This window comes from Rissa tridactyla, chromosome 8 (genome assembly GCF_028500815.1).
Source record: "Rissa tridactyla isolate bRisTri1 chromosome 8, bRisTri1.patW.cur.20221130, whole genome shotgun sequence".
In the NCBI taxonomy this organism is placed as follows: domain Eukaryota; kingdom Metazoa; phylum Chordata; class Aves; order Charadriiformes; family Laridae; genus Rissa; species Rissa tridactyla.
The window spans coordinates 24,202,764-24,274,512 of record NC_071473.1 but is presented as its reverse complement, the minus strand read 5'-3'; the positions used below and the strand labels follow the sequence as shown (position 1 = coordinate 24,274,512).

Genomic DNA, 71,749 nt, shown 5'->3' with positions numbered 1-71,749 from the left:
CCCTCGCACACAAACTGCACACCGAGAGTCAGTTCAGCCCAATGTCCCCAAGATACCAGGCTCTGAGACAAAGAAGATTGTATTTGTGAATCTAATTTCCTTATGAAGTGAAAGGGTGAGCTCTCTGCTCATCCAAGCAGAGCTTGAGGGGCCCCAGTATAGTTCCCTCTTCTGTGTTGTCAGCCCCCATACCCGCCCTTACACAGCTCCCACCTCCAGGCAAGGAGATCAGGGCATTTCCCACTCCCCAGCACTTGCCATGGCACCCAGGTGTCCTATCCTCCCAAACACATCTCCTGGCTGCTCACCCAAGTCACTTCACTACCGAAATCTTGCAAACACAGCCACTGTGGTGTTCATCTTCCTCAGCTTCCAGGTCCCACCTCATGCCAGCAAAGCAAAGTTATGTGGCAAAAGAGAAAGATGCTATAACCTTGCTTACAAGGTGCCTGAAGTATTTTTACAGACCAGCTCTTCCCTCCCTCCAACACTGGAATGTAGCCACCTCTGGGCGGCATAAACAGCCCATACAATATTAGCTACTCTGCCTTGTATTTTCTTCATCAGCAGTGCTTCTTTTGGGGCATTTGTAACTCTTTGCATATGCTTCCTGTCCCAGCACAAGGGGGGCTGGAGTGCACTAGCAGGAGATGCTCCCAGACTCAAGAAGTTGTTCCCCACTGCTGCTTGCAGCCTGTCCTGCACCCTTCAGCTTCACCAGCCTTTCAGAGAAAGCAACGGCTCTGCACACCATCATTTTCTCCCCCTTCACCACCAGTCTTGTGCCCTCCTCTGCCTGGGCACAGAGCCATGTGCCATACCAGCTTCATGGAGAGAAGTTGCCTTTAGAGATGTTGAAAATAGCTTTAGGCACAGCGGTAGATGGAAAATAGTTCTGTTTCGGACATTCACCCAGATGCATACATGCACAATTGGCTGCCAACGTTCACAATTTAAGCTATGTTTTGCTTACCACAGGCACTGCCATCTCCAGAGAAGCTCACACTCCTCTCATCCTTAGCATTGCCAGCTACTTATTCTAATGTCTTAATGTTAAGTGACTATCTCCCTTGAAGGGAACTTTAAAATAGAGTACATCCTAGACTTGAGTTCATGCAAACTTTAACAATGGTGAAGGAAAAAACAACAAAAAGGATAACATGAAAAATGTGAGTCATCACAGATTGCTGAGAGGACCTCAGTAACACTTGTAGATGTGCATGCACACACACACACCCCGCCATGACGCTACTGTACATCAAAGCATACTAAATGCTGACGAGAAAGATATAAATCATCAAACTAGACAAGAATAAGAATCGTACATCACCTGGAAAGTCATCAAAAAAATGCAATCAAAAATAAAGAGCAAAGAACAATACAATGCAGAGTGCAAACCACAGCTACAGATTTCAGTCGCAAGCAAAGGCTGCGTGGGAAAATACTGCCTGGGGATCAAACATATGTTGCTCTGGGTGAAAAAGGAATAACTCCTTTTTCAAATTTCAATTTTCAAATTTCAAAGGAGAAACTGACTGTGATGAAGAAGGCCCAACAGTAAGTAAAGCACATGCTTACATGAGGCCTCTCGTGCTTTTATATGCGCGGTCTCAAACCCCTACACGTCCCTGACGTGAAAGAGCTTGGTCTCAGGATGTGTGGACAGGGCATTCCCAGGACATCAAGCCAGAAAAAGGGGCAACAAGACCATATGCAATAGCTGGGAAATGTACTTTCTAGCAGGGCTCCATGAGGCGGTGTTCCACTTGGCTGCAGCCATCTTCCCACTCTGCACCTCAGACAGCTGCTGCAGCTCTTTTGGGTGTCACACCGAGGAAGTGCCTCTGGCACATGGGGCGTGCATCAGGCAGGCATCATGGCCCTTTGCCATGGGTGTTTGACACCAGCTTGGGGCAGGATAGTAAGACAGCCCAGAGTTATTTGCTTACTGCCCCATGCTTGATGGCTCTGCCCCACTCTTGTCAGGGAGGCAGCAACTCTGAAATCCTTCTGTCCTTGGGAGGGATGAGCCTCGCCTGCTGCTTACCAGCTGCTCTCCGCTGTTAGACTTCCATAAACTCACACCTTAAATTCCTCAAAAAGCATCATATAAGGAACTTTGTGTGTTCACCATTTCTTACCTGCTTTTAGGAGGAGGTCAGGTGGGAACCTGTCCCGTTCTCAGGGTGGTGCTGAGCCTGCCTGGGGAAAGGGCCCCTAGACTTTGTGGGGAGGGCAGCGAAAGGAGTCCCAGGGGGAGCTGGGTGTCAGCCTATGGAACAAGGACAAGCCTGGGGGAGACAGAGACCTCACTCAGGCAGCAGGGATGCATCGGTGGCTGGAGGCAAGGTCCTGGCTGCAAGGACAAGGTGGCCCTGGGGAGCACTGCGGGGAAACCTTTTTTATTTCTGTTTTGTTTTCCCTCCTTGCTCTGAGTTGTCTCTTACTAAAAAGAGGCATTTGTTAGTTTCTATTCAGGCTTTTCTTTCCAGCCACTAGCTCTGTGTTCACACCGGCAATTTTATTTTTAACAGACATTGGACTACTGGCCCGTCTTCAACACGCATGCAAAGACTTGGTTCAACCTAACTCCAGCAGCTAAGGTAGCTCCAGTCAGAAACATAAAACTAATAGAGGTTCTTCATGGCTTTCTGGTTTTAAGCTTGATATTAGTGAACGAGCTACCACTGCAAATAAAAGTATTACATCATGGTTATGATATGATTATACTCCATTTCCTTCCAAATGTAAAACCAAAACACTTCAAGTGTTCTGCCTAAATTGCTGACAGTTTTATCTGCTCCGTAGCTGGCTGCAATATGTATTACGATTGGGTTTGCTCCATTTAAGGGCTGGGGGTGGGGGGGAAATATCTGTCTCTAGACATAGATAGGACTTATTAATTAATAATTACTCTCTATCTTCCCAAGCAGACTGCAGCTGGTAATTTCTAATGTCCCAGCCACAGTCATCTTCTCACACTGCTCTCTGCAGCTGCCTGAAAGCAGGTTGTAGAGAGGTGGGGGTCGGTCTCTTCTCCCAGGTAACAAGCGATAGGACCTGAGGCCTCAAGTTGCGCCAGGGGAGGTTTAGGATGGAACCCTTCACAGAAAGGGTTATCAAATATCGGAACAGGCTGCCCAGGGAAATGGTTGAATCACCATCCCTGGAGGTATCTAAAAGACAGGTAGATGTGGTGCTGAGGGACATGGTTTAGCGTTGGTTTTTGTCAGAATGAGGTTGACGGTTGGACTCAACAATCTTAAAGGTCCTTTCCAACCTAGACGATTCTATGAGTCTACAAGTCTTTTGCTGTACCTGTCTTTTCACCTCCACAGCCATTTCCAGATCATTCTGTGCGCTGCCCCCCCCTCCCGCGACAGACACCGGGAGTTGCTCCGTCGCACTCAAAGCCACAGCCCCAGAGAAGGTCCCAGAGCTCGAGTACCTTACATGGCTGCACTTTAACACCTTTCCTCTCATTAACGCCTTTCCAGAGCTGCGCCGCCGCTTCCCAAGGCTTTCACATCTTACCCGGAGCCGGGCGTCGGACGCCGGTGCCCAGGCAGGTGTCTGTGAGGAGAGCTGGAGGCTGCCCCGCACCGGCTGCAGCCGGTTCCAGCCGGTTCCAGCCGGTTCCAGCTGCCTCAAGAACGGACCCCCAGCTGGCAAAGCTGGTGGCGCCTCTGTGACAACGCCTTTGAGAAAGGGGGAAATGCTGCCCGGCAGTGAGGAGCGAGGGGAAAAAATGGGTGAGAAACAGCCCTGCAACAAGTGAGGATGGGGGAGGAAGAGGAAGGGGGGAGGCAGCTCCAGATGGGATCCCCCACAGCCCTGCGGAGAGCACGTGGGAGCGGGGTTATCCTGAAGGACTGCGGCCCGTGGAAGGGCAAAAGCGTGAGGAGGGAGGAGCGGCAGAGGGGAGCTGTTACGGAGTGAGGGCAGCCCCCCCCATTCCCCATCCCCCCCTACCGCTTCAGGGGAGACAGGTAGAGGAGTTGGGAATGAAGGCGTGAGGTTGAGCCCAGGAAAAAAAGTGGCGGGGGGGTGGGTGGGGGGGAAGTATTGTTTTGATAATTGAAAGAGATTTAGATAGTGAGAAACAAAGACAATAAATTAATTTCCCCAAATTGAGCCCATTTTGACTGTGACAGTGATTGGTAGGTGATCTCCCTGTCTTTATCTCAACCATGAGCCTTTCCATCTTGTGTTCTCCCCCATTCTCTTGAGAAGGGGGGATGAGAGAGCAGCTGGGTGGCCATCGGGCAGCTGGCCAGAGTCAACCCACCACAAGTACCAAGTATTATTTCAAGTTGAAGCATTCAGAGGTGTGTGGAATACTCATCTAGCAAGTTTAAAATGTGTCACTTACTTCTGTTGCATATTCCAGGTGGGAGCCTGAGTACTTTGAACATGGAGCAGCCCTGGCCTCCCCAGGGAGGTGATCTGCCAGCCCTATTCAGCACGTGGAGAGGCTGACAGGGGAAAAAAAAAGCAGTGTTTCCATCTGCATCTCCAGTGGAGACACATTTGCAGTGCTGACAGGGCCATTGGAGACCACGACCCTGCGCAGTGGCATGGGGACAGAGGCATTCCCGACAGACACACTGCCCTCCTGACTTCCACGGAAGGCTGGGAGTTTCCTGGAAATCAGCACGGGGCTTCACTGCCTACCTGCTCCCTTTTACACTCAGCAAGAGAGCACGAAGGCACTTCACGTTCACATTTCTCTGTTCAATGTGCTCTTCAAGACCACAGGAAATAGCACTTTTTAAAAGTAGGGCTATGGGGGGCAGCATTATTTTTTTTCCTCTTTTCTTTTTTTCACAGAGGAAATTAGAAGTAAAGAATGAGATGAGTAAAAGCGGTTAAAGAAAGACTGATTTTCCAAACCAATTATGTGAAGTGTACTGCAAACAGGCAGTTCAATGGTTCTGCAAGAGGTTTTCGCACCCTCAGAGCAAAAGCAGAGTGCTCAGCCATGGTACCAGGGTTGCAAAGGGCACAAATCACTAGAAAACAGTTGCAAGAAAATGAAGGAGAGTAACTTGATCACAAGTAAGAGGTAAAACTTCCCAAGCAGGCTGTACAAAGAAGCAACACTTGCTGTCTAAGTGAGGTCCTGGGAAGTCAATGATTTAAGACAACAAACATTGGTTTCTTTTCTCTAAGCTGCATCCCTCATTCTTACAATCTTTCTCTCTCCAGAGGGCTCAGTGTGCTGATTCATCTGGCTGTGGGCTGGTGGATGGGGGAGACTCACCGCTGTCATCATTTCCTTATGCGCTTTTGATGCTGGTCATAACCCCAATATGAGCACCGCAAAGAAGTCAGCAAGCTTTTCTTCACAGTGTCCTATAAAGTTAGGTGCTGAGCATGGTTTACAGGCAATGAGCTGAAACACAGAGAAACGAAAGCACTGCTACCAAGTGCCAATTTCAGGGTTTTGGTTTTTTTTTAAAGAATTCAGTGGTTGTACATCTTTTGGTGTGCTCTGCATTCAGCCTCAACAGTTCCAACCACCAGTCTTGAGCATGGCAGCCTTGAAGTCCATCGCCATGCCCCCATGTTCTCTTACTTCATCCCCTCAGTGCATCTTCCACCTCCCTCCAGCAGCAGGGCTGGATTTTTGCTTACTTGTTTAATTTGTCTGCATGAAGATGAAGGTGGTGGGAGGAACAATTCCGGCTGAAATAGTGGTTAGACCTTTCAGGCCAGGGTCCCACAGGACAGAGGAATCAGCGCATGGAGACAGAAGCTCCCAGCGCCTGGTGCCACCTCTGGCCACCACCAGGCCTCGGCAAAGAGCCTGGTGCCAGCAGGGATGGGTGCTGTTGATACCCTGTTCCCTGCCAGGACAGGCTTGCCCCTGCCCCTCAGTGCAAGGTCCCAAGCCCATTTTCAGGTTCTCTCATGCTTTCTGTTTCTCTCCTCAGCCTGTCTGGTTAGCTAACAAAGTAGAAATTACAAAACCCACAGAAATTGCAAGACCCACAAGAGGCCTTCTGCTACAGCCTCCACCTATAAGCCTTTCTAATGACATTTTCTAGCACATAAGGAAGTGAGGGGGAGTTCTGCGGCATGGTTTTCCTTGGCATCCTAAGCAGGCTCAATGCCACTAGCCGTCATTGCACTGATACACGTCGGGGGAGGCAGTGAGGATAGGCCCCCCTGGGCTTGTATCCCAGGCTGGGAAACCGTCGCTGTATCTTTTCCATCCTATGTGCGCCCTGGGAGTGGGGACCACTTCAGAGCAGCAAGTTACGTTAGCATCAAAATGGAAGTCACACGCCTCAAGGCCCCGTGCATCGCACTGGTACTTCCCTTGTAGCAGCGCGTAGACAGTCCCTGCCAGGTCTGAGACATCTTTATTCTGTGGCTGGGAGGGCACTAGACTCAGTGACTATGTGGACCCATAGTCTGACAGATGGATCACACCATGTCTTGAAACTCCGCCCTGTGCAGAATAAAATGCATACAATGACAAAACAAGCACTTCAAGGGCAGGGAGACAGTACCTAAGGGTGGTTTGAGCTTGATGAAGAAATTACTATCTTCTCTCCTTCGGTAGCCTTGCCTGAGTCACATCCTCCAGCCAGCATGCAGGGTCTCCACAGGATGCGAGTGGGGAGTTTCGAGCAAACCTTCAAAACGGTCATTCCCTTACCCTCGCTGCAAACTGACACACCAGGGCGGCAGAGGAGCCCTCGCAAGACTCCTCACTCCAGTCCTTGGCAGCTCAGATAAACAAGCAGGCGCAGCTGCAAGCAGGAGGCAGGAACGCCCCTCCACCCCCAAACTTCAAAGGCTCTGACAAAAAAAACCCAAACAATCGTGTTTGCTATGGCCACAGCTCTGCTAACAGACAGTAGCTGGCTGAGCAAGAACAACTCCCTGCCACGTCCAACCCTTAAAATTAGCTCTCAGCAGCAAAGCAGCGCACACGCACAGCCGCACCCAGCCTGGCAGGACCGCTCGATGGCTGGGACACACAGTACCAATTTCAGACCACGTCAGCAGAGAACAATCACAAAGGCTGCAACAGCACACTCAGGCTGCTTATTTATTATTGCGTATTGTTTGGAGTTCCTCTTTCAGGACGTTAATGAAAGCCAAATCTTGGATACCCGTTCTCCATGCAGAAACCTTAGCGGGGAGCGGGGATGCAGAGAATGGTAGTGAGCCACTCGGTCAGCACGTCCTTCGGAGCCTGCGCTGAGACTAGGCAGCTTATACCAGTTTTTTGGTTCACCTCATGATAGCTGAGAATTACACCAGCCATAATCAGATCGCACCCTGCTTAAGGAACTTCATGTGCATCACACCCCCAGCATGAACAGCTAGTTTGTAGACTGTTTCAATTAGGAGAGAGAAATCTCCCTCTCCAATGCCTTTTTCTGAAATCTTTTTCCTCCGTGTTGACATAAACCTCATCAGCAACACCAGAAGAAATGCACATCCCCAACACAGGGCTCACGAGAGCACACAGTCCAGTTTTGATAGTCGCTCAAATGGCTTAAAAGGCCAGCTGCTCCCCTGGCCAGTGCAGGTTTCCAAGATGAACGTCCCAGGGAATTAGCTGATCGGCCGGCTTTCACTCCCCGAGAATGACCGGACAAAGGGGAACCAGAGGAATACCTAACAACAAAAGGAAACTGGGCAAGGAGATTTTTCAACTGCTGTTGAAGGAAATTGGTTGTGGAGTAAGGGAAAAAGAGAGAGAGAGAGATTTTAAATCTCTATGATGGTTTGTAAGTGGGCAAGAGAAGCTGATTCTCTGTAGAGAGGGCTGAGTCCTACAGAGTGTGCTGAGGAACGGTGAGCCAACTGAGGCAGAGGAAAGCGCATTGGGGTTTGCTGTTCCACCTAGAGCTTTTTGTCTCTTTGCTACCCAGAGGAAAGAGCAGCTTATTTTCAAAAAACCTTGAGTCTTCACACCAGAAAGCCTTACATGCCTGTTCACAGGACTGGCAGCGTCCTGGCAGGGGTAACGAGCCAGAGCAGTGCCTACTACTGGGATCAAAAGCAGAATTGCTGGTCACACCACAGGGCCAGGGTACTCAGCATCTCTTCACACGTCTGTCTGGCAGAAGACACCGTTGCAGACGCTGACAGCAGTCTCCTGCAGGGCACCACAGCCTGCAGTCCCACATCTCCTGTGTCAGGGCTTCGGTCACGTGCAGGGAACGGAACATTTGACTCTCCGTGTTACCCTGAGAGATGAGTCAGCAACAAGTTGTCAAGTTTTTCTTCTCTCTCTTTTTTTTTTTTTAATTAAAATCAACAAGAAATTCACATGCAACTTACCTCACCTTGCATCAGAACTCCTCCTCTCTCTTTACTCACCTCATCCTCTCTTTCACGTTAAACCTCAGTCACTTAGTCATGCCTAAAATTACACTTTAGAAACCATGATGTAATATGCGCACATGTCAGTGTCCTAGAAAAATAATAGCAATATTTAAGTTTACCTCCCTTCCCTTTTTCTCCCCTCTCGAACCACTAGACAATGCTCCTTTCCAACCTGGTAAAATTTGGCCGAGTTTTTACAGCTCCATGGGCTGGAAGAAGTAAACCCACAAGATATCGTAATAGAAACTTAGAAAGCCCAAGGCTGACTTCAGGTAAATGAAAAAGCAAACAAACAAAAAAAAAAAATCAACCCCCCAAAAAGCAACCAAAGCAACAACGGAACTTGTCAGATCAAATAGAAGGTTGCTGCCTGAACTCACAGGATTTGAGTGGCTTCAGACATATCATTTCTTCCCTTCTTACTCACGCTCTCTCTTCACCCTGGGAGGGCTACAGAAACCATCACATATAACGCGTCTCAGCAGTGACAGTTCCAGCTAACTACAACTGAGCTGTGAGGTTTCTGAGCCAAGATGTGTATCCGAGCGAGCCTGCTGAGAGCCAGTCCACGTTGTGGCTCCGTTTCTTGCCTCTGACACCCTGATGCCTCAGCACACGCTGGGGATCAGCTGGAGTTCAGCAACTGCTCCTTCTGCTTTTGCATTACAGGTACCTTCAGGCCTTTGCTGTGCACCACTCACCTTCCTCCCCGACACGACTGACCATGGACCGGTAAAGAGCCAGGAGGCATGGATGCAATATGCAGTGTTGATATGAGGGGTGTTGGCCATAGATGTCCAGGGGGTATTCCTCCCTCCCTGACTGGGATTTCTCCACTGAGGAAAGCAGAGCTGCAGCAGGCGCTGGCAGGGCTCTCCATGGGTCTGAGAGAAACAGCACCCCTTGCACGCCAGCCCTGCTCATTGCTCATCCTGCCTCACTCTCTGCTTCTACTCCGTCTCTCAGAGCTCACTGGGCGGCCCTTTGCTTCCACTGCGCTTTTGCTGTAGAAGCAACAGTGACCCTATCCATACAGTCCTTTCTATAATGCAGTCCCTTCTGCCACCTTGATCACTGTACACATGGAGCCTACCCAAGGACTTTAAGACCTAGAATGCTTCCCTCCCCTCTCCTCCACTGGGGTAGGTAAATAGGATGCAGCATTTGATACGCATCAACCACAAAAGAGACCATATCTCTATCAAGCAGCTCGCTGTGTTTGGCCACGTAGCAGCACAAATGTTTCTATGTCATGCAGAGCCCTGACTTGACCAGCTGCACACACAAAGGGACAGGCATCTCCTGGGAAAAAGGTTCAGCTGACCACAAGAGCTGTTTGCGTGCCTGCAAGGCGCTTGCTGGCTCAGTGCTGGCCATGTCCCTCAGGCTGGATCCCGTAGGAAGGTATGCCTGTGCCTAGGAAGAAGGGACATGAACCGCAGAAGACCCCAAGCCAGTGGGAGCAGACTAAAAAACTCTTATCAGGAGATGATCTGGGCTTGTCACTTCTTGTCAGCCACGTTCTCCACAGAGGAAAGTCTCTCTGGAGCCCTGGTGCTCCAAACCCTGGGGTGCCTCCATAGGTGGCCCAGCCTCCTCCATCAGAAGAGAGGACAGCTCAGACCACTGCAATCCAGATACATGACCTGCAGGTAAAAGTCACTTATTTTCCTCAAGACAGAAAAAAAACATCACAATGGCCAGCCCTGCTGCTAGACCTGGGATATCCTTTCTAGTGCAGACACCCTTCCCTTGCTGGGGAGGGAACAAAATACTTGATAATTTCAAAACAAACTTCAATAACTTGAATATTTTTATTAAATAATTTTAAATATAGTCCAAGAGCTGTTAATAATGGCAGCATTACATATTCATTAAGTATTTAATGGTAACAATAAGTGCTTCGCTAAATGAACGGCTCATTAGCTAAAGAGATTACTTTAGTGGCACAAGCAGTCTATGAATTACTCTTTGTGGTTTGAAATTGTATAATCGTGTCACAACCCTACTTTGAATCTTTATTTAGAGCCCACAAACTAAGTAGCAGGTTCACTTTGGGCAGTTTAGAGTGATATTTGAGAAAGGGATGGTGACGCAGAAACGTGTCTTACTGGCAGCCGCGCCGCTGACTCAACACAGTCACAGCCGCAAGCCTAGCAGCACCTAGCTTTAAGGATAAGCCAGCCATGTCCACCTCAGGAAATCCCAGCACTATCTATAACACGAATGTCCATGCCACTGCACTACTGTCTCCAAAACATGGGGGTCTGCATTGTCTTTAGCATTTCAGATTTAAAGCAAAACAACAAACCGAACAGCCTCCTCCTGATATGCAGCAATAGCAACTGCCGCATCTTGCCCCAGAGCTGACAACATTCGCAGTCGTAGAATCACAGAATGGTTCAGGTTGGAGGAGACCTTAAAGATCACCTAGTTCCAACCCCCTGCCCGGGGACACCTCCCACTAGACCAGGCTGCTCAAAGCCCCATCCAGCCTGGCCTTGAACACCTCCAGGGATGGGGAAGTCCAGATGAGTTCCTGTCTGCTGCCTTACAGAAACCTTTGGGGGCTTTCCAGCCCTTCACCACCACAGTGCTAGCAGAGAGCAGAACTTCAGCCTGCCTTTCCTCTGGGCACCGAATGCCCTGGCTCTCTCCGAGCTCCTCGCCTGTGAGGAAAGGAAGCGTGCGATGTGCTCAGCGAGTTTTGCTACAGAAACAGCTGCAAGCTTGCGAGCATGTGTACGTACAGATGCCCGCTCACCACTTGGATGCCCGGTCCCTAGGAAAACAACACAGGACATACAGCAATCGGAAGAGGGTAGGCAACTTCCAGCCTTTCCTGGCGGGCCTGGATACAACACCTCCATCCCTGCGCTATGTGGTTTGCCCCTCTGATGCTAGGAGGGGGTGGGGACAGTGAGAAAGCATTTATCAAGCAAAAAGGTCCCTAAACTTTGACATCTGAGGCATTTTCCATCCTGAGAGATGCAGTGGAAATATCTGAGTGCAGCAACAGCCGTATGAGCAGGGAGGTGCGGCATTCACTTCATGCTGGTGGCACCAATAGCCAGTCCACTTGCAAGTTTCGAAGAAATAGGTTTCCCTGAAGCAAGCAGCAGCAAACCACAGGCCACACACCACCAAGCCGAGAGCAGCACCGTGGAAAAGGAAATAAATGCTGCAGGCTGCCCAAAGAGCCACTGTGACAGACATCAGAGCTGCAAGAAGCCCGGACCACAGGCAAAAATGATGATGCACCACAGTCACAAAAAAAAAACAAACGTGGAAAACCGTGCCACTGCCTGGTGGAAATCTGCAGACAGCCCCAGGGTTAACCCGTGCAGGCGAAGAGTTCCATGGACCAGATACCAGAGTAAGCCAAAGGGTGGTGGTTTTTTTAACACCAAAACGCCACTTCCTTTCCTTGCCCTTCAGACTGCCATGTGGGAAGTGCTGCTGGGGCCAGAGGGCACACGTAGGAGCGCGACACCTTTAGGGACAACAGCACTTCTGCTCAGCAGCAAGTGTCTGGCTCTACTCAAGCTCAAGCCTGGGTTTTGAGATCAGTTCCCTTCCTGATGGCTAAAGAGGGTTTGGGATGTCTGGTCTGTGCTGCCCGCACCACACCTCCCTGGTCCCCACATCCTGATGTTTCGATGCTGGAGCCCCAAACCTCCATGGCAGGGACTCTCTACCCCACCAAGCAGACAACAAAGTGGGGTTAGGCTCCCAGATTTCTGCCATGCTGCTGGAGAAGGAGCAGGGTGCTGGCCCCTGATCACAGAGGCCTCCAGGGCTTTGTCCATTGCAGAAGCCTGCTGCCCCAAATGAGGAGAAGAGAGTGCCAATTACTAGAAAAATATACCTTTATTTACCATCTGTGTTTTGCTCATAAAATATCCCATGACAACGGGGGCAGCTGAAGCCATATCGTTGATGGTGGCCAGCACATGCCCGCCTGCACCATGCAGGGAGTGGGAGGACCAGGTCTCCATGGGGGACCTTGATGTGTCAAAAGGGCAGGAAGGGGATTGGAGACGCTGCTTTCATCTCAGGCCCCACTGTCCTCCATCGCCTTGTTGTTCAGGTCCTGTCAGCAGAACACGTGGCCTTCCCACCAACCCCACAACCACGGCACGGTCGTGGTTTCTCTCCAGGGTCAGGACCCCCTTTTCAGGGCATTGCAGCTTCTGGCATATTCCTTGCAAGGCAGTCAGGATGAGTTAAATAAAGGGACTGGGGGACATTTTCAGGGATGGGAACAGTTGATAACTTAACGCAAAATAAACATATCACCAGCTCGTGGGCCGGTGCCTGTGCCCAGGCATGTGCCTGGCCATGGCTTGGGGCAGGTAGCTGAGGTCTCCTTGCTTCTTGTTCGCACATCACTGCCTGTGGCATGGCATGGCACGGCTCAGACACCCGCAGACCTGGCTCGAGGAGCCTCCTCCACACCTGCCAGCTGTCGCTGCACACCTGCTGGCCCAAGCTCACCAGGGCTGTGACTCCATGCCCCTGGCACCAGCGTCTTCTCAGGTAGCAAGTAGTGAGTTTCAATGGGATCTTCGGCACACTATGTTTTGAGTTTGTTGGGTTTTTTTGGAGGGGGAAATTGTGCCGTTCTCTTCAGGTTGATGCAGAACAGCCCTGGTGCTTCCCAGAGGTCTGCTTTGAAGCCTTTACCAGTTGCTTGAGCCCTCTCTCGCTGAAGGCCAAAACATGGTTTCTTGGTGGGCTTCATGGTACAAGACCCTGGCTTGGCCACTGCCACTTAGGCAGCTCTCACCCTTCACGTACACATAGTGTGTGTGTGCAGGGCTGCTGGCCACATTCTAAGCAGCTCCATTTAAAGCTTAAATAAGCCAAAGAAGGTCTTGGATTCCTCAAAATTAACCAGAGCAATTTTGGAGACGTTGACATGCAAACTGTCCATCTTCCTGAGCTGGAATAAAGCCCCCAGGTAGCTTTTCCGGGCCCACGTTTTCTGACTCGTACAGTAGTTGATGCATTTGTCCTCCATCAGCACGTAGCTCCCCGGTGAGGTGGGGTTTTTCTTGTAGACGATATGGGTCAACACCTGGCTGCTGCAGACACTGCCACGGAAGAGCACATTGGAGTACACGAAGTACAGGCCAGTCTCATTGATGACCAGGCCTTGATCGCGGTACTGGATGCCATTGGTGAAGGCATGGCCGGAGATGGGTTCCCACTCCAAAGGGAGGTCCTGCTGGGCAGGGTTCCCTGGAAGCCGAAACAAGAGAAACAGTGTGGTAAGTACAAGCCGTTGTGTGTTTTTTTCCTCAAGTCACACCTCATGTCACAAAAAGTCGACTGTTCTTCAAGCCCTTGTCTGCAGCATGGAAAGTCTGGCTCGATCTCACGCAGGTGGGAGCTCTCACCATCACCTCGCTCAATGCCAGCTGCTTCTGACAGCTTTCTGCCCCACATATCCTGCGTACAAACCAAAAACCAAACCCCAAAAAACAGAGCCCTCAGTGAAAAGCATAAAAGAGGGGAATACTTTAGCCGTGGGGTAACTTTCTGCTGCCAGAGCACACGTTACCAAAGGAAAATAGGAAAGCCTGTTGTGAGCTCCTCACAACTACAACCGTGCCACCCTCTCAACCCCAACCACGTCTGCCCTATCCCCGGCTCCCACATCTCGCTGGCCCCTGAGCACATACCTGTTAAGTGCGCCGCCTTCCTCGCTTCCTTTTTCATTGACTGCTCCTTCTGCCCTGCACAAAAATAGGGAAGACATTAGCAATGTGCTCCGTGGAGAAACCAGCCCAGAGAGCAGAAGGGAGCCAACCACAAAGCTGAAATGGGGCAGATTCAGAGCAGCACAGGGCACATAAGCACCACGGCTCAGCGCAGCGACGAAGGGAGGTGCTCGGGCAAACAACGCAGGGCAAGAAAAGGAGTTAAAAAGGAAGAGTTGCAGTAAAGGATCCAGATGTGATCAAAAGCAAGGGGAAAGAGCAAGGAGAGATTTCACCTTAAAATGGCTCATTTGGTGAGCTCAAGCAGAGGCCTCTCACTCAGGGTGTAGGAGAGGGACAATATTTCCCCTTTACCCAGCATCTCTGGCCCATGCCAAGGTGACTGCTCATGTCCTGTCATAGATGAGCCTGTTCTATTGCCACCTTCCAGTCCAGCACTGCCGAGGGCAGACGTACCCATGGCAGTGGACTTCTGTCTGCTGAGTACCAAGTATCTCTGCTGATCAGAGAAGACACTTGAGACATCCTACACACCATCCTGGCCAGGCAGACCTTGTCCTCAGAGAGGCAGAGCACCGCTGGGAAAACTCTGCCTTCCCTGGAGGGCTCAGTACCCCTTGGAGAGATGGGCCAGTTACAGTGACTCAGTATTTGGATCCCACCCCACTCCATCCTTCCTTTCTTCTCAGCATCTACTTCCAAGCATCACCTTCTCAAATTTTAGAAACGGCCTTTTCTTTTCTCAAGACAATTAAATGTTCCTCTCCTCTACCCTTCTCTTTTACGCTATTTCCCTGGCTTGCTTTATTTATCCACCCCCCTCAAGAAATTCAGGGGGACTATTTAAGGCTTATGTTCAGCTACTGCTAAAGTAGCTTGTGATCAGAGCACTGAGCATCCACCTAAAGTGACGGTTCCCGTTTCCCTAAGCAAAAGATTACAAAATCTATTGATGTGGGAGTTCATGGGAAGCAGGACTGCCCTTTCCAGAAAGTTTTGCTAATTCCAACTCTGCTCTCACTCCCTTATCAGAACAAACTTGAAATGAAATTAACTTTCCCTACTAACAAAAATGCTCAAGGGAAAAATAAAACACTTTCCAGATCCCGCAAAAAATTGTCAACGGAGCTGAAACTTTCCTTCTGACTTGGCCATCTTTAAAAAGGGATATCCTCACTGATGACGTTAACATGGAATGTAAGAGTAAAATAATAGTTTGGAAGTTCAAAATATGATTTTTTAATTTTTCCATTCAGATTGAAACTCTTTGGTTTTTTCCTAGATGAAATTTAAAAAAATTGGCAGGTTCTTGTGGAAAGTTTCAGTTTCACTGAAATGACATTTCTAAAAGAAAAAAAAACCACCCACATATCATCAGGCTCTTCTCAACTACCTTTGGTTGCGGTGAGACTTTGTACCAAAAGAATTTAGGAAAAGGTTGCGCTCTCAAGGGTGCAAGTGAATCCCCCACCCTCAAAGAAAACGAAACCCTCTGCATCCTCCCAAAAATCTTAACAGATTAAGGAGAGAAAGAAGTAACACGTGCAGCGCCCATCTCCGTTCTCCTGCTTCTGTCCATGTTGTTGCTATGTATTAGGACAGACAGAAATTCACGTTGACAGCAGAGTACCCCGTGCGCCATCCCAGGACCCGTGGCTGACACCTCTAAGCACCCCAGCAGGTGGAGTGCAGGACCCCATCCCCACACCCCAGAGATAAAGCTCTTCTTCCAGCCAAGCAAGTGAAATCAGCACTTTCAGAGCATGGAGCTGCGACCCTGCCTTTGCCCCCTGAGAAGGAGACAGAAGAGTTTGACAGGAGCGTTCAACACACGCTGACACAGAGGAGTTCCTCCTCAACCTCCATCGACTCACCTATGAGTTTCTCCAAAGCTGGAGGGATGTGTTCAGTGCTGGTGGACTGTAAAAAGAGAAGAGCGGCACACTGTCTTAGCAGAGTGAGACCATAAGGGCATCATCTAAAGCAGCCAAAGACTATCTTTGAGAGTGACTAATTCTGGGTGCTCATGGGGAGCTGCAAAGTACTAAGAAATCTACAGGGAGAGAGACCTTGCAGCACTCAGAAACATGAAGACATCCAGATCTAGCAGTCACCAATAGAGCAGCCCCCCACAGTAATAAGCAACCCCAGTTACGCTGGTGTAGCAGACAGTTCAATGCCACCAGCCTGCCCCTTGGGGTGTTTTGCACCACCTGAGCATCTCAGACCCAATTTTAAGTTTTTCTTCCCCCCGCCCTGCTCCCCCATAGCCCCTGTGACCAGCCAGGTGGACCTCACCTCTCTAAGTTCAGCCAGTTGCTTCTCCAGGTGGAAAATCTGAAACATGCTCAGCCCCACTCCAGTGAGGGCCAGCAGGATCAGCAAGGAGATCACCAGGAAGCCGACGCTCCTCCTTTCCCTGTTGTTATCCCTTGGCTTTCTCCTCCGGTCAGGCACCGGTGGTGGGAAAGGAGTGCCGGGAGGCGCCGTGGGGCAGGAAGTACTTGTGTTGGCACAGCCGTCCACCCAAAAGATCTGGGGGTACACATAGTTCAAGTTCCGCTGCATGGCCGGGAGCGGGATGGGCTGGACGTGCTTGGTGTGATCTTCCATGTGGCAGCCAAAAACTGCCGGGGCTGTCCCAGACTGAGCCCTGGGGGAAGACCCAGCTCTGCATTTATACGCCTGCATCGCTCCGGCAGCGAACACCCAGCTCAGATGCTGCGACTCTATGAAAGCCTCAAGCATCAACAGCAAACCCCAAAGAGCTTCCGCCCTCGGCTGCGAGTTCGGGGCACCCGTCTGCTCCTCCCACGCCGAGGCAGCACGCACACCAGCGGGACCAGCCCAGCGGCAGACTGTGCTCGCACAAAACCACGCTCGTCGGCCGGGCTCGGGAAGCAGGTAGACTCCGCGGCGAAGTGCTTGTGGGGCACGCGAGGGCTGTGTTGCCAGTCGAGGGGCTGAGTAATCAGCCCAGCGCACACCCACCAGCCAACCACCCTTTCCAGCAGCCCACTCGGGCAGATGCAGCTGCTTTTCCACTGCGGTGTCCTGGACCACAAGCAGAGCGAAAGGAATGATAAAACCTCTGGTGTCCTGCAGAAGAGGGGAGGAGTCCTCAGCTCTTTATCTCTTCTCGGCAAAAGGATGAAGACCGGATCCCAAGTGTAGCTGTAGGTGCTGGGTAATTGCCTCATTTCATAGAATCATAGAATGGTTTGGGTTGGAAGGGACCTTAGAGATCACCTAGTTCCAACCCCCAGGAACAAATTAACGCAGGGCAAATTACCTACTGCTGCCTGTTGCGCATCCCACCTTTTCCTTGGCTGCTCCACAAGGCATGGATCCCGAGTCACAGAACACTGGTCACAGACACCATCCCACTGGGGTAAAACCCAAGCTAACCGAGAAGAGGCTGGGAGGACATTGTCCACACTGTGGCCTCAGCAGAGCCGCCCCAGCATTAACAGCCCAAGTAGAGCCCACTCAGTGGACTGCCATGACCCACACCAAATCACTGCAGGGCACTGGCCAGGCTGAACCAGCAGCATGCTGTAAGGTGGGAAATGCACAGCACCTTGGGCCACAAGCGGGCTCTTCTGGCAGCTTCTGCTGCCCCTCTTACCTTAGCAAATACCATCTCCAGTCCTACAGTCCTCTTCCAGTCCCTGAAGGGGGCCTACAGGAAGGATGGGGAGGGACTCTGGATCAGGGAGTGGAACGATAGGACGAGGGGTAACATTTTTAAACTGAAAGAGGGGAAATTTAGATTAGATATTAGGAAGAAATTCTTTCCTGTGAGGGTGGTGAGGCACTGGAACAGGTTGCCCAGAGAAGCTGTGGCTGCCCCATCCCTGGAGGTGTTCAAGGCCAGGCTGGATGGGGCTTTGAGCAGCCTGGTCTGGTGGGAGGTGTCCCTGCCCAGGGCAGGGGGTTGGAACTAAATGATTTAAAAGGTCCCTTCCAACTGTAACCATTCTATGATTCTAACCTGAAGAAGCCTTAGAAAGGTAAGGACTTTTTTATCATCTCTTCAGGACAACGCTGAGCACTGCAGCAGGACCTAACGTGGCTGCCTAACTCGTGATTAAAGCCTGGGGTAGACACTGTGCTACTTGTCCTGGTAGAATTTCTCTTGCCTTCCAAGAAAGGATCAAGAATTCAGGCTGTGCTGTAAAGACCTGCACTCATATGAGCTCATTACCAAATCATAATGAGGAGAGACAGGGACATTTCCATTCCTCGTTGACCACAGATTTCTGAGTGGTGGGAATGAGATTTTCCCACAGATTTAGAGGCGCACACAAGTGATTATAAACAGCAGGTCGCTCTTCCATTTTACAGACCTGTACTGAAGAGTGTATTTGTATGGGGTAGCGTTTAAAAAAAGGAAACGCTTAATACAAGACCAAACTGGAGATTTGTCTCCTCTGTGGCTGAAGGAAGTGATCCCAACAAGCAGGCTTTGATCTTGAACAGCAAAACGGAGGTCTGAGAACGGCATACTTTAACAACGTACGCACGCTTGTTTCTCCAAAGCAAGGGCTCAGCTTTGCCTCCAACCACACCAGTAAGTCAGCCGTGTCCTCAAAGCCTTGCCTGCACCACCAGACACCCCACTGCTTTTTGAAGATGTTCACCACAGCCTTTTGCTGCAGCAGTGATCCGCAGCACGAGAGGTTTCAGCACCCCATCTGGCTCTTCCTCGCACTTCTAGGTTTCTGCCATAAAAGACGCAAAAGCAACACAAATCCAGCTCCAGCAGCTTGAGCCTGGTCATGCCTACCCGCACGCCGTCCTCCTCTGCATCCCAGAATGGCGCTCCCCAGCCCGCCCGAGGACGGATCTTCATCCACTCCTACAAGAGGGGGTTTCCAAAAGGGCTGGGCTCAGCTCCGCACATCCCCTGCCACCTGCTGAACCCCAGCCCAGTGCTGGGCGTGGAGAGAGAGAGATGCCTCCAAGGCACAGGGAGCCAAAGGGAGGCAGCAGGACGCTTGGGCAAGCGTCTCCCCACCATCCCTCCCGCGGCAGCACCCCAGCCCTGCCAGCGCCACGGGCACCTGAGCCATATGTGGGGGGACCCACCACCTGCTTGGGCTCCCCGCAGGAGGTGTGCCTGCAGTCAGCGCCTGCACTCCCAGAGCAGTAAGCACATCGTGCCCGTGGCTCTTGGAAACACGGACACGGGCGTCAGGGACTTCCCGTTTCTTTAATGGCCTCTGCGGCCCATTCGGCTGCTGTAAAATACAATGGCGGAGCAGGGGCTGAAGCCCGGGACTTCCCCAAAGTTGGAGGCATTGCTGACAAGCAAGTCAAAAGCCGCCGAGCACACAGCTTTGCCTGGAGAGGATCCTCGCTCAAGTTTTTTTCTGACACTGACAGTTTGGTGCCGACACCTTATCTTGGTGGGATTGTGGGCACAGTAGCAGCCTCCCTTAAATGTCAGAAACGTACTTATTTCTCACCCACCGCTTCCTTTTTTCACAAAGATGCTTTTTTTCCTGGGCGGGTGAGAAGGCAGAGACAATGAAACCAATGGAAGCCAGTTCAGCCGCGTCTCCTGCGTCTTCTCTTTCAGATGCTCAGATCAAGAGCCTGCTAATACCACATGTGGTGGCAAGCCAAAGATCGGGGCTGTTTTACCATCAAAGGATCATTTTGGGTGCACAGCATGCTTTGAGAGACCTCTCCCTTTGCTGTGCGCGTCCTGCTGTCACACTGTGTCCCCTGTCACCAGCTTCAGAGATCACTGAGATGATGCACGCTGGAAGACGGCGGCGAGCAGGGCCGGGGCCGTGTCACACATCGTGATGCCCGCGGGCTTGGTGCTCTGCTGGCTTCCTACTGCTCAAGTGCCGTGCAATGTTAGCAGGGCTTTTTAAAATAACAGCGGGACAATTTGCTGTAGATAGGCACATAAGTGACGTGAATCTGTTTTGCCAGAAGGCTTAGAGAGGCAGTATTTGGACAAGGCTGAGCTCTCCTAAAATATGGGGCAAGGACAGATGGGCAGGAAAGGAGGACATAAGAAGGACAAAAGGGGCATCAGTTTTGTCTCCCTGCCTCTCTATCCCACTCTTCACCCAGTCTACAAGATGCCCACACCCGGTTTTCAGCAGCCTTATCAGGCGTATTTTCAAATCGAAACAGTTTCCGTGCCCTTTTATCAAAAAAATCGATCCCCTCCGGCAAAACCAACAACTGACAAGCCACCGTGACACAGGATTTACTCAGAAGAACCCTCTTCATCCCCACGTCGCCCCCAGAGGAAAAGTGGGAGCTTTTAACAACAATATACGCCATTACGCTAAAGTTTATGCTGACAGCAGTGAGAATCAGCCAGCAGCTAAAAGTCTGTGTCCGTAGATTTAAGGACAAAAGGACGGCCCTGCTTGAAATGCAGCAAAGAAAGCAGAACTTGAACAACGATCTAGATCTGATACTTGACAGAAAATAAAATTAAAAAAAAAAAATATATATGAATCACTGTATAGGAGAGGCTCTCATCAGGTTCTGGACAGAGTCAGATATACGTCTGTCTGAAAGTGATTACAAATATTTCCTATTACACTAGTGACTAGTGGAAACGCTAAAAAGCAACTATTGGAAGCTCACAAGGCTGCATAAACGACACCCAAGAATAATTGAGGTTGAGAAAATCATAGAATGGTTTGGGTTGGAAGGGACCTTAAAGATCACCCAGTTCCACCCCTCTGCCCTGGGCAGGGACACCTCCCACCAGACCAGGCCGCTCAAAGCCCCATCCAGCCTGGCCTTGAACATCTCCAGGGATGGGGCATCCACGGCCTCCCTGGGCAACCTGTTCCAGTGCCTCACCACCCTCACAGGAAAGAATTTCTTCCTAATATCCAATCTAAATCTCCCCTCTTTCAGTTTAAAACCATTACCCCTTGTCCTAACGCTCCACTCCCTGATAAAGAGTCCCTCCCCATCCTTCCTGTAGCCCCCTTTAGGGACTGGAAGGGGCTCTAAGGTCTCCCTGGAGCCTTCTCTTCTCCAGGCTGAACAACCCCAACTCTCTCAGCCTGTCCTCACAGCAGAGGGGCTCCAGCCCTCTGAGCATCTTCGTGGCCTCCTCTGACCCCACTCCAACAGGTCCATGTCCTTCTTGTGCTGAGGGCTCCAGAGCTGGACGCAGTACACTCCAGGTGGGGTCTCACCAGAGGGGAGTAGAGGGGCAGAATCACCTCCCTCCACCTGCTGGCCACGCTGCTTTTGATTCACATTCCAAAAAAAAAAAAAAAAGAAAAAAAAAAAAGAAAAGAAAAGAAAAACCACAAACAGGATTCAAAAGACGAACCCAAGATACTAAAAAACCTCGGCAACCTTTTGCAGTTCCGGTCTAAACCGTGCTATCAGAGCCAGGAGAGGCAACTACTGCGACCCCAACAAGGATCAGCCACAACTGGCAGAAGAGATGGCGCCCATTAACGCTCACCCATGGCTGTGGTGGAAAGAGGAACTACGAGCACCATCCAGGACAACGCTTCCGATTTTTCCTCTGGAGATTGTCCTCACCACAGCGCTGTTTCGACACCTTTACCGCAGATCTGGAGAAAACCAAGCAACACGTTACACCAGTAGTAATTGCAGGTTAGAATAAGGGGTAAGAGATGCGAAGTAACCGTAAGAACAGAGAATTTAATCAGAAGAAAACAAGTGTAGAAAGAAAGACTGCAGATCAAACTCTTTAGATAGAAAATAACATGTGATCCGCTGAATTTAAGCATATTAGTCAGCGGAGGATAAGAAAATAACATCCTAGAAAGAACACGCAGTTTGGAAGCGGATAGAAGGGCCATGCAGCTGGACATGAGCTTCCAGCAGGGAAAGCCCACAGGGTCCCACAGGGCTGAGCTCCCCTGTGGCACAAGGCAGCTACAGACCCTCCCAGGTCCCACATTGCAAGTTTACGTTTGACTTCAGACGGGCTGAGGAAGAAGTTGCAATAACTGCAGGACAGCAAAGGCGTTCAGCTCAGTCCATCCAGGAGCAGATTGACAGGGGGGACAGACGGTGTGTGAAAAAAAATCTATGTAAGAGAGGGACGACATCCATCAGCAGAGGGCTCTTGAGACTCGTAGACAAAAAGCCTTCCCAGGGAGCCGCTAACTGGCAGCTGAAGCTGAAGAAGTTTGCCGAAAGAGAGACATGGATTTTTGACTGAACATTGGAATGGATGCTTGTGAGAAGTGTCTCCAGAGCAGGATCTCCACCCACTGAAGCCTTCGAGGGCCACGGAAGATGCCAGAACTCACCCAGCCTTTGCTGTTAGCACTGACACCTTACTGTCATTTCCTTATTACGTGTTTTTTTTGACAGTTTGGTTTCCCTGACAAAATGATGCTTTTCATTTCCTCAACAACTGCTCTCTTTGCTCGGCCCACTTGCGGCACATATAAAGTCACATCTTGGTGCCAGCGGCTCAGGAGGGAGATGTTCACACATTCACACTCAAGAGCAGGTTTCAAAATCCATATCTAAGAGCTCCGGCCCCGCGGTGCGGTGTTTAATACAGCCCTCTTCCAGCAAACGAGGGGCTTTGCTCTCCTCCATCATGATCCCCACAAGCAGGCATCAGCCCTGGGTTCAGCAGAAGAGGCACAGGGCTCTGAGCCAAGGCAGGAGAGGATCCAAGCAGGGAAGAAGCCAAAGCAGCTGAAAAAAAGAGAAAGAACTGAAAGCAGCAGAGTAAGATTTTTATTTCTTCAGCATCTGTAATAAGAGCGAGGAAACGAGGTACAGTGGTTATGAGGTCATGGGATTTATTGCTTGAACATCCGAGAAAGAGAAAAGCAGGTAGTTTCATAACATACAGCAGCTTAGTCATGGAACAAGTTGTTGTGGCCACTCGGAGGTTGCGAGGAAGGCCACAGCGAAGACGCAGGTGTTGATTTCCCGCCCTGCCAGCGACGGTCAAGACCTGCATTCACAAGCCCTTCAGCAGGACCCGTGCCCTGCCCCAGGCTGCCAGCACGAAGCCAGCCTTGGCCTTGGAAGACGCCGGCTGGCTCTGCTGGCCACCGGGGCCTGGTCGGCATTTGACAGTTTTATTGCTTCTTGGGAACAGCCATTCTCAGACACAGCATCACAGAACGGCGGTGGTTGGAAGGGACCTCTGGAGATCATCTAGTCCAAGCCCCCCTCCCAGAGCAGGGTCACCCAGAGCAGGTGACCATTAAAAAAACAACCCAAAAAGCAACAACAACAAAAAAAACCCAAACTAAAACCAACTGAAAAATTAAAAAAACACCCACAACAACAAACCACTCCCTGAAGATCTACCTTCAGATCTTCACCAAGTCCCACCAGGATCACACCTCAGCTCGGTGTCACTGAGCAAATCCAGGCCCTCCAGCATCAGGTTGGCATACGGAGAGCCCATCTCACCATCACAGGGGCGCCCTGACGCCAGTGACCCACGTCAGGCGGCTTCCCACAACCCTGAGGCACCTTCAAGCTGACTGTCCTGGGATTTAACTTCGAGCTACAGGCGGTTTCATGGGCAACGTAGACAACTCTGACATTTCAGCAGTAACCGTGTCAAATTGTGACAAATAGAAAATATTCGTTAGCTGCTTTGAGTTATTTTTCTGAAAAAAAAAAAAAAAACAACAAAAAAAACCAAACAAGGATAAACAAGCCTCAAGATGGCAAACAAATTTCCACTTCTAGGTCCAAAGCGCAGAGTTAACTTCATCTCCATTCCCTCCCAAACGGCATACCTCTACTTTGTCATTTAATTAGTGTCTCTAATGAAATGCAGCACGGGCAAGGCCACGTGCAGCGCCCAGTCCATGTGCCCAATATGAGAGACAGCAGAAAGCTCCTTGGTAGCTTCTTTTAAATTTACTCTTCTTAAATTAGAGAAGGGATAACGTAAGAAAGATCCATGAGTTTCGCTATCCTTTCCTAAGCCTTTTTCTCCAAACAAGCTGTGGGAACACTAATTCTTCTCGAGCTGTTAGGAACCCCAGTGATTTCTTCAGCAGCACCTGATACTGTTTGATACTCAGGGTTTCCAGGAGATGAGACACACGCTGCTCGATGGCCTGCCCACCACACTTTGTGGTCAGGGCTGAACACTTTAATTGTTCCAAATGAAGTGGAACATATTTGTACCTAATTAAACGAAGCATGCTAAGCTGTTCCATCCTGTTTCATCTCGCGCTGCAAGCTGGCAAAAGCAGAAGTCACACGAAGGCACCTCATACTTTAGTCCTCTGCTCACCGGTGCCACGCAGCTGGTGGAGTTTGCATATTGTAAAAATACTGGGTTTCCACCCTGATGCTTAGTGTATAGAACCCAAATACCTTATTTTTGGCAAACACGGGTAGTCATTCACTTATACAACGCGTGTGTTTGTGACTATCCCTCCTTCCATAGAAACATTTGGGCTGCTTTATTATTTGCCCTTGGGCTCAAGACTTGCCCAAGGACTGCAAGGATGCAGTCCTGGCTACGGCATACACGTGCTGGTTTCTTGGTGTTGAACACCACGTGTCTAACTTACCACAATAAGTTAGTAATAATCTCACAATAAGCAGTATCACGTAAGAGGGACTAGACCCTCCCTTTGAAGCACCCACAGCACCACAGGGATTCGTCAAGACTTGGAAGCTGTCTTCATTAGAAACTCCTATCTCTATATAATTGTTACCAATTTAGGAGGGGCTTGATTTTCCCAAAGAATCAAGTTTTGAAAGCTAGAGTCAGTGTGTCATTAATAAAACTGGAAGTAAAAAAAAAAAAATAAAAAATAAAAAACTACTCAAGAGCCCACATGACAGGATAACATTAAGCAGTAAGAATTTGACATCAAGACCCTTTTTTTTTTTTTTTTTTAACAAAAAAAAATGGTTACAACTAATTAAACTCAGCAAGGCAGCAGCAGACGGAAGCTGTGGTTCTGTCCCCCGTTCAGTGCCAGAGCAAACACTCTTGAGTTTGCAATAGCACAATCGGCTCTGTAGGTTCCTTCAGAGGCTGGCTCCTCAGCCGCTGAAGCATAAAATCATGCTTTGATTGCAAAGTTTAGACCTAGACGTAGCCGAAACGGTTAGGGAATGTACTTCAGAGAACACGAGTCAATCCTGGGTCGACACATGCCGGCAGTGACTCCGTGATAGATGTCAGAGGAGTCGTCGCTGCCAACAGCCGTCTCCCCGACTCAGCACAAGAAAACCAGGCTGACGTTTTTCACCACATGAGCACGGTTCTGTTAGCCACACTGGGAAAGTCTGTGCTGTGCACAATGCCTTCGCTCCCCATCACGCCGGCTGAATTGACACCAGCTCCCCTTCACTCGGAGCCCAGCAGCAGCATTTCTTAGGGACAATAAGCAGCTTTCCGGGAAATGAACCTACGCAGCCCGTTACATCATTTAGTCTTCACGCTGATTTTGGGGCATGCTTTCAGAAGTGGGGGTGCTGCGAGACGTTCTCAAAACAGCCTTGAAACATGGGAGCCAGAGCGAGAAGAGCTTCTGGTCCTGCGTTATCTATGGCATCTGCCACGTCGTCAGCAGGGATTCGAAGCCGCGTGGCCTCAAGCCGCATTCTCAGCACAGAGCATGCTCTGGCCACTCAGGATACGCAGTATTCCCGTAGCATGTTTCCTATGTGTTCGTTACATGACAAGCTTTATTGAGAATGTTTTTCCACCAAATGCAGCAACTCCCGAGATGTTAAGTCATGCCCAGCTTTTAAAATATAGAGAAATCTACAGTTTCACATCTGAAATTATTAACTTGGAAATTCGAACATGTGCTTGGAATTTAAGCATGCACAACTTACGAACATCTAAGGTATAAAACAGATCTTACCATCAGGAAAGTGCCAGCAAAAAGGGATTTCAGCCCAGGGCTAAGTGCCACCTTCCCAAGAGAGAATGGGGATGTATACACAAACGCTTTTAAACTAACAATACACTTGATGTACTGTTTGTTGATGAGGGGGAAGTATGGTTTGTTGTACTGATGTACTGTTTGTTGATGTTGAGGAAAGTTTCTGGTCACCCACAGACCCACTGCTTTCAGGAACGGCAGCTCTCCTTGCCCCACAGTTACATGCTCACACTGTATGTTTGATAAATATACACAACCATCACCATTTTTGCTTTAACTTCAGGTTCACAGCCAAATTTGCTTTCATTCAGTGCTTACACGCCAGCTTAAACAAAGCAAAAGTGTCCCCTCTATTAGAGACACATTTGTTGCCTGCATATTGGCAGCAAATTGACTCATTTGGCCTCATTCTACACCGATCGGCATATTCTAGGTCAGTCAGTCTTTAGTTTAGAGCCAGATAGTGACCATGAGCTGCTTGAAGAACTCAGTCGTGTTCAGCTTCAGCTGATTCCTACTGATGAGAGCAACAGCCCAGCGATTGCCGGGACACAAAGGAAAGCGCACTTCCTACAAGCAATGTATCAAGAGGAAGGTCAGTAAACATATAAATAAAGAAACCCTGCATCACAAAAATACACACACACACACACACAAAACCCACCCCACCACCCCCCAGCAAACGCCACTCGATTGCTTTTTAAATCATAGCGCTCCCTGTGATGAAGCGGAGAGTCTCAAGACACTCGAGGGAGCAATCAGCGCTGGGGAGGTCTCATCTGATCAGAATAGGTGCCAGACAGCTGGAGAATTCGGCATTTGGCCGCAACGCAGCGTTACCTCGCTTGCTAGAAATAAGTGAGGAGGAAGGGACCAGTAAGGGGCAAACTTCCAGCTGAAAACTCTGGTTTGAAAGGATAAATGACTAACACTTTCTTTTAACAGCCTTTTATATCCTTCACAAACCTTAGCTCTGAATTACCAAGAGGTAGTTTTCACGCAGTCATTCTCACAGAAAGCTACCACTTCTAAGGATCCCCGAGGTCAAGTTGTGAACTGGTACACGCTGGAAACTTATTCCAGCGGTTTTACATGGCCACAATTCCTGAACTTTCAGACAAAGCACCACTTCAGCTTCCCTCCCCCCACCTCCCCTTTTCTTTTTTTTAAATAGACAAGCACATCTGGGCTGACAAATAAAGTTTAACAACTCCTTACTATGGACCCAAAGGACACCGGTCCTAGTCCTGTACTGAAATTTAAAGACTAGTGGTTCTCAAAGAATTTAAGCCCCAAGTTTCACTTTCAAAAGGAAAAATGCCAGCAAATTAAAGACAAAGTGTTCAGATTTATTTGGAAATTCACAGTTTCTAATGGCACTACAGGTCTGTAGTTACATACTCTTGTTCCACAACATTGTACGCTGCACTCAGGTGGTATGTATTTTCCTCATCCAGGTTTGAAACCCTTCTGAATTCACGTTCAATGCGTCTGGTTCGTGTGCTCTGACTGGCTAGTTGTGCAGATCAACTCCAAAAGTACATCACCTTAAAGTATTCATAAACTAACAAGAAAGCAGCAAAAAAAACAAAGGCTTTAAATAAGTCACATTACATACAATACCCAGGAAAGGCATTAGATCTGTTAAAAAGGGTACCACTAAAAGTGCTCAATAAGTTAACTTATTTTTTTACAACGTGAACCTGTAACACCTGCCAAAAGGAATAACCTTTTGTCCCACTCACTCAGATACACACTCAACATTTTAGCAATCACACATCCTATAGTATCCAAATATACAATCACAGTCAAAATAAAAAACACTTGGATATGAAAATACCAACCATACAAACACTGCACATTTGTTAGCCAATACAAAAGCAAACATTATGGAAATACCCACTTTGACCCAACCTGACCGATCAGATTTCAAGGCTTTGCAAACTCGGCACACGCAGAGCTGGCTCGGAGAACGGCCCAGCTGCACCAGCTTGCCCTCGCCTTCTTCAGCCGAGCTTTTTCCTGAACCCTCAGCACAGCAGCAGTGAGCATTCCCCGTTCACTCCCTTCAGAGAACTACAGCAGGCAACTTCGATAACGAACGCATTCATCAGCGTAAGATCCCGTTGTACACAGGAAATCCTAAAGAGCAACTGTCATTCAGTTAGTACAGACTACAGCTCTGGTTTGTAACTCAAGGTGGAAATAAATAGGATTCCCACCCCGAGCCAGATATTTCTCCTCAACCGAGTTTGCAAAACCAGAATCTAGTCAGGCAAGTGCATCTATTAGTCCATGTATTTTTACAGTATCCAGTCCACATTACTGAGTCCAGCTGAAGGCCAACACATGTCCCTTTACAGCACTGTAGTGTTGCATCTTCAAAAAAAGCTAGAGAAATTACAAAATAAATCAAATGACAAACAATTGTATCTCCCCTCTTCCAGTGGCATTATAAATAGACAAAAGGCACATAAATATGGGAAGGTGCAAGAAATCGGAACAAAGCTAAAGGAAGAGGATTAGGCTTTTATCCCTATTCCACCCAACAAACTGGGTTTCAAAAAATCTCTGCCCCAGGAACTGTGAAAAAAAACCTTTATAAAATGAACCCTGCCCTCCCTCCCCCCAAGCTGTTCTCATAGGAAATTATCAGCCTTGTAAAGCTGCAGCTTATAGCCAAGATTGACACAATCCCATCTATTTTAAAAGACAGAAACCAAATTTCTGAATACTTTCCAATTAGTCGAGCTCTTTGTCTCCCACCATCCTCCCACAGAATACCACAGACTGTTCTCAAACGAACAAACACTCTCCTGTTTGAGAAGTTCAGCTAGCTTTAGATGTGTCCAGAAACTGCCGTGACACCAAGTGTTCCCACTGTTATATCTTTGTTTCCTTTGATTATGTCATGCAGGCTTGGCATTGACCCTGACTTAGTCTGTATTAGAGTTTTTATGAGCTTCCCTCGGTCTGAAACTTTAGACCGTCTTCGTTTTATAGCCCTCTTCTCAGTTTTTGTCTTTTGGGTCTGTCCATTGCACAGACTTGTACATGCTGAAATGCCACAAAAATAGGACTCCTCAGATTGCGATGACGTTTCAGAGCTTCCTTCGGATGGAGGACCCTTATACGAAGAGTGATAAACTTCCCCAATGTTAGAGAAGTCCCTCTGGTTCGTAAACGGCTTCCTTCCTTTAATTTCCCCATTGGCTATTGGATGCAGAGGCTCTGTTGTCGGCTTAATAGTCTCTATTTTTTCGCTTTTATATTTACAACGCTTTTTCTGAAACCACAAGTAAAAAGAGAAACTGTTAGGTTCTGGAAGGCAAGCAGAGCTTAAAAACTAAGCCCAGGAACCGGCGCAGGGAGAGCAACTGAGACATGCCCCACCTGCCGGCAGAAACAGGCTCAGCTCCGCCTGCCCGCCCTCCCCACAGACACTGTACCTTCTTCTCTGGGGAAAACTTCAGGGGTTCTACAATGTACAGGTCCTCTGGATCCACTGTAAGAGAGGGAACAGAAGTTTAGCAGTCCCAACACGGCCAACTCCAGAACAATGCAATTCTAAATAAATAACCGCACAACAAAGTATTCCACTTTCCACACGCGTTTTTCCTCCCGTTATAAATTAACGGAGGTACAACACATGAACACCGAAAGTGAAGTCAACACTGAGAAATTCCTCTGTGCTGCCACAGCAGCTGCCAGCGATAAGACACTTGACCTCCTGAGAGATGAGGCCATAGGAGAGGTGCAAAGAACATCCTTTGGGGGGAAAGGAACAATACTCATTAAAAGTTAGCTTCTACAAAAACAAACGGTTACCAATACAATGGTGCTTAACGTGCAGCCTGCCCACGACAGGACAGACACTAGAAGGTGTACCTATCAAGGACGCAGATGTTCAGACTGACGTGAGATCAGTCTGACATTCCTCCATCAGGGGCTTGTAAATCATTCCTCCAAGCCAAAGCAGAGAACAATTTGGAAAAAACAGGGTTTTGCAAAAATGTAAGTCTATGCCTTAACTAGGCTCTATTGCAACACATTCCCAATTCAACTCATGAGTTTTCACGCAGTTTTACTCACAGTACAAAAACCCATGGAGCAATTTTGCTACACCCAGAAAAGCAATGCCAGTTGCACACTTGGTAGTTACTATAATCTGTGCTTTTGTTTTTGCACGATGACAGTGGCCCAAGAAATCAAAACTCAGTTGTCCCAAGCGTAACACAAATACTGAGAAGACTGTATCACTCCTTTATACCCAAACCAAGATTAAATAGTCCAAACTTTCTTACTACAGATAAGTTTGGATCTTAAATATCTGCCAAGTTTCAAAGACAGGCTATCAGGACTTCTGATAAGTAAGGCATTCAGACTTGCCACATCTGGAGCTAAAAAAAAAAAATTTAAAAAAATACCACTTTCTGCAAGCTTCATAGCTTTGTAGACCTGAATGCCTGCATGGACTGCTACTAACCCCAAGAATGCTATTGTTTGTACTCTACAGATGCTAAGACTACATTTAATGTTTTAGCATAATTTAGCACAGTTCTGGGAGCGTCTGGTAACTTGTTCCTGAAGCACCTTGTCCTACAGAATGTATACGTGAACAAGTACGATCCAGCATATTTTGACATTAACCTGCAATTCCATTTTCCTGCGCTCGCAGTAACACACATGTTGTACAGCACTAGTAGAGTAACACTAGAGACTAGATGTATCATATGGGAATAATACCTTCTTTACCAGCTAGCTGAAAAGACTGTGATCTGACCAGTGGAAGAGAAGTTCTTCTTTTCAAATTCATATCATCATAGGAGGAAAAACATCTAGGGGTGAGAAGAAGAAAGAAAAAAAATCAACAAAGCTTTTCTAAACGCATTTTTCTCAGGGCTTTGTCATACACATTTTTCCATTAAACATCTTTGACAGAAGGACATTTTTCCATTGACATCTTTGACAGAAGGACAGAATCAGTCAGTCACTCGGGTGCTCAAGAGAGCCTGGCAAACAGACACAGTACTATCTTTGCAACAAGCTATCAAGGCACGTTAAGAGTAGTAGCCCCAAAATGCTCCTAGGAGAGTGTTACTACAGAGCAGTAATGGCTCTTTGCTATCGAGTTTTCTGAAAGAAGATTCAAAATTAAAGCGGATGTGGCAGTCCCAGCAGACTTAGGAAACCGCAAATAAAAGCTGCAAGAACAATTTTGTTTCAAATAGAAATCTGTTACCTTTTGGGACTGGGGTAGTGATTACTTTTGGGAATTTTGGAGAGGTAATCTTCACAGAACTGAGATGTGCTTCTGCACCGCTGCACACAAAGCACCAAGCCCAGAATGACACACAGAACCAGAGAAATCACAAGGTAGGTTTGTCGATCAGAAACCTGGAAGAGTTTGATACAGTCGTTAGAGACAAACAATAATTTAATGATACTATTATTCTCTTGGTTTAAAGGTTAATATCTTTAAAAGAACACAACTGACATGTTTTCAAGTCACTTTCCTTCAATTTCACTAAAGACTCATTCAAATTTGAGTATTTTTTCAGAGGTTTGATGTAGTCTGTTGGCTACGCAGTACTCAAAGAGTAAAGGCTGAAAACCACCAGCCGGCAACACAGGACAAAGTGTCACCAACAATGGCACTACCATAACTTAAAGCAGCAGCTTCCCCTTGCAAACAGCATTCAAACCTATCTGACGGAAAGTATATTACTTTCAGAAAGTGTATTAAACAAGTAACTTCTCTGTTTTAAAGCTGTAATGGATGCAATGCTATCTCAATTCTATGTGTTTTTATCAGCTGACATTATAGTACTTCACAGAATAAATATCATTACATTTACTCAATTCAATGAGTTTCATCTTTCTGAATACTCTTCCCGCTTCGCTATCTAGCAGAAGGATTTTTCTAGTGTGTTCATTTCTGAAGACTGGCAGACGAAGCTTATATAGAATTATAAGGAAGCTGAAATCCAAGGGTATTTTACAGATAATGTTTAAAAAAAATGAATTGCACAGTTGTTTTCCTATAAAAAAAATAATCTATCTTAAACACACTAAGAGATCTTAGAAGTCATACAAAGACAAGGAACACTACTTCCCATTTTGTAACGGGCAAGCTTCTCAGATTAATAGACTCAGGTGACCAGAGCTGAGTTTGGGGACAGCCATGTGTTCAAATTCCAGGACACTCATCTAACATATGCTGATGATCACCACTGTCAAGTCCTGGTTGAAACCACAGCACTCATAAACAGGAGCTTAGCCAGCCATCAAAGGAGTCTCACTAAGTGTCAGAAAACAGCTCAAGAGATGTCTTTGGCAACATGCACACAAAAAAAAGTCATGTTTATAGTACTGCTTGAAATCCCAGGCTGGAGAACATAAACATTTGAGAGAACACGTTCCTAATACTGTTTCCAAGATTCCCCTAATCTTGAAGTATCACCGTAGCCAGAGAGGAACGGAGAAGGGTGTCTGAGCCATAAGAGCCAGCCGTTCAATAGCAACCCTCCACATACTCGTGTGTTATTACAGCGCAGTTCTAACAGTGGCCAGTACGGTCTTGCACAGTAAACCTCCTGTGGCCAGAGTCTGCTAATGTTTAAGTGGACAATATAAACACCGGACAGTGCAAAGCACCCCATTCTACTGAAGCTGTGTCACAAAGCCATGCAATACAACTGCCTACATAACGCAGCAAGTGCCAGAAAAGTTCTTGAAGCATGAACTTTACTGTTCCCTCTGACACATGCCCAACATTCTGTATGTGCCGCAAACCCCATTGTTGCCATTCCAAAGTCAGTGGTTAGTCTTCATTAAAAAATCATTTCACAGAACAATGTCCATTCCAATGCACTACATGAAGGCTGAGATATTAAGTTATTCCAACTATGTTATATCATTATTGTTAGCTCAGACTATAATCATGGGGCTAGTAGGCTGTAGTATAAATTATTACTGATCTTGCTATGCACAAGACAGCTCAAGCTACTCAGACTTCCCTTCCCTCCCTCGGCCAGCTGCTAAAATAGACTGAAAACACCACTACAGACATCATCTCAAATGAAAAGTTTCATTTAAAGACTCCAGGCTTCCTCAAATTGAGATATGTTTACGTATCTGTTTCCTTTGAGTTCTTGTGCCACAATGCTGAATTATAATTACCTCACGTTTTAATTCCGCCACAGTTGTTGACAGATTGGAAACTAGCTGCGTCATGTTGGTGAGCTGTGCTTGTAACAGCTGGATTGCTTCTGTTTGCCGCTGATCCTGTATTAAAGAGAGTCATGGCCATGTTTAGTTGTCAGGTTCCCACTTTCATACACACTCACAGGTACCGACTTCGCATTCTGACACAGCCAGGCATTTTGTAGCCACGTGATTTATTCAGCATCGTTTTCAACACAACATTCATATAACATTTGAAACCACTTAAGCAGCATCAATCATATACACACACATAAAAACATCAACATTTTTACTTATCAAATAACCTTTTGTAACATTATGCCAAGTGCATTTCATTACAGTGACCTCCGCTATCTTCGTTACAGGCAGATTAAGTAGCCAGCTCCATTCAATGGCTATCAGGAAGTTGAGTACTGTCATGTTACAAAGTACACGTGCAGATGAGCACGCAGAGCTGAGGTCTAAGGGCTGACGCATAGCTTCTGCTCTGGGATCAGGTAGCCTGCCACTTAATGACAGGAGCCCAAGCCAGCCAGGAAAAAGAACTTTGCAGCTATCATCTTCCTGGAAAGAGCCCTAACAGGATTCTTAATCCTATGAGAAATTAAGAAAGGTGAGCGGAATATCAGGGAGGTCAACCACAAGGAGCACCTCAGACTGACTAGCATTTGATACCTTTCAAAAAAAAGCAGAAAAGAGTATACATATGATCTCAGGGAAATTGTGATTTTCTTCACTGTTGGTGGATGAACAGAGTACAGGCCTGGGACAGCACTTCAGAAGTTTTCAGATGGTTTGGGATTAAGCTTGCACAGTTGCTTTAATGATTATTCAGCACTGCCATTAGTGCCGTATTTCACAGCTGCTCAGGAAAGCCAGGATGGCAGAGCAGGGAAAACCTCCTTCAGCTCCCACTTCCTTAAATCACATTTTAAAGAATGAACTAAAGCTTTTGTTACATGAACTCCACTTTCAAAAGCAAATTTGGCATAAGACATTACTGTACCTCTCCCCCTTTCTAGAGGCTAGGTCTCTTCAGCAATATGAGGACAACTGACTATCTATACTTTAAATCAGAGATGAAAAACAAGTCAAGTTCACAAAAAAAAACACTCAACATTTTGAGTGCAGCTACAATGAAGAAAGAAGGGTTGGAAGAGCCCTGGATAACTTTTTCATTGAAAAGACATTTAAGAGTTTTAGCCATTACCGGCTGACAACTATTTTTTTTTCTTCCAATACAAAGATCAGGAAACAGAGCTGGAAATGGCTTTATTTAAAACAACTGTGAACATACCTAAAAATTTAATTACAGAGGAAAAAAACAGATACGGGAAGCATGGCATGCAGTTGCTTTTCAAAGGCAGATACGCAGCTAACAAATCTTCAATTGAAAGAGAATTTTGGCACCTCCTTGTAACTCTCTCAAAAGTAAACTTTCCTAAGCAGGAAAACTTAAGTACTCCAACAAACCATACCTGCTCTTCCGCTATTCTTGAGGTGTTCTGAAGTTTTATTATTGTTTTATTGAAAGCCTTCTGCATTTCCTCCATTTGTTTTCGGTACCTACAACAAGAAGTGTAAAGGTTTGAAATGCCAGTTCATAAGACTCCTAGCACTAGATTTGTCTTTAGAATACATCACTACACAAAGGGAAAGCTTCTCTTGGTCCAAAGTAGTTTTATTTAAATGTCAGGTGGTATTTCCTTTTAAGTTTCAAACATAAACCAGGGATGCGTCTCTCCCTAGTTTTTTCTGTGGGTTTTCTCCAAGGTTTAAGTCAAATCTATTTTAACTTAGAGCTTAGCACCCATTGACTAGAATACACTATGGAGAATTCTCTACAAAACACTGCCTGCCAAGAGAAACACAACAGTAAATATAATTCCTTGGAACCAGTTCTGAAGTTGGTATAATTTCCTGATTCTCCTATGGCTAAGGAGCACCACAGATAAACATTAATTTACATACACCCCTCATAGAAAATTCTAGGTTCCCTCTCCATGCTCCCTTCTTCAACAAGGGTTATTACAGATTACACAGTAGCTTAAGTGGAACCAATCGGTTCAGTAAAGAAGGCATTGTAGGGCTGTGCTGTTCAGTTTAACAGGAGGATGTACCCTTTTGTTGAAAGGATTATGGACAGGATTAGCGCTTACATCCTGGCAACGCTTCACCCTTTAAAACCCCCCCATCGATATTCCTCAAAACAAAATAAGTGTAGTTATATCTGAAATACAGAAAGGGAACCCTTGCCAGACATCTGTGTCTCCAGTAAGATACCCAGGGATTAGGTACTTTTCTCAGTTTTTCCATAAAGCTTTATGCTGTGGTCTAGAGTATACTCAGCTTCCACTATATTACCTTCCATATATATTATGTTCCTTTGTTTTTGGCTAAAATCATGTTTACACTCTTACCAGTCTTCCTCAGACTTACCTCTGACTAAGTTCTTCTAAATAACGGCTGCTGAGAGACATGTTTACTTCCAGGGCTTTTATGCGATTATTAAGGCGCATGAAGACAGACTCCTTTTGATTAGATCCATGAACAAGATTTCCATTAGCATAGCCTAGATCTGTTGAATTCTGCAATTCAGCATAGAAGTCTGTAGCTGTTCTCTGCGGTCCCCCAGTGATTGGAATCGCCATTAAAGCTTCTTCAGTTGCCTGATCATCCTCCTTTGTTTCGGCAGATACAGACGACTCAATAGGAGGCAAAAGAGGTTTCTGCACTTCTGGAGTGCTCTCCTTTCCTTCCTCAGCATCACCAGATAATATGCCCGCTGTATGTTCAGGCTGCGGAACAGTCTCTGTAGGCTTTGGAATCACTGGAATAGCCATAGTCTCTCTTGTGCTCATCTCCTTTACCTCAGTGGCCACACTGGTTTCAGAAGTTACAGGTTTTTCTTCTGCAACAGAGCTCTCGGCCTTTTCTGTTTCTGCACTGATGTCGGCCATATCCAGCTGGGGAGTCACCCTTGGTGCTAGCTGTCCTGCATCTTCTTTTGCAGGCTGCAAGGCCATGTCTGTTTTTGGTAATGGCTTAACTTCAGAAGTAACTTCTAAGAGGAGGGACTGAGAGACAGTCTGAGGATGGCTTGGCTCCAGTTCAATCAAATCTGTGGTTTCATTACTGATCTCCTCATGGACCACACTGCTGAAGTCAACTGCAACAGTAGATCCAGACAGTCTCTCAACTTTGCTGTCTAATTGCTCAGGCAGAGGCTCATCTATTGACGCATGTATAGATTCAGTCAGAACTGCCTGTGGCTGCTGAACATCAGCAGAGTAATCTCGCCCTTGTTTTCCTTCGGTTTTACTACGCTGCCGATGCATGGCTACTGCAACTGAACACCATTTAAACAGATATTCTGAAAAGGTGGAAATACAACATGCGGTTGCCATGTCATAGCAGTACTTTTCTGTCTCAAGTTCAAACCATGCTGCTGCTTCTTCTTCCTGATCATCATCACTGGGCAGCAAGGTTACTGTTGACTGGCTTGAATCTTCTTCATACTCTTGTACTAGCTGAACAATAGGACTTTCTTTTGTCAAATCCACGATTGATTGCTCTTTATCGATCTGCGGAATATCTGTAGTAACAAGTCTACAATGAAAGAGTTAAAGATGGGATGTTACTTCAACAGTTTTACCTGCTTGCTCTGGAAGACTGCAAAAGTAGGGTCTTTAGAAAATGTGCAAAGCTTATTCCAGTGACCAAAGGCCAGTTTGGTCACAGTCAGAAATTTGGTAAATTAGTATTTTCTCTGGTGGTTTTCAATCCCAATTTGCAAACAAATTATTTCAACCCTTGCTTCTGAAACAGCAAGCCTTCTCAATCAGATATTGCCCCTTCCCTCACCCCTGAAAAAAGTCACCAGTTCAATTATCACTACAGCAAGCATCTTGCTCTTCTGTTGCAATCTGCAAATGAAAATGCAAGAATCACAACCTTCCCACTGACCTTGCTCAGTCTCTCAACAACCAGAGCGCTAGAAAACCATAAAACCACTAAATATAGCACAAGTCAAGCCTTAACACTTAAGAGCTAGAGTCTCAGCTCTAAGAAACCAAATCAATTCTAAAAAATTGTGATCAACTGAAAAAAACCCCACATCCCATAGATTATCTATATACAACTCCTCCTAACCAAATTCAATTTTTTGCATACATATTCTCATCAAGGAAAGCCTATCAAAAAAAATATAAGCTTCTAAATCAGAATTTTTGTCAATACAATTTAACTGAAGTTTCAGCAACACAACTTACATTGTCAATTGGTCTCCCCTGCAGGAGACAACCTGCAAAACCTGTAAGACTATTAAGTCAGTCTCCATCCAAGAAATCTGCAATAGTCAGGAGCACAACATTCCCCCCACTTCTTGTAGACAAAGTAATACAAACAATTGAGAAAGTTAATGATGCATTTTGCCATTTATTCAAGTGTTAAAAAAACATATCATAATGGAAACAGCTACAAACAGTAACTTAAGTGATAAATTTCCCTGGTACAGATTTCACCAAATACTTGCCTTTTTACTTGTTTAAGGCAGTGTGCCATGTATCTAAGCATTCTACTACCAAAGATTACAGACTGGTGCATGTTAGTCTCTGCTAGGAACACACTGGGGCGGAAAAAAACCCACACAACACCAATCACTTACTCTGGTGAAGGAACAGGAGTTGGTTCAGGCAGTCTTGGTGCAGCTGTTGAAGTTGCAGGGGTGGAAGTGACATTTTCAGATACACTTTTGTTCCCTGCTGCAGGGAGGATGAAAATGTGAACATAAAAATTCAAGAACCATATTTGTTTTCAACAAATTTTGGGGCAGTGTTTTTTCTCTTAGATTATTAACTGCCATACCAAATTAAATGCAGGTGCCATTCAAAGTTATTTGAATTAAAGTGCTACTGACAGCTTACATATACAATGTTATGGAGTCTCAAAACATTTCCAGGAAGCAGCAGCAAGTTAGACTTTACAACTGGAGATGGATAATACAGAGATCTCCCAGTATGGCTGAACAAACATATATGTTAACTTTGTATCAGTTCCCTTCTCAGCAAATTCAGCATCTTCGTAGGATAAGAATTCTATAGCACTAATCAGGTATGCCAATGAAAAAAGTAATTTAAACATAGATGATTCAACTCCTCAAAAAAAATTAAACAAAATAAACAAAAAATAAAACTCTCCAGAATTCTTTTAATCTCAAAAAAAAAAAATACCTTCAGCTTCAGACGACTCTTCAGTTTTGGCTCCAAGCATATTAGCAGCAATATTCACCATACTTAGGATAGCATCTAAAAGAGAAAACAACTAATCAAAGAGGACATTCAAAGGGGCCAGAGATCAGCACCACTGAGCAATCTGCTATTTTATAACACTTGCTTGAAACAAATCACAGCATAAGGACATACACTGGATACATCTGCCACTTTAAAGGATAGATTTATAAGCTGGAAATCTGTATCTGACAACCCATATCTAACCTTTAGCAGCTAGACCTTCTAACACCAGTGAGAAGTATTCACTGATCACCAGTCCACTGAAACCAAGGAACAGTAAGACAAACAGAAGAATATTTATGCGTGGAATTTTTTGACAATCTGAGCATGTGAACCACTGAGGCAGGTCCCAAGCCAGAAATTTAGAGCTTGAACACTCAAACGGAGGAACTCTATTAAAGACAAGTTGGATCATTTGTCATAGCAGCACTGAAGAAGGGATTCAAGAAATGTCATTTGCTAAATGAGCAAGACAGAATTCTGCCTTTCAACATAGGATGTCCACAGCAGGACAGACACAAAAAACTACAGATTCATTCAAATTAAGCTGGACTCTGTCATTTTGCATCATACCTCCCCTCCTTAATCCTGAATCTTACTTTTGGCTCTGATACTGCTGCATCATAACAATTCTAAATATTTTAAGATTTGAAGAAGAAAATCTACTCTTTACTTGAATGTAATCTAGATCAGTCAAGGCAACTGGAAGAAAACTGTAACAAATATCCACAGATCTGGCTTAGACATTATTTCTTTTATAAGGATCTGTTAAGTAGAACAGTTTTCCCCCCCCACAATTCACAGAAGTAAATGCAAAGAGGGTCTGTTCTGTATCGGCACATATTAGATACAGCTAATACTCTGGTCTTGAAACTGAAAACAAACATCATTGCCTGGCTTATTTAGAAGACGAAGAACAGGGAAAGAGCACCTTATTGTAAATGTGCAAAAGTTGGCCCAATTTTGCCCAACTCTGCCCAATTCTCCCCCACCCACCAACATACATCCGTACTGTATGTTGCATGGATACGTTCATAAGGTTAGAGAGCCATTTTAGTACTAATGACAAATTTCTTCTCCAGGAAGCTCTGTTTAAAACCTTGGTTCTGCCTTTCATCCAAAACACATCAGCAACTACATTCCTGAACTACATTATTTATCTGGGGCTGTATTCTTTGAAAAGTCATGATAAACAGAAGATGTTAAACTTGGAAGTATGAATGGTTTCTTATTATTGATTGAAAAGCAGAAAAAGAGGGAGAATTAAGAGTTTGTTTAGAAGCCTGCCAGCCTAGGAGAACAGCAGGAGGAAGAACAGTGAGCTACCTTTGCAGATTAGACTACCAGAAGACTGCAAATAATGATCACTGCAATGTTTCAGTGCTCAGCTGTCTTTCTACAGCACTATCAGTAATAGGCGTTTCAGATCTTTTACTTAGTTTTAGCAACTCTAGAAAAAAAAAAAACAAAAGAAAAGTCACTGCATTTTTCAGACAGCGAACAAAAAAACTTTGCAATACTGCACTTGCAGACAGAACGTGTGAACACACCTCATCAAGGCAGCTTGAAAATTGAAACTTTGGAAGTCGCAGATAAGAGATAAGCGGTGTCAGGGAAGAATATACTGCTTTCTCTCATCTGTGAGAGGCTAACATTTAGAAATAAGCTGTCTTTCCCACTCTCTATTGCCCCTTTGAAAAACTGCACTGAGCTGTGCAATATTCCTAGGAGAGGAGGAAGAGTGGTACAGCGTAAGAGCTCTTTAGAAGTTGCGTGGCAACTGATACTATCCTAAATAATTCAGCAGTTAAGAATACCATTAAAACTGAATACTCAAGTGTTCTTAGCCAAACCAACTCCACACCTTGAGGTTTTCCAATGGAAAAGTGACAAGAGACAGTCAAGAACTGCTTGTTCTCTCAAAAAAACATACAGCCACAATATTTACACAAAGCCTTCTCAGAAAGTGTTCGTTATCGCTTCCTTTCAAGCCGTACAAAGAAAATCTTTTTATTGCCTCCTAAAAATAAGGCACCTTAATTAAGCACAGATTTCCAGGTTCTGAATAATTAAGGTTCTACAGTACTTTAGCACTAGTTACTTACAGACCTATGTAACATTCGTGTTATTTTAAAAGCTCAGGATCCTTAAGTACAGAAAGCAAAGTGTCCAAAACCCAGAGATCCTTAGAACTGGAAAGTTTTATTTTTAGAACACTTTAAGAACTATATCCCAACTTTGAATTGTTACTATTTATTCCTATGCAATCAAATAGGAAACAATAAATTGTTCCAGCAGAAAAAATACGAGTCATAGCCGTTGCATGACAAAAAGTCATTCCACTTCAAATTAGCTCATTTTATTTCAGCACGGCAATAGTTTTTCTAATAAATCGTACTCACTTGTAGCAGAACCAAGGAGATTTTTTGAAGATTTTTCTTCCCCTGTGTTGTAATCCAATAGATAATCTATGTATAAAGAAGAACACTTATGACTATCAAAATGAAATGTGTCATGGGCAAAGAAAATAACCCTCAAGATTTAACATGCCGTTCAACTATTTCAGTTTGACAGTATGAAAATAAGACTACAGAAATAAAGTTAAAGGTCAGAAATTACATACTGAAATACCAAGCTCCAAGCAATAAGAAACCCAAAGAGATTCAGGGTTGAAGCTTCAGTTTCCCAGGATTCATGACCCAGCTGCAGCAAACAGGTCATTGAGCACCACAGATGGTTCTTCCCCCTCCTCCTCATAAAGGTTGGAGGTAGGCATTTTCATATTTTTTTATTTAAACACAATGCCCGCAAGCCAAAATAAGCACCTTCCCAATTGCTTGCAGCATTGATCATACAAGCAGTCTTAGGAAATGGGCTATGGACACTAAGAATAAAGCTGTTTCGTGTGGGCTGCTTTGATTTTAGTTATCTTTTACTACTGTCAGCATAAGAAGATATTATTGCCTAGCCTGCCAAGTGAAATACAGACTTATTACTAGCATTTTAAAGTAACCCTCCAAACAGTTACAACACATCGTTTAAAACTTAAAAGGATTGTTGGATAAGCCCAGAAATGCTGAAATACTGTCAACAAGAGTAAATTTAACAGTCAATTTACCATCACATGCAGGAAATGACGAGCCACCGGACTAGCATGTCTGAATGGCTAAAAATACAAAAATTATTTGCTTACCGTAATCTTCATCAAAGAGCTCTTGTCGTTCAGACTGGTACTGAGAATCAGCTATTTCTTCATACTCTTCAACCATGCTAGTACCAAATACCCTACAAACAAAGGTTTAAAATAAAACCCTAATATTAGTCATGTAATTACTTGACATAATTGAAAATTAGATAAGCAATATTAGCGTCATATAATACGTAGTAAATAAATTAGATAAGCAATAGTTGCTTTCAGTTAACAAAGAGCAAGCTGCAGTGCTTATTTTCTCAAACTTGTATCCACAAAGTCCACTGCATGTTTTGAAATGCTACACCAAAAAAAATATCCTGGTTTTAATTCTAGTAATTCCAAAGAGGCATTTTGTTCTTTTTAACTTGAACTCATACGCAGACTTCTTTGTCTCAAGCTCTCCACGAGCTCTTATGCCTCCTCTTCAGCTTCACCGTTGACTAACTTTAGGAGTATCTATTCACAACTACCTCACCTTGCATGCTAAATGCTCTTTTACCTGCTCTGCCAAGACAAAATCAAATCAATCCAATTTGAAGCGGTCTTGTCAAATGAAAATATGGTTTGGCTTATAACACCAGAGCTCTCGGGTTCAAATCCTGACATAGCTTTGACAGGAGAACTGAAATTGGTTTTTAGGAGCAGTACAGAGGCTGGTTATTCTCTGAAGTACATACACAGTTGTTCTGATTTAGACATTACTAACTGTATGTACATGGGGTGCCATGCAACACAGCAGCTTCCCGAAAGCACTCATCACACCTGCTCTTTTTACTTCACCACTTGTTCCTTGTTTTGCTTGGTCAGCCTTGAAATGCTCCTGTCCTCCTGAAAGGCTGCTCATGCTCCTGTTTCCTGACACACACACACTCCCCATCCCCAGCAAATATAAACTATTCCTTACATACTGGAGAACAAAATCAAAAGATTCAAGGCTTCTTTAAACAAATGTGAAGCACACTACACAGCCAGGAAGTTATCTACTTCATTCACAGTATTTCCATATAACTTACTTCCAGATAATTGAAAACTAGAATTTGTTGCCTATTATTACAACACTAATTCCCACTGCAAGCAGGTAGAAAGACAAAGCAAAGCACTTAAGATATTACCTTATAAGACTTAAAGGACAAAAATGTTCCGATCCAAAGTGCGATATCAACTCCACCTAAAGAATAAAAGATACTTAAAATAAAAGTCAAAGACCCACAGAGTCGAGAGTCGAGAGTTCATTTAACATATACACCCAATCTTGAAGTTACAAGTTTTGTTTACTCAAGGGATTTGTAGATTGCCCAGAACAGAAAAGACTGAAAGATTTGTTCTTGCCATGCATTAAAGTGCTGAATCGCAGTAGAGAACACCCCAAGCCCCATGCATTCATCATTCCAAAAGAAGAGGTTGCTAACCTTTATGTACTTGATGAACATCTGAAGCGAGAGAAAGGAAAAGAGAAAAAAAAAAAAAGATGTCAGTACAAAGGTTGAACACATGCCACGGGCAACTACAGAGTTTTGTTGTTTTTAATTCAGTACTATAAATGCCTAGGAAGACAAGTTATGAAGAATAAAGTTGCAATACTACTTCATCTGCCTCAGGTAGCAGGATTTCATTTAGCCCTTGTACCTTGCAGATCGAAGGTAACATGCAACAAGTGTTTTAATGGATTTAAGTTATTCAATTTTTCTAGGCAGCGTGATCGCAGACAGAATACTGAAGTGTGTTAAATTTACTATATGTATTTTTTTCCCTTAAGCAGCATAGATTACAGAGAGTGACTCAAAAAACCCCCTCTATAGCATGCATTCTATGTACTGCTTCAAGTTCAGTATTAACATGCTTCAATGTATAGAAACACTACTGGAAGAAAATGTATAAAGCATCTGAAAATACACTTGGAAGCTTCAGTCATCTGTATTTCTGGTGAGAACTTGATTATACGCTGATATTTAATCTAAATTAATTTGCAAGTATGGAATGCATTTATTAAATCACTATGTAGACACTACCAATGAAGGACTGTAATAATCTGCAAGTGAGATCAAAATAACTACTCCCATAAATTTTGTCATACAAGTTCATTAAGCCATTTTAAAAAAAAAAAAATCAAACTTTTTGAAAACATTTTGGTCTCTTCTTCTGTAGACCAGGCACACTTAGAACTTGCTTGCTTTTTCTGCTATAAAAGAAAAGCATTACAAGAACAATCCTTTGAAAATTTTACTATGCTACATTATTCAAGGCAGAACACTGTATTTGCCAAGGGATTAAGTGCTGAAGCATCTCGTATAATTCTGGAACTTCAGTGACAAGTCAGATTCCAGCTACCTTAAGGCATTAATTCAGCCAGAAAGCAGAATTAAAAATAAATGAAATCTTTACCCCGTGACTCATGCAGGAATTTCTGGGTAGAGAAGTTAGATAACTATCATTCATAGCTACTTCTTCATGAAAGCACAAATCATAATTCAGTAGCACAAACCAAGGTGGGGGGGGGGGTTTAGCAGCACCATAATTGGAAGATAACACATCACCAGAGAGGACCTAAAAGGTCTGTCTTTCATTTGAATTTAAACCTCTGCTCCACCCCAATATTTTCACAAAGTCTCTTATCCCAGTCCCAGTACTGCATTATTTATGGATTTTTACTCTCTTTGAGTCTCCTGAGTAAAGATAGCTTGCTGCAAGTTATTCTGAAGGCAGAGAGATCACAGCAAGTGCTCCAGCAGCAGTAAGACTAAATAATATGCATGAGTTGCAGTTGTGATTGAATAACTGCAAAACTGCACTTCGAGTCTATTGACAGGAGCCAGAATTCAAACATTTACTCTTTCAGGTCCACTTAAAACTGTATAGAGAATACAGCACAAAAGCATTCATGAAATATGCTCATTCTAATCTGTGCTCCAGGGAGCACATGTGTGTGTGAGTATATATATCAATATATATATACACATGTGTATATCTATATGCCTCTCTATAAATATACATACATATAAGTGGTACAGCCAAGAGACAAAATAAGTCAGTCCTTCTGACCTTACTTTCAGGAGAAGTTGGTTAAGTCAAATAGAATAGAACAACAGAACATTGCCTGGATTTTTCTTAATTCAGGTATCAACTAAGTATGTACTTGGACACAAAGTAATAGGTACTTCCCAAGATCCTCCTGGTTACCATTATGAGGAAGGTGATTACTTGTGATTGTGTGACAAGGGTTTAGTCATGTACCAAACAATCACAATAGGGCCACTAACGAAACTAGTATGATTAATGGTAAAGTACACTTTGATAGCACGTTTCTCTGGATGCTCTGTTATACAGGGTAAGCCCAGCAAACCCTTCCTTCCCTGAGAAGCATGGATGCTTTTACAGTGTTAAGTTACCTTAACATATTTTGCATACATCTGTTCATCCAGAGGAAAGCTTTGGACATTTCTCTCATCTCTGGCATGGAAAGTACCCAATTTAATCCATTTGTTTGTTGGATACCTAGAAAATAACAGAGTTGGCCCGTGAAATGCAAGAACCTCCTGTTTACAGACATTTGCTGAAGTTTCCCAAAACACCTTTTCACAGAAGAGTCACTTTTTTTTTTTTCGGTTGCAAGATAGCAGCACTATGTCTTTTATGTAAAGAAGAGTTGTGAGATAAAGCTAGTACAACATAAGAGCTCAGCAGTACCTCTTCACATACTTAAAACAGTGGCCAAGCCGCTAAAGGATAAAATCCTATACTTGATCCAATTCCTGAAATTCAGCCAGCCTACAGTAAAGTTTCTGGAACTGAAAAAAGTCACCTCAGATGAACACAACGCATAAGCAACAGATTGTAAATATTATTGTAAGCAAGCATCAAGAAACTGTGAGCAAAGCAAAGTTAGAACTAGGCAACAGACCAAGTGTTGAAAACCAGAATCTAAACACTTTAAGCACTAAAGAAGAAAGTCAGGGTTTTTGATGCTTTGTGTGAACATCTCCTCTTTCACATACCAGAATAATCTGCTCACTCCCAGAAAGCAGTGGGGGTACAACACTGCCTAAAAACATGACAAAGCCACCCTTTAACCAGCCATTCAGCCTAGTATTGTTACCCCTTCCAGTTCCTCAATGGTGTACTACTATTTTTTTTTCTTTTTAAAATCACTTGGGGTTTCTTGGGCAGAGTTCAGCATTGAAGACCGCTTGAGCCATGTGAAAATGGTCTGAATGACAAGAGAGGAGACAGCCCACAATCCCAGCGGCATTCTGTTAAGGAACGTTCATTTTATAATCTGCCATCCACTACCTAGCTACTGTATAACTCCTGCTGCTTCATTGCTACTTTTCAACACATTTTCCCTTTTCATTTTTAAGGTGGCAAAGAAAAACTAAATATAGGAAGCATGGAAAGAACTCAAGCCATGTACTCTAGGACCTCACAGTTGCCCTTTCTGTGGAAAAAAGTGCTAGCAACATAATATACGCACCCACAAAGAAAATCCATGTAATTTCACAATGCATTACACTTTGCACAATAACAGGCATACAGAGACTATGTTTTATATGAAGCCCTCTATTTCATAATTATTATTTTTTCATTCAGAACAGTGGGTTTGATAACATACCTGTCACTAATAGACACCAGAAAGTCTTTAGGAGTGGAAGAGAATAATTCATGATTTGCAATGTCAAGCTGCTTTACCTGGACTGGTTCACAGAGCTCAATAACAAACCTTGAAGACAAAAAGGAAGTATTAGCAAAAACACTTTTCCTTCTACAATTACAATCCTCAGTGCTTTACCTTGTTACTGTATCCTTCACTGGGTAAAAAAGAACATTACAAAAACACTGTACAATAAGGTGTCACTTGTTGCTCCCTTCGAAATCACTATGCTATTTACCTGCATATCCAGCTTAGTAACTCTGGATAGCACCTGCAAAAGCTTCATCCGTCTTGTACTCAAGGGCAACAAATGACAACTGAAAACTAAGGCTATCAAACATCATTTAAACCACACCTGAAATACCAGTTAGTATATGGTAATGTGCTCTACAATGATTTGACAGCTGGGGAAAGAAACCAAAATCTTAACTTGAACAGCCAGTGCTTTCTCCTCTGTAAGATTATAATTATGCAAAACGTACAAATACTGAAGTGAATAAAGTTATCCCCTTTATCTTATTTCTCAATACCAAAGACAGAATTATATGTGGGACATAATAAAGCATCTAGTGCTAAATCCATCAGAGTTCCTTACAGACATATTTCAGGCAGAGACACACTAACATCAAGTCAGTCCCACAGGATACATACAGTCCCATCACACTGGAAAACCATAACCACCCCTTTCATATAAGCAAACCCCAGTAACCTACCAGATTTTAGTACTGCAAGGATTTAGCATGTAAAGGTCCATATTTTCCATCAAAATAGCTGAAGTGCTCTGTATAATGAAGAGAATTAGTATTTTAAACTGTGTGGTACATACTAATGCAGCACCAAGGGTTCCCCCCTCCCCGATATGTTATGTAGATTAATACCAAGTTTCACAACATTCTAAGCGAGATAATATACAGCAGATATTATGCCATACTACTTTTGGACAATCACAGATTATTTACTATGGCGAACTCTTTAATACAATTTTGTTTAGTTTTTCAGCTTCTGTATTGAGTAGACTTTGCTCCCCATTCCAAATTCACTTGAAGAGACATCAGTTTCTCTATAGCAATCCCTCTTAAAAAGGGACAGATTATAGTTTATGCCCCATTTTTATAAATCAAAAAATCACAATAAACCGAAACATAGAAATAAAAGATTACTTCAGAAAATAGTGTTCCGTTTCATGGGTACTTCGTACTACTTCTTGCTTAAGAGTAAACTGAAATAATGCACACTAATTATTAGTATACTTACCTTTGCCTCTGGATTCGCTGCCAAAATTTTGGCACCACACTCTACAGAGGCATAGTTATTTCTATTTTTCTGGACTTTTTTTGTGGAATGCTGCCCACCAACAGCAGAAGGGTGCATTGACTGACCTAGGAACAAGAAAATATTGCTACTATAACATACCACGCAAACAAACAGTATTTTCACTATCAGAGAACTTCTGCCAACTGCTTTTATATAAAAAGTGCTATTAATTATGTAGTTCTAGTAGAAAAATGAAGTTCCAGGCTGCATTCCAAATTGAGACAGTTTCACTACTCAAATCTGATACAAGACAGAAGTGGTCTGTTTTTAGACCAAACCAATGAATCCTGAACTTACTCTTTTCTTTCTCCACTTCCATGACTTTCTTCTTCCACTCATCAAATGTTGGAATGTCTCCAGGGTCCTTTGGAGTCATCACCGACGTAGGGTCAATTTCTCCTGTTTTCTTATAGTCTTTCTGCAAAAGAAAGAGCCACCAATTCTGAATTTTTCAGCACCAAGAATGAAAACAAAGATGAACTTCAATAGTTTTTAAAAAAAAAAAGCATGCTCTCATTAAGTCAAGAGCAAATACATCGTTTGAACCCATATTAAAAACTTAGTGCCAAAGCAAGCTCACAAGCCAGAAAAAAAACCATGCGATGATTTCCTCCCAGAATTATAGACTCTTTCACTGAGATGCTTGTAATATTTGTGGCTAAACTAATACATTTTAAGTAAAATGTTGGCATTCTGTCTCATAAAACATCTGCTTTTTCTTCAAGATTTTTGCTTTTCCTCCTCCTAAGGAGAAAAGGTTTCCCTGTAGCAGAAATCTTCAAATATGAATACTGGTCACAACAGACCTCCAGAGGTCCCCTGGTGTTTCTGAACGCCTCAAAAACAAACAGCAGAATGAGGTATTATTTAAAAATCTTTTATTTAATGTTTAATAATCAAAGATATGATGTTTTGGACTTGCCTGACAAAGCAGCAAACCTTTTAAGTTAACCATATGCTATACCATTTCAAGTCTTAACTTCTCCTCCATACAAACACATTTCCAGCACACCACCAGATACACAAAAAGCTTTTGCTAGACATTTGAAGTGTAGAGGTTACACTCTGTAGACATTTTAGAGGTATTTTCCATAATTACTGCTTTGTAAGTTGACATTTTCTCTGCACTTAAAGCAAGAATTATTTCACATACAGTTCTATAGCTGAAAGCCCTCAAAAAAGAGCCAAACCCACATATTTGGACAGAAGTGACAATAGAATTCTTCACATGACTACACTGCAATAGAACTTTAGATGTGGCATACCCCAAAATATATTCTCACATATATTTAGAAATGAGAGGACCTAAAAAATCCCTGTATCTTCCTCCCCCAAGAAAGTTCAGGATAGAAGATCCTCGTTGGACTATGACGAAAGTGGTAAGTCAAAAAACTGAGTAAGCAATGACAAATCATGCTCTTGCTTAACTATGACATCAGGCCAATGCCATAATTATTTAAATTGCAGTCTTAAAAGCACTAGGTTAAAGAAAATCTTAGCTTTTTTTTTTTTAATGGTTTACACCAATTTGTTTGTAGTAAGTTCTTTAGACGACTATTCCTGACTGCATGTAATTATTTTAAGGCACTCTGTACTCCGTTCAATAATCTCGGGAAGAACTTCTCAGTTTTAAAAGAGAATTATCCAAGTCACTAGTGACAGTTTAAATGTGACCCTAAAATAGCAAAAAATGGTATTGCCAAGCCTTGGTCATTCTTTACCTATTTAAAAAATGTAAACTTTACGAAGTGCCTCACAGTAAGAGTACAAAAGCAGTCATACAGTTAAGTATAACAGACTGCTCTAGCTAAGTATCCCACTTTAACAGTGGCCAAATAAGATACCTAGGAAAGAATAAAAACACACCAAACTTTTTATCTGGAGAAAAGGCGGCTCCGAGGAGACCTTATAGTGGCCTACCTGTATCTTAAGGGGGTCTACAAGAAAGCTGGTGAGGGACTTTTTAGGATGTCGGGTAATGGTAGGACTAGAGGGAATGGATTAAAACTAGAGATGGGACGATTCAGATTGGACGTTAGGAAGAAGTTCTTCACCATGAGGGTGGCGAGGCACTGGACAGGCTGCCCAGAGAGGTGTTGGAAGCCCCATCGCTGGAAGTTTTTAAGGCCAGGCTGGATGGGGCTTTGAGCAACCTGATCTAGTGGGAGGTGTCCCTGCCCATGGCAGCGGGGGTGGAACTAGATGATCTTTAAGGTCCCTTCCAACCCTAACAATTCTATGATTCCTCCAACTGTCATTTTTTCTTCTAGCCGTCTGCTTGCTACTCAGGAACTTCCTGACTCAGTCAAGATCCAACCCGCAGACTTCTCTTCTACAAGCTTACCTGGACCGTGCAAGCCAGCCCACCCCCACTTTTTTTTTTAAACCTATGTAAAAAAAAATTCATTATCCATAGCATCCGTTACAGGAAGAACATTTCTTCTGGATTCTGCTCCAGATAGTTTTATTTGATTTCCCAAAAATATTTGAAGAGACTTAGCTCAGAAAAACTGTTCTGTGCCAATTAATCAATCTTGCTGGCCTTTTCTTCCGGTTTATTATACCCTTATTGAGACAGCAATATCAGAAGTGCTCAATCACAGTGCTCAAAATGTGAGGGCTGTGCACTTATACAGTGGCAATCAGAAAATTGATGAATATCACTCATCTTTAACAAAGGTGAGAACCAAACAGAGGTCATTATGCTCCTGTGTGTACCGAGCGGATATCACTGCTTACCTCCCTTTTTAAGTTCTCTGAGGTGTTCAGAGCAGATTTTTGCTCATCTGCCCCTTTTTCAGCTGCTGAAACTTTCGACTCAAACTCAGATTTCGTCTTCTTTCCCTTGCCATGCGAAGATGATATGTTCTCTATATGTTGACCTGCAAGGCTGAAAGTTTTATTAAGAGTATTAGGACCTATAAAGTGATCACATTTTCATCCATATGCAATATTAAACACATACACACAAATGTGTAGATAAGCAAGCACATGCAAATGTTTGTTGCGAGGCCAGGACAGGAAAGAACAATTAGCTCTAAATTATTTAGACTCACAACCTACTTCAATACTCACCTCTCTGGTGGACTGACAAAAGAGGAAGGCTCACTCTGAGGGTCAGCCTCAAGTGTCCCACCAATATCACAGTCAGGTTCTGACTGCTCAGCTTCACTAGAGCTGACTACAGGGATATCAGCACGGGAATTTTCTATTGCACTGAAGGGAGAGAAATAACACGCTTTTTACCTTTCTGATAACACAAGTAACCCTGTTAATCAACCACATAACTAAAGATATTTGAAAGTTTTAAAAAAGCAACAGTCTCACAGAAATAATTAAGAGAGGAATGAAGTAAGCTATACCTGTGGAACTGCATTCCCAGCTGTACCCATGCAAGAATAGAACTTCCTTTTCCAGCCTGTTTGTCCCAGCAAAGGAACTCAAAGCTAGCTTCTCATCTCCCAGAACTCTCATCTAACATCCTACCAAACACTCCAACGGATAATTTTTCCCATCATCACTACAAACTAAGAACAGCTTCATAGTTATCTGACCGCCAGCAAATTTCTTTCCCCTTTCAACCACGGAATCAAACCGGAGACCAAGTTTCATCACTAAACGCTCTTACTGTTCCCAAGTCAATGGGCTGCAGTCAGAAAAAGAACTTGGCTAAAGCTAGAGAAGAAAAGGAGTGGTATAATGATAAAGAGTAGAGCCAGCCAGACTTCCTTTCCACTAGATTTTTTTTTCTTTCTGCTAGTGCAATAAAAATGAGGTAACCAAGCAGACCATTATCCAAACTGCATCAACAGCCTGAATCAGATAATCTGCCCACTGCTTTACTTCCTCTCTCCCATAAAGACTGAACACACTGCATCAGACAAAACCCATGCAAAAAATTAAAAGAAAGCCTCCCTATATGCTCTTTAGGAATGATGGAATGGGTGGGGAGGAGAAGATGGACAAATAATGACTTTCCTCCCTTCTCTAGTGCAAGGATTACTTTCCTATTGATCTAGAAGACTATAAACCAGATCTAAGTAGAAGTCTTTATTCTGCCTCCGAAGTTTCAACATAAGCCCTCTCCAATATCAGCAGCAAACTAGGTTAATCCAGTATCATGATACAGAGCTGCAAAAAACACAAACAGCACGTCGGCAACTTAAAAGGGGATCTTTTTGGTTCTCTGACTGCTACGATCATCAACACAAGCAGCCGTACCAAACACAGGGAACCAATTTCAGACCTGTCATATTACAAAATTCCCACGGTATAAAACAAGAAACTCAAAGGTATTCAAGACTTTTCGCTATGCCGTAAAAATCTAAAACACTTAAGAATGCAAGGATTCATTGGCTACAAACAGCGAGTACTTTTTCTGAACACCCCAAACTGCACACATCCAAGATGCACTCAGTTTAGCTCTGCATATAACACTTTAACGACTGAAGTAAGGTTGACCACTACACTTAAAATTAAAGAGCTCCACATAGTCTTGATCTCAGGGGACAGATGACAGTATGAATAGTTGTCATCTGAATAAAATATGGGACAAGTATGAACTTAAAAACACCCTGATGTCAGGGTGTACCTGACTGGCATCAAGTAATTAATTTTGGCAGAAGGCAAGTAGCACAAGCCTAAAAGCTGTAGTGCTCCCTCTCCTTTGGGTACTTTCATTTGTTAGTAGCTTTGCCTTAAAATGCATTATCAAGCTCACTCTGCATGGCAGCTGTCTATACTTGCAGCCAGAAGAGAAGCTCAGATTATTTTTCGAGATGTTTTCCCCAGATTAGGCCTGGATAGAAAAGCTACAATCAGTGCTGTCCTGAAAAAAGATTCATTACAAACTAAAAATTGTTTGGAATAAAATTACTTCCAGAATATTTTGACTAAGAGGTCCTGCTGGAATATCAGCAGAATATAATGGTAAAACCTACGGGAGTTGGACTTCGTTACACTGATGGGAATCAGCACCTAAAGGAGGGAAAATGCTGTCTTAAAGATAACAACCGAGTCTTTTTAAAGATCTTGTTAACTGTTTTGGCTATTAGAGTTAATCTGCACAAACAGAGACCAACAATTACTATTTAAAGCTAAACTGAAGTTTGAAATAATGTATAATACACATCTCTCCTATACTCATGCTACCCTTTCTTCCTGTAAATGGTACTAGTCAGAACACTACTGCCAAGCATTAACTAACATATCAGGTGCTCCAAAGCAAGTTTCCATTTTCGTTTCTTTCATAGTTCAAGTGTTCAGAGACAGCAAGACTATTTTCAGCAATTACAAGATACCAGCCTGAATGTTTAAGAGAAAAGATCTTGAATCTCCTTCTTAGACCTGACAACAGTAGGACTTGCAATACATTACACAAACAAATCAGTACAGTAGTCAACAAAAGCTATAAGAAGCAGCATGCTGAAATTACATTCCAGTTTCGCTTTATAAAATCTGAATTTGAGAAGCTCGATTTTTGAAGACTTGCAATTAAGATGCTTACAAAGTACCAAAATGTGCTTAAGTGTTAGCCTTAGCAGACTAGACAAGATCAGTTACTAGTCAAGAGGTCTAGCCCTTTCTTATGATAAAGAAACTAAATTCAGTAAACCAGAAAAACTGGACTCTTAAACCCAAAACACCAAATAACAAGAGAAATCTACTTCATTTTTCATCAATTTTCGTCTACCAAAACACTAGGCCTTTATCAGCAGACAATCAGAAGAATATATACCCCTCAGCATCCATTAAAAAGCCCAGAAAAATTTTATTAAAGTACACAGAAGTATATACGCATGAATTTCCATACTACAGTTCACATTTGATAGCACAGCATTCCACAAAAGAAGGGAAACAAAATTAAGTACATGAACTCTAGAAGACTGCCTGCAGCAGAGGTAGCTCTGCAATACACTACTAACTACCCGAATTACAAACTGCCTTGGTTGCCTTTATACTAAAATTTTCTATTTCATCAAAAGTCTCTTAATATCAGAATTTACTTAAAACTGCTCTGGTACACGTCCTGCAGTAAAATCCTGCAAAGTCATCCTTTAATGAAAGCAGAGGCTGTCACTGAAGCAGCCTTGATGCTTGTTATCACAGATGTGAAAGCACATTTGTGAAGGACACAGATCTTAATGGTAAAGACCTGACGGCTTTTACAGTACAGATTATATAGCACATAAAAAGGCATTGGATTTTTTTCTGTCAAAGCAGCATCTTAGAAACTGACAGTGGCAAGTACACACAACTCTTAATCCGTGTACTGAGTAAAAGACAGCATATTCCATCAGCATTAACACCATAAACCAAAGTACAGCAAAAGAATCGTGTGTAGCAGTCTAGTCTTATCCCTACTAAACCTGAAGAGGTAACCCTTTTAACAACATCAGAGTAAGTGATATTCTCTCAAAGAGCAAAACAATAAAATAAAAAAAGCTTACTCGGGCTGCGAGACTGGAGGTATCTCTGAGGTAGGTGAACTGGAAATGTTTTCAGTGCTTGCAACTACGCTAGATGAAGCTTCATTTAAATCTACTGAAGGTGGAGTCTCAACTTCAGGCTGGCTTCCTTCACTCATTTCTGTAGGCTGTGAAAACATTACAGATGAACATACGTTTTTCAAAACTCGAATAGGAAAAGCATCGTACAATAACATCTAGCATGGAGTTTTAACAGTTCAGCAGTTTAGATTTCTGTCCTCAATGAACCTGAAAACCAGAGCGCAAGACAGTTAAGAATTAAATTTTCTGTCTTCATAAACCTAGGTGGTATTCAATGCTACTTTGGGATAGTTGCAACACTCTTCCATAGTCTGCAATAATAGTGTAAAAATATTAATTGGAGAAGGCATGTACAACAGCTTCCTCAGCCATGAATGTCTACAAAGAGACAGCCACAAGAAAACAAGCCTGAATATTTCAACAACCAAAATAAATGGTTCTATTTGCATGCTCCATTACAATAAAATTTACATTTACTATTTTCATCCTAAGCTTAATTTTGGGGTAGGCTTTCAAATTTACCACTGTAATGGAGGTCCGAATGATAGAAGACTATTCCATGTTGTAACTGAACAAAGAGATAAATCACTTAACACTTCTGAGAGCCTAGTAGTCTTGAGTCTTATTTATTCTAGTTCTCCAGTTTTCATAAGCCATCACACAGCATAATCAAAATAAGTCTTTCTGAATCTGGAAGAGTACATAACCACTGGAACAGATCAGATTAACTCTTCAGCAATACTATTAAACAATACTAAATACTATTAATACTATTAAATACTACTAAATAAGAGCCTGTTGTCAATCGCTGGATTGCTCCAAGTCATCTAACTGAACACGAAGAGGTCCAGAATATTTTACTATGGAACGACATATCTAAACCATGCAATATACATTCAGAAGTGTGCCCTACGTATGTTGTCTTCTAATCTACAAAAACCAAAAATACATGTCAAATAAATCATCTGTAACAGTGGACTTTGTAACATTTGACATTGAGCACTGACTTGATGTTATCAATGGCACATACAACCCTTTTTCCATTTTAACAATGGAAATGAAACTGACAGAAGCCAGGAAGGATCAAAGCTAAAATGGACAGCTATGATCACCAAGTCCGATCTATATAAAAGACCTCAGTGAGAAGCTTTTCTATGTTTTATTTATAAAGAGACATCCATACCCATAACATCAAATTTTAATGCATCTTGGAAAGATTTATTTAGTCAGTACCTACAAATACTAAATTACTCTTACTATTACTTATGCATATGAGAATTGCAAGATCTGTTAGCACACATGTTCTATCCTTCACTGGAAACACGAGTCTGACAGCAACCTTATGTGCAAGGGAAATGGGATAGATTGTTACTATGAGCTTTAGACAATAAGAATGAAAGACTCTGAAATCCAAGGAGCATTTGAAGAGTGTATGGAGACAGTGACTGAAATAAAAGTCTTGCCTGGTCAGATTTTGTAAAGTCATCAAGCAGCTCTTCTGTAGAGTAACTCTGTGTACTTGAGTCTGCGTGCTCAGACTCCAGCCTGGGACCAGCCTCTTCCCCCTAGTATATTAAAGGTAAAACAACAGTCAGCATGCGGTAACACAGGCCTTCTGTTCTAGTAACAGGAGTTACCTTTGGTACAGACTGAATAATACTACCTTTACTACCACCAGAATATCAACAAGAAGTTAAGCTACATGAATCTTCAGAGCCACTGCCCCTGTATGTTTAAAATCTCATCTGTACAAAGACTAAGGCAAGTTAAAACAATTCAGTTAAATCTTCACAGGAAAGACCATTTTAGCATTGTCTTAAATCGTTCAGTTTGTGTGCTAAGGAAAGCTGATCATTCTGCTATGACTTCCCACGATGACAAATCCTCCCTATCTTCATCTGCCCAAAACACGAGGGGGACAAAAAAAAGATCCTAAGATGACTTGCACCAGAAAACCATTAAAAAAATAATACTCAGCACATTTCAGTTATAGCAGTCTCATCATCAGAACTAGAATAATTTCACGAGTCTGTTGTAAGCTTTTAAAGCAACTTTCTCTTTTACAACTAAAGATTTATAATCAAGTGCAGTTAACTCACAAAGTAAAAAAGAATACACATTTGAGGGGAAAAAAAAGTTTTAAAACCAGCAGACTGTAGAACTAACAAGAATTTACTTGCCCTTCAAACTTTTTGTTTTTTAAAGTTGTGACTACAACATATGCAAGTTATTTTTGAGCAACACTGCAGAACACAGCAAGAAATCTGGTAGAAATTTACACTCCCTTGTTTCATAAGGGCTACCAAAAATCCCATGGTCAAATACTGGAAGTGCAAGTGTTCGGATCCCAAATGGGCTGCTATGCTATAAAAGGTTACATGATTATATCAATTTAAGAGTGTTAAGGTATACACTGGAAGAGCAGGAAGTACAAAGTTGAGTAGGCAAATCTTAAAGACAACAGCTAAGCAACATCAACATTTTTGCCCAAATATTAACAACTAGCATCCTAGCCTGTAAGATTAAACTCCACCAATGCCTCTAAGGGACAAACAATCTAAGGAAAACTGACCAAGGGCTGCAAAACTGCTCTTTTTGAGCAGTACATCTCCGGTTAGGAGTAAGAGACACATCCTTAAGATTTCTCATACACCCAAGAGATTTTTCTTTAATGAGTAAAAAGTACAGTATACTTCACATCTTTGGGTTTAAGTTGAGAAATCTGCTTAGCAATGCAGCTGTGTTACTAGAATGAAGAGAAGAATGTTGCAAAAAAGCAGGAAAACATACACCAGTGGCTTCTCAGTCTCAAAGCTCTCTTATCTACAGTTTTATTACATCAGCCATTAAACTTGAGCAGGACTCTTCTTCAGGCAGTCAGAAGAATAGGACTGAATGCTATTTGGCTGCATAAGCTAGCAAAAAAAAATTAAAATACAGCTACCCTAGGTGTTGAAATGTTTAAGAAACCCTCACTATTTAAGGTTTTTTTTTTCTGGTCAGGCAGCTCTCCACTTGAATCAATTACAATACTCAACACATTTTGCAGGTTTGGTGTAGTATATAAAAGCTTTCTCGGAATGAGAGCCATGATTAGCAGTACTGCTGATTGATGGAGGCAATGGGAAGACTAATAGCATCAATATTATCCATGCGTATCACAGGACTGATTCTTTACCCGTGTGAATAAATGAAATTAGGAGGGGTTTTTGATATGACTCAATCGCTTGTGAACTGACTATGAAATTGCAATATGCAGAGACTTGTAATGAATTAACCAGGGGGGACGATCACACTCAATTTAACCTGAACTGCTGAGTAATGTAAATAAGAAAGGGACAAAATTTTGTTTATTAGCATTTCATATATGTATTTCAGCTTTGTTAATTTTTATCAGACCAGAGGAAAACTGATAAGTACTGACTTAATAAAACAATTATTCTTAAATCTTCTATTTAGGATGGCAATCATTTGTGCGCTGGGTTTTTAACCGAACACAGATGCAACTGGCATACTGTGGCCTAGACTTATCCAGGCCATCAGCTGTTACCATGGTCTCTACAGAGCTATATACTATCCCTGATGGCTGCTTCTTCTAACAGCTGGCAGCCAAATAAATAAACCTGAGCCATCATTAGCAGCTTTACTATTTGTTTCTTACCCCCTCCCCACCCAAAGCATCCAGCTGTATTGCCACATAACAGCAACAAACTTGAGTAAAGGAAAACAAAAACTTCAGAACAACCAAGTACACTAAACATTCTGGCCAAGGAGAAACTATGAATCAAAGTGTATGAATCTTTTTTTATTATTCACTAAATATCAAGTCAGACTTAGTAGCTAATTATTCATCATACCTTTTCCTGGATATTTTCATTGTTATTTGCCAGGGCACAAGCATCACCTGAAGCATATTGCACTGACAATGAAGGACTGTCTTTACAAAAGACATGCCAAGTAGGAAGCCTATATAAAAAAAAAAAAGAAAAGAGATTGTCATAGTCTTGATTTAAAATGAATAAAACATATTTTAAAATTCCCTCAGCGTTGTCTCTCTCAACCTTTCTCAGTTGTTTCCACGAAATGCCTAAAGTGTAAAAACAGACGTGAACAGTTCATAGATACTGATTTATCAAAACTATTGGAGGACTTAACATTAAGAAATTTTAACAGAAAACACACTACAAATTTACTACTTCCAAAAGACAAAAATGCCAGCAAAACCGTTACTGGGGTGATACCACATCACAAAGTGGAAGTTGACCCAAATTCATTAAGCTACTGCAAGTTAGAAAGAATATGAATCCACTATATCCTTTGTCATAATGGGATACCTTTTACTAAGCAAGAACTAAAGCCACAGATTAAAAAAATAAAGCTCCTAATTTCCCTGTACATATCATATCTGAGAAAATTCTGTATGGTCAGCATCATCAAGCACATGTAAGAGAATTAGAGAAAATAAGTATATTAAACAGAAGGCCCATGCAAAAAGTAATGAAAATGTAGACACAAATGGCAAACCAGGTGCTGGCTTTAGCTACAACGTCCATAGAGATTTGTCTGTACTTTCAGCTCCAAACAATTTTGCTTCTCAGCAGAAATGGATTTATTTCCATAGAAAAGCAGCCAACATCTATACAAACACTTGCGGCAGAACAGCATCTTTTGTTGCTTTAGTGCATGGCCCCTTCACATCCTAGATAACACCCGTGCAGCCAACCTTTAGGCTTGGAGGCCCAAAGGCCAGCAAAGCTCTTCATGCAGACTTCTAGTAAGTCCAGCAAAATGCGACGCAAATTGAGCTTTTAGTGGAGTTTTCAACTACATTTGAACATCAGAGTCACCTGTCACTTTAAAGCCAAACACTCTTCAGGAAATACTGTTTACATGACAGCCAGGTGATCAGTATGACCCCGTTCATAAAAATGTCACTCTGCACCCTGATAGAGGGGCCTCCTCCTCCTAAAAGGAGACAGGTCTGTAACAGACCTTCAAGCACACAAGAAATCTGGATACAGCCATCTTCTGACACAAGTTTTGAAAACTAAAACAGAGCCTTAACAGTCAGTCATAATAGCAAGAATATTAGTAGGTCCGGATTCACTTACACAACTGGGATCAGTCTAGTGTTTTGAATCTGAATTACCACCTGTCTTAAAAACTTGAAGATCACCTTTATTAAAAAAAAAATCTATGCAGCATGGATTACTCCGCCAAGGAGGAACCCATGCTACAATAGACCACAGTCAAGTACTACATTTTATAAACGGTTTCATGCGTGTATATATACACACACATATACATATATACACACACAAGGGAGCACCGCTTCTCCAGGTTGCAGGCACTCACAAAATAGGGCTTTTGTTGTAGAGCTCCTCTTCCACCCGCATCAGCAGGGAGTGTTAGCAAGGCACCAGCCACCCTAAATCCAGGTCTCTTACCACCAGAAGAGCAGAAGACAGCAGACAATGAGCTTGTGGGATCGGACATGCTATTCCAGAGATCGGGAAGTAAGGAGTCCCTCCCAGGTCTGTCTCAGCCCCACCGCACCTCAGTAATTCCTCTTATCTTTGAGGTAACAGCTTTCTTCTAAACTAAATGGAAGCCCTCAAGTCAAGCAGAAGCACCTGCAGTTACTGGAAACGAAAGCACTGAATATAAGGGTATGAAAACATTTATAGCTGCATACTCTAGCTGGCACAAAGTCTCGCATCTCAGTTAAGCTGAAAACCAGATGTATGCATTCTCACACATCTTAAATTCCCATCCCATCATGTAGTTCTTTGTGTATATTAAGTTTTCCATAAACCTCTGTCTTATCCTAAGCACAAGACGTACATTTAAGGGATGGAATGAAATGTTACCAGCCTTTTTGGCCTTCTTCCTAGCTCTCATTTGGAAAAATTAGTTATGCAAATGGTTCGAGTTATTTATTTTTCCAAAAAGTGGTTTCAATCATTTCAGGGAGAAACTTTCTCATGCTCTTAATTCCAGTACCTCTTATCCTTGCACCTATAATGACTCCCTGGTTCTTCATAAAAATACAAAAGAAGGATCAAAAATTATACAGAACATACTGTAGCTCATTCCACCTCTTTATTATACATGCATACAAATGTTATTTCCTATTTTGCTTACACCAAGGGGGGGATCTTCAGTGAGCTGTACAGAGCAACATTAAGTCCCTTAACATAGAAAAGGAAAAATATCACCGTCTGTGAATCAGCATTTTAAAACACAAAGTGTATTTTCACAACCGCGTTAACAACTACTTTAGCACTTGCAGTCACAAAAAGCACTTAGCACAGAAGGCATACATTTCTTGCCTTAATATATTGATACTTTTAACACAACAAATGATGCTTTATTAAAGCATGAATGCAGCTTTTAGAAGAATGCAGTTTGATAGCTCAGATTTAAACTATTCTGACATAATCTGTGTCCAATTTGCTTACTTTCAGAAATTCTTCCCAGTCCACTCCCCAACTCAAACATGATTCTTCAAGTCTCCCAAGAGCCCTCTAAGCAAGGGAGGGGACTGAGAATTCATTTTGTACATACATACACACACCCACAGGAAAACCTGAGCCCTACTGCAACAGAGAATGCAGCAGGCAGGATATATCCTTCAACTGTTGCCATCAAGTTCTGACAGAGCATTAAGAACACAAATCCACAAAACGCAAGGCCACATGAGACAAGCCATCCTGTGAGAAGACAAATTAATCACCTTATCAGGACCACCACTCCTTTTTTTCTTCCATCTTTCAGGATTCTGCTTATTCATTCAACAGGCTTCCTTAGCCACAGGCTGATAAGTGATGTAGCCGTAATAAAAAAAATTGCCACGTGGCATAGCACCTCGGTTAAGCATTTCTCTATATGCAGAAAGACAACACGAAAACCTAAGCATTAATTTACAGATAACAGAACTCCCCTTCAGTTTAGTAAACTTGCACAGCACATCCAGTGAAAGCACCGCAGCTTTTGCGTCTGCATATATTAACATACCCTTCCCTTTCTCAAGACAAGAGAGTAGTATTTTAATGCTGACTTGGAAGCAAGCAGATCTACTGCCCAAACAGTACTGGAGATTAGTCACTAGATACACTGTCTCAGGTACAAGGTATATCTTCAAATGACCTAACAGTGCAGAAATACTTGAAGAGACTGTTCCAAACACATAGCCAACAGTTAGTGACTTACATGGACAGAGAAGTTTTCAATAGCTCTATTTTTGCTAAGCGTGACTCAAAATAGCAGCTGCTATTAAACCTCACACAGAACAAAGAAACTTAAGCAAGACCCTTTTAGTATCATTATTAATGTAGGTTTAAAAGCTATTTTCTCTAATCCACCATGAATTTTTCAGCTTGATATGCACAAACCCAAAAGCAAAAGCTGCAAGCCCAGACACAGAAGGGAAGGGGGGGCAGGGGAAAATCTTTACTCTTCACAGGACAAGAACATACTGTGGTTCTCTACTGAAGCAGAAAGTCCGCTCACCCCTATCTGAATGGTAGGTTACACTTATTGCTATACAAGTTGGCTATGGTCCTTTTGAAAAGGAACACACTGAAATTCAAAAGTGCAGGTGGTTTTGAAATTGCAGCACAGGTTTCACATGAAAGACCATCCAGTTCTAATTTGGCTCAAACTCTAAGAAATTGTGAAAGAGGCTGCAGAAGATTATCAGAGATAGTGAAGCTATTGATAATTGTTTTGGCAATCATAAAAATCAAGTAGGAAATAAACTGGTAAGAAAAATTAATCAAATTACAGCTGATAAAAAATCTAAACTAGCAAAATCTGAAAGTAAGAGCGTTTTTTCCACAATTTGTTATTACCAGCGAAAAACAATCTAAGCTTTCCTTTCCAAAGGCTTCATACACACTGACACTCACACAAGATTCAGTTCAAACACATCTGTCCTCCAAATGATTCAGGAGTTTTCTTAAAATGTCCCCAAACAAGACCTATTTCCAAACACCGGAGAGTGAAGCAGTTCAAAGCAGTTTACAGTTGACACCTGTGAGACAGAGTAATTTTAAGGAAAGGAAAAATAAAAGGAAGCTATCACCAGCGTACTGATTACCAAGCCCTCCTTGAATGCAGAAGGAAGAATATCTCTCCAGGACGATCACTGACATTTTCTGCACCTTGGAGGGTTGTATTACCAACAGCTGCAGGTGCACCAATGCCCAACAGCTAAAAGGGAGAAGGAAGATATCACCATCCCTGACGTGTGACACTTCTCTACTGAAAATATTCATAGAATCAGTTCAGAATAGGCCTGTGCAAGAGAAGGCAGGTGGGTTTCGGACCTAGGGCGCCAGCAGAACAGGTGTAGGAATGGGGGAGAGGCATCTATTTGTTGGTTGAAGCTTACCTTCTTGATTACAGAACAATTTATTTTTGATTAATCAGGTAAAAAATGAGAAGTTGTGAAAGGGTGAGGAAGGCAGGAAAATATCTTTTGCTTTGAACAAATCCTACATGTCTGTGACTGCTGTCGCTAGCTTCACTGTCAAAGAGAAAGAAGGCTCTGTAAGAACAAGCAGCTCAGCAGATCCCCAACCAGACTCTTGAGTCAGCAGTATTCTCCCTTCCACCACCGGTAATGCAGAAAAACCAGCAAGAAGAGACAAGCCTCACCTTCTCCCCACTAACTTAGTGGATTAGTGAAGCAGTTCAACAAGAGGGACTTGCATTTAAAAGGGCCCGCAGAACGAAGTAAATATCTCAGAAAATGAAGACCAGGCGTTCAGGACAGCGACGTTATTTCAACCAGTCAGAGGAGGAAAGCTATTTGGCAAGGCACTGACTGCTCTAGCACAATCTGCCCAGACACAACACTGATTTCTGCATGTGAAGTGGAAACAAGTGTTGATAAATGCAAAGAAGAACTGTTAATCTTCCTTAATGCTGTCAAAAAAACCCCAAACTTCCTCACACAAACAGTCAAAAAACCCACAAAAACCCCAAAATAAAACAACAAAAATCCCACACACTATTAGTTTAAAACATATATATTAGTATATAAGAGCAGCATGCATTACTAAGATAATTTTAAAAGTTTATCCCTCATTATTATCAATCATTACTTTAATGATGGATCTCTAAGGGAGAAAAAAGCTGAAGACTAAGATCTACATCTCGAGGCTAAGCAAGGATGCTGCCAGCAAGGCCCTGATACCATCTCATTTCCTACCCCTATCCACTAACCTCACTCGTGTGCTAAAAAAACCAAAACTCAAAACTGAAACTGGAGCTTTTTTTTTTTGCAAATCCTTTACCAATCCACTGTATTTTGCAATGAATTTAGGTTTTTAATATCTTGCCCACTCTTTGCAAAGAATGTGCTCTCCAAACTGTCTCCTAACTGGAATGCAAAAAGAAAAAAAAAAAAAAAGACAGTTACTTCACTTATTCAGAGAAGCCCAACACAAAGATACTTCTGACAATACCGAATTTCATAGCTTCAGGCTATAAGATTCCAACCATCAGTTTAAAAACATGGCTTTCAACATTTTAAATGCATTAGCATGCAAAGACTGCAAAACAAGGTTACAGTTGCACCATATACGTTACCAGATTTAACTGATTTACTGCCTGATGGGGTACTCCTGCATCCTGCCTTCAACCACACACATTCTCTGCACCCCAGATCTGATCTTGAGATTGTGGACACATGCCAGTAACCTCAGGGGCGGTGGGGGGAGGGAGTTACCTTTGAGCTTCTGTATACTCAGATATAAAAATCCAAGAAGATAGGGGGAGAACGTACCACTTCTCCATGACTGTCCACCATTGTCCTATGTTAAACAACAGAAATCAAGGCCGAGGACTAACAGTGGAAAAACCTCTTCATTCCTTTCTTACAGCGCTACCAGTATATCTCTCATCCTTTCCTAGAAAAGGCTGCTGAGATAACAGCCACCTTCACAGCACTATAATTGTATATTGTTTTGATACAGCGCCCATAACAGACAACAGCCTGTATTAGATGCATGCTGCAAAGTAACACCAAAACACATACCTCTTATTTCTTTCTTGAAAGGAGTATCCAGGTACCCTATTTGAGGCACTGAAAGCAGGACAGAAGTCACAAACTCTAGCCCTCAGAAGGTGTCAAAGAAGCAGGCAGTTCCTAGTGGTTCTTGGTAACAGACCTCTATAACACTGAAGACTGTAGCTTAAGAGAATCTCCCTGCATTGTCAAACTCTAGTTATTACTGTTAATGCAAGAGTTTGGGGAAAAGAACACATTCTGGAAAAATAAAATAAAACCTGATACTGACCACAAAGACCACAGGAAAATAGGAGAATAGCCATCAAGTGTGATTAAACTTTAAGGCTTTTAGAGTATGTAGTAAGGTCTAACTTACACCCTTTGAAGATTTCCCTCATCGCTTAAATTCATAAGCTTGCCTACATGGGCACGATACTGCAACAGTAGGCTCAGAATCATCATCAGCTGCTCTGCAACAGCTTCCCATGCTTAAAACTCACTGTAAACGCAACACAGCTTAACACAGTGCCAAGGAGTGGAATTTCAGCATAAATTTAGCAACATGAATTTTGCCCTAGATCACTGTAAAGCTGCTATCACCTAACTCCCAGACATTTTATAATGTATTTTTAATAGACTTCTTACCTTTAAAGGATTTGAACAATATCTTGATTGCCATTCCAAAACTCAGCCAAGCCAAGAAGGTTCCTTTAAGCATCTCAGCTAATTTTGAACTGTTGGAACCTTTTACTGATATTCCAGTTTATACCATCATTTATACCAATATCTTCACTCACCCAAGCAAAAGTTCTTTGCACTAGCTTCGAGATCAGTCTGTCTGTTATACCAGATCAGTATTTTCACCAAGAATTACAAAGAGGTTTTTAGACTTGCAATTCTACATTAGTCTGTCTTCAGCCAAAAGTTTTCATGCTCAGAAATAACACCCTCTTCAGGCTGCAAGTGTTAACTTTAAAAGATGTTGTACATCCTCCCCTTGAAAGAAGCACAGACTTCACTGAAGGCTAGATTAATAATGAAAACTAAAGACAAGAAAAGTGAAAAGGCCAAAAAGTGTTCTGTAAAATACTCACAGTGCTAAGAATGTTAAAGTGAAAAGGAACTAGTAACAGGTCAGAGAAAGATATTTCAGAAAAAGTTGAATTTAAATGCTGAAGTAAGTCACATCTCATTGTAACAGGCAGGCTCTTGCAAATCAACACAGCAACCTCACGAGGTAGTACATGCCACTTTAGTACACCACTTGCATAACAAACAAATTTGAAGTTTCTAGGACAAACCTTTTAGAAGACACTGCATAAAGGCACTTCACTGATTTTCAAATAATTTTAGAAGGTAAACATTCAATAATTGATTGAGCCAAGCATTTGTTTTGCGTAAGACACCAGAGCCCCTGGTTGCATACAGCACCTTCAGCTTGAGCAGGCTATAAGCTAGGGATATTCATACTTGATTTCTAGGAGCCCAAGAGTTTCAAAGCAGCTTTTGTCCCAATCTTAACTACAGAGGAAAGACACTTCCAAACAAGATACTCCATATCTAGGAACATACTCTTCATTCTGAAAGCTGATGCCTGGAACAAAAGTTTTGATTATATGAATGCAGTGCCCAAATCACTTCATTTCTTCCTGCTATAAAATGCACACACAGAGTGCTTATTTTAATATCAGTCTTCCAAAGAGATTTAAGTAGCTACACAAGAAAAGAATCACCAGATAAAATTCTGAGTCCCAGTATAAGCAAGTTACACTAGCAGTTCTATACAGATCATTAGGGCAGTCAGTCTCCTGTAAACGTTATACTCTGCTAAAAAGAGGATTTCTATGTGTGATAAGAGGTGTGTTACACCAGAACACAAGCCTCTCCCTAGCTTCACCACTCAACACCTTTCTGTTATTAACAGATGCAAGTTCAAGGGCCAGAAGTCAGGAACAATAAATGTTCAATTCGCAAAACCTGTACTTCTGTGATCTCTAATCTGACTCACATAGCTTTTGCCTGTGCAGGACAGGAGCAGCAAAATAATCACTAGTGATGTTAACACACTGCCAATGCAGCACTGTTTTTTCAGAGCTCTTCTTGCATTACAGCAGCTCTAAACAAGCACACCTTCAAAAATGTAGAAGACAATGCAAATCAAAACTAGAAATACTTTCTCTCATTAAAATTCACATATAGGGAGGAATACAAACAAATATCAAAATATACACCCTTCCAATGTACTTGTATCTAAGCATTACCCCTGGCTACGCCACTGACCCAATCTGACCTTTACAATTCTCAAAGTACACTCTCACTATGGATTTCAGAGTCAAAACTACCAGACTAGGGGTTTTCTGTCAGAAACAGCACATCTTGCTGCCCAGTCACTTTGATACAAGCCTTACTTTGCCGATGCAGCACACTCACAACGGAACTACAACTAAAGAGTCCTGATGTGCACAGGCACTTAATCCCCATCTTCCTTTTCTTCATAGTTGTAAAGCCGAGGATGATAAAAGACTTCATAAAAGCTACGTAGATCAGGATGTGCAAAGCACTTTCTGGGATAGAATGAATCACAGAAAGGCAAATTAGTGCATGCACAATTTCTTTATTAAACTCATACCTAACACTTTGAAACTGCGGTTTATGGCAGACAAAAGCTGATGTCAGAACAATTTATACAGGTTACTCTTCGAACAACTGTCACAGCTCATCTCAATTCGATAGTATTCCTACAAGCTGCTAAATCTACCCCACTTATTCGGCTTTGTATATTGTCAAACTACAAAGCACTACAAATTTTAAAAGTATTTTTTATATTATGACCAGGCACACAAAGGGATTAACTGAAGCATAAAGAAAATCTTTGTAAATTCAGGACAACAGGAGTCATTTGTCACGTACAGCCAAAGCTCCAGACTGCACAGATGCATTTTATTTTTAGAGCACTACATTCCTAAGCCTTACCTCCATCAAAAGTATTTCCCTAAAACCATGCAGCCATCTCACCCTTTTGAACTATTTGGAACAACCTCGCTGGCTCAGGTTTGTCAGAGCGCTGCGTTTGTTCCATGCACGGTTTGCTTCAGAAAGCCTCAAGTACCCATCACTCTCTGATCCCACACTCCCAAAGAGCACTACGTTGCCTTCATTAAAAGACAGCAGCTAACAAATCCCTCAAGTCAAGCTTCTGTTTCTTTGTACATTTCCAAATACACAGTTGTATTTTTAACTTAAAGGATGAGATCTTTTAAAACAGTTTCCAGTTAGAAGACTGTCACATCAATCTTCCCCCGCCACACTTGATTTTTACCAATTAATATTTCTCCATTGGACAAACTTCTCTAGGCAACCTTTAAAACGTGTGATGGGAGATAAAAAAATAAATCATATTTTAAGCTTAAACACAGAAAAAAGCAACTGTCTATCCAGAAATAAAACAAAGTCCAGATTTAAAGAAAAAAAAAGACAGAGTCCAAGTAGCCCCAGGAGTGTTCTTTCAAGCAATTCTGGTTTGCCTTTTGTTTTTTCTCCCCTGGTTTTTTGTTTTTTATGTGATCATCTGTTGACCACCACCTTCATCTGTAAGAAAGCACTTCTCTCCTACTAGCATCAAATATTTTGGAGATTACATTTCAAGAAAACTAGATTTAAAAAGCCAACATTTGTCACACATGCCAACATTTATAACATAAAGCCTTCCATTTACTACTTAAAGTTTCTTAACTGCTTATGTGAACAGAATTGCCTATTTTCTTTTTAGGAAAAAGTTATATACATCACAATTTATGTTACGTAGTCCAGCAAGAAGGCAGAAATTAATAGACTTCAAGACTTTCCAATTACAAATCTGACACAGCTCCTGAAATTAAAGCAAGCCACAATGCCATCCTGCAAACAGAGGAACTTAAACTCTCTAACATGAATTTATGTTTGGACAACAGAGACTAGAGAACTGGAGTTGTAGCCCTCTCAACATCTAAATTAATCTACTGGCTCTTTAATCAAAAGCAGCCAGGGTGAGCAGGGTGAACACACAGTCTCAATTTATTTTATTTTTAAACAGCCAAAGATTTGGGATACTCTGATGCAAGCTCTGAGATAAAACACTGCTTGAAAGAGCAACCTCTTAAGAAGTAAGAAAAAACTCAGCTTGATTTTTTTTCCTAACCATACCCAAGATGAATGCAGAAGTTGTCTGAGTTTTACAGAACAATTATGTTATTTCAACAAGTTAGTTGAACATGCTATGCCTTTATCAATATGGAATAGGCATATGAACTTTTTCTTAAAGTAAACAGTTCCGTCAAAACAGCAAACTAAGAACTCAACAATAAAAATATTACTCTGACCATGCATATATCATTAAACTGATAACACCTTTGTTAACAAATTATCCTGAGGCAGAAACAGGTTATCAGCCTTCAAGACAAAGAAAGAAACAAAAACTGTCTTCCTAATAAGAATCCTAACACACAGAACCTTTGGTGAGAAAAAACTTAATTGTCCAACAAGAAAAGCTGTCTGAAGACAGTTACCTCTGGTTGACAGCTCAGTTACCTGTACAGCAAGGAGTTTTTTCTTTGAAAATTTTGCTAAATGTAAACACAGCAATGGAGTTCTCAAGCACTTGTTAGATTCACTGGTTTAACTCCCAAAAATAAAAATGTGATGACACTAACCAAATTGCCCAAGCTCAGTAACGCCGGCGTCAGCACCAGATATGCAACTGATTCTGTACAGAGAGATGCCTGGGCTCCCCCTTCTTCATCCAACTACAATCAACTGTGAGACAACACAGAGCTTCGAGACTATTTTAAATTATTTTTTTTTTAATATTTAAACAATTTATGGGAAAGGTATTAAAATAATACACAAGATACACAACTATCTCTAACAACTGCTGTTCAGCTTTCATATTTGCAGTTTGCTGTTCAAACTGGCTAGCATTTCTCAAACAGTGAGTCACAGAGTTCAAAGGAGGCCAAAGTTTAAGAAGCTTCAAACTTAGCATATGGCAATATATTCTCCTAATATTTGTATTTTAATAAACATCACATTTGAAGGAAGCTTGAAAGCAAAGTAAACAGAAGATGGTGGAACAAGGTATACAGCTAAGGTAATCACTATGAAAAACACTCTCAAAGACCTAACCAGTGCAAAAATTAAAGGGCTCGTTGGCTTTAATTTAACACAACTCCAGCCAGCCTTGGTTTCAAGAATAAGGCATCGAGATTTTTCAGAGAATACACCAAGAGCTCAGCCTAGAACTGGAAAAGCGAGCAAGCCTTCCAGTTAGAGGCACAGGCCGGCAACAAAATACATCGGGAAGCGAAGAGCCTAACTTTGAACGCCTGATACTCGAGGGCTGACTCCACGTCTGACACCGCTTGTTTTCCACGAACACAACAATCACCCACAGCAGCGGCAACCACCCTCCCGAGAGCTGTTACCTGCCTTTCCCTTAACGCAACACCGCCGCTGCCGCCACGATAACGCCTTATTTTTTTTATTTCCAAAAGGAGGCATCTTTCTTTCCCTACTGCCACCACCTCCAGCTCCGCGCGTCCCCGACCATCGGCTCCCCCCACCCCAACACCAGGGCGCTCTCCCCGCCGCCGAGGGCGGCAGCGGCAGGGCCGACGCCGGGCCCCGAGAAGCCGCGAGGGGCGGGACACCCCCGCCGCCGGGAGGCCTCGGAGGAGCCTGCCTCCCCGCCGTGAGGGCGGACGGCGCTCACTCACCAGAGCAGGGCGCAGAGGAAGAGGCAGGAGCCCAGGGCCAGGAGCCGGTGGGGCGGCTCCCTCATCGTCGCCCCCGTCTACCTGCCGCGGCCGGGCAGAGGCGGCGCATCCTCCCCGGCAGAGGGACGGCGGGAGAAGCGCACCCGGGCGGCGGCGGCCACTGAGGTGGAACGACCGTTGGAGCGGCCCCTGCCGCCTCCTCCTCCCTCCAAGACGCAACGCGGCACGCGGCGGCGCGAGCGCGGCCGTTACTGCCCGCCGAACCGGGCCCCTCCCCCCTCCCCCCCCCTTGCCCCTTATCCCTTCACGCGCTGAGCTGGAAGGATACGCGTCACCCTCCCCGCCGCTCCGCCACGCCCCCTCGCTCCCGCCCCCACCAATGGCCGGCGCGCCCCTGAGGGTGGCCCCGCCCCCCAGCCACGGTTGCCGGCGCAGATTGGCTCTTCCGCCGCCAGCGCGGCGGCGAATCAAGGGAGCTGGCCTTGTCTTTCCCCACCCCTCAAAGGTCCTCCTCTGAGGTGTCTGCGTGAAACAAGCCGTTAAAGAGAAATTGCCGTAGCAATAAATGACGGCTGACAGCAAACCCGGGGCCGCGAGGCTCGCGGGGAACCTCACTACCTCTGATGCGAGGGGTATTTTAAGGAACGGCGGCTCCGGCGTGATGGCTTTTGCAATTTATTTTTTTTTTTTGATCAGGCTGCTCTGCTGGCTGCCCCGCAGAGCCGAGCGCTGATTGGGGCTCGCCGAGGCCCCCAGCGGAATAACCGCCGCGGAGTGGGGCGGGATAACGCCATTTCGCAGCGGGGCGCGGGGACTGCTGGGAGATGTAGTTCGGGCGCGCGGCGCGGTGGGGTCTGCCGCCGGCTGAGGGTCCGCGCCGCCATTTTGCGGGCGGCCCGAGGGAGCCCCTGAGGGGTGGTTGGGCTCAGGCCTCACCCGCTGGCAGCCGGATGGCGGCCCGGCCCGTGTTTATTGGCACAAGGGGTGCCAGAGAAGCGTTTAAGGTGGTTTTGTGCATATTTATTCACTGTAGGAGCAAGAGCTGAGCCAGGGTTTGCCCAGCAGCTGGCCGCGTGCGCCCTGAGGCCTGCATGGGGAGCGATTTCCAAGGAGCCGTGCCCGGGACCTGGCAGCCTGGCTAAGCCTTCCTGGCCCAGAGTCTCTCCTCAGCCCCATAAACTGCCTGTGTCCCGGCACTGCCTTCCCTCTGATGGCTGGGGCTGTGGGAGCAATTATGGGAGATGCTCAGGGGAATGCAGGCCAGGCAGCATGATCTCAACATCCATGGGCGCCCACTCCTGATGTGGGGTGGAAGAGAGGTGCCTTCCCTGGTCCTGGCACATATGCGTAGACAGGGAGAAAAACACAACAGTTCTCATCAAAACAGTAAGGATTTTGTAGATAGCCAGGCCTAAATCTGCCCATCTGAAGCATGGCATCGTAAGGCGGGCTTTATACTATAGCAGCCAAGAAAATCATCTTTGCAGCTTACTCCTGCCAAAGAAACAGCGGCAGGACGGGGGTTCCCACTGCTGCAGTGTGATCGGAGCAGCAACGTGTGCTGCTCTCCCAGCCCGCGGGGCGTTACCGCAGCCCCGAAAGGCACAGGTGGATTAGTCACGAGAATGCCGCGTTGGAAATGCGCACGTCAGGACTCTGAACAAAGAAGGACAGCTTCACCCGGAGGGAGGGACGGGAGGGTGTGAATCACAGCAGTCCTTGCGGGAGCAGGGCCCTCCCAGGCCACAGCTGCTGTTTTCCCAAAGGATCTCCAGCCCCAGCCCCATGAACCGGCCCTTACGGCCATCTGGAGGTGCTCCCAAAGAGGACAGGGTGCCTGTAGGGCTCAGCTTGGTGCTGCCGAGCCGCAGG

The 71,749-nt window shown here is 43.7% G+C and overlaps 2 protein-coding genes across 5 annotated transcripts; both read right to left on the bottom strand.

Annotated features, from left to right (window-relative positions):
* Positions 1-12,236: 12,236 nt before the first annotated feature.
* FASLG (Fas ligand) lies at positions 12,237-17,177 on the bottom strand. The gene is made up of 4 exons (XM_054210672.1): positions 16,377-17,177; positions 15,953-15,998; positions 14,040-14,093; positions 12,237-13,596 (listed from the first exon to the last, which is right to left on the bottom strand). Exons 1-4 carry the CDS (start codon positions 16,824-16,826, stop codon positions 13,202-13,204), a joined length of 945 nt encoding a protein of 314 aa, XP_054066647.1. The 5' UTR covers positions 16,827-17,177; the 3' UTR covers positions 12,237-13,201.
* Positions 17,178-27,279: 10,102 nt separating this feature from the next.
* On the bottom strand, positions 27,280-70,141 carry SUCO (SUN domain containing ossification factor). 4 transcript variants are annotated; one of them, XM_054210643.1, is made up of 24 exons: positions 69,878-70,141; positions 57,967-58,075; positions 55,573-55,674; positions 54,050-54,195; positions 50,676-50,816; positions 50,340-50,490; positions 47,898-48,018; positions 47,541-47,665; positions 47,000-47,067; positions 46,248-46,355; positions 45,028-45,133; positions 43,051-43,071; positions 42,754-42,809; positions 41,642-41,733; positions 40,851-40,916; positions 38,389-38,463; positions 37,824-37,920; positions 35,597-36,766; positions 34,636-34,723; positions 33,134-33,238; positions 31,194-31,348; positions 30,698-30,789; positions 29,401-29,456; positions 27,280-29,237 (listed from the first exon to the last, which is right to left on the bottom strand). In XM_054210643.1, exons 1-24 carry the CDS (start codon positions 69,940-69,942, stop codon positions 28,791-28,793), a joined length of 3,762 nt encoding a protein of 1,253 aa, XP_054066618.1. In that variant the 5' UTR covers positions 69,943-70,141; the 3' UTR covers positions 27,280-28,790. The 4 variants fall into 4 exon arrangements, with proteins under 4 accessions (XP_054066618.1, XP_054066619.1, XP_054066620.1 ...); XM_054210644.1 differs by lacking the exon at positions 43,051-43,071; XM_054210645.1 differs by lacking the exons at positions 27,280-29,237; positions 29,401-29,456; positions 30,698-30,789; positions 31,194-31,348 and adding an exon at positions 31,434-32,194.
* Between the last annotated feature and the right edge of the window lie 1,608 nt (positions 70,142-71,749).

Excerpts from the sequence above, each read along its gene's own strand:
- FASLG (XM_054210672.1), bottom strand. The coding sequence starts at position 16,826 with ATGCTTGAGGCTTTCATAGAGTCGCAGCATCTGAGCTGGGTGTTCGCT. Across the intron at positions 15,999-16,376 it reads AACTGGCTGAACTTAGAGAG|TCCACCAGCACTGAACACAT; the intron begins GTGAGGTCCACC and ends CTCTTTTTACAG. Across the intron at positions 13,597-14,039 it reads GAAGGCGGCGCACTTAACAG|GGAACCCTGCCCAGCAGGAC; the intron begins GTATGTGCTCAG and ends TTCGGCTTCCAG.
- SUCO (XM_054210643.1), bottom strand. The coding sequence starts at position 69,942 with ATGAGGGAGCCGCCCCACCGGCTCCTGGCCCTGGGCTCCTGCCTCTTC. Across the intron at positions 50,491-50,675 it reads TTTGTCAGTCCACCAGAGAG|CCTTGCAGGTCAACATATAG; the intron begins GTGAGTATTGAA and ends TAAAACTTTCAG. Across the intron at positions 38,464-40,850 it reads TCTCCTTGGTTCTGCTACAA|ATGCTATCCTAAGTATGGTG; the intron begins GTGAGTACGATT and ends TTTCTCTTTTAG.